A 61,443-nucleotide genomic window follows, 5' to 3' on the forward strand; every position below is an offset into this window, starting at 1 on the left:
TTCGCACGAGTCTGGATGTGAAAATATAAACGAAAACAGTTAAATCAGAATCATCTAGGTTACATATTTCTAGGTAACATGGGAAGTGGCAGTGTCACATTTTAGTTGTCTAGTAGACTTTTTACAATTCAAAGAGCATTGTATAATGATAGACTTAAACTTACTGACTCGGATACTAAAATTTTCTTTAAATTCACCTCTCAAACCTTACCGAGGGCGACTTTGGGCACAGAGACACAGTTTATCTTCAAACTCTTTATTCTTTTAATTGAACTTCTCACTGACATTAAAAAAAAACTAAATAATATTCACACACTATTACTACTTCAAATAGGGTTAAGGTGTTACTTTTCAATAAACATGTTGTAATACTACATTATTACATATATTTTATCTGTTATTAAGGTTTCCACATTTCATTTTAAACACCTCAAACATTTCTACCAGGGTTATAAGTTATGACTGTTTTGAGGGTTATGAATTTAAAGCGCGGTTCTGATCTCGTTGCCTAGGCAACCAACCAGCAACCAATCAGAATGACGTATTAAATGCTTCACAACAAAGGCCATCATTTTTTAAAAAGAGGATTGTGTAACGGGGTGAGACTTGACGATGAGAGGAGAAAATCACAAAAGGAGACGCCGGGACCGAGAATCGATCCTGCGCTCCCGAAATCTGTAGGCGCGCGTGCTACCATTTGAGCCAACGCCGACCTATTTCGTCACTCTCTGTCCTGTCTCGATTACCGGCGTGGCAAGGGACGTTGTTCCTCGTTACAACCCCCCGCTAGAGTCGGATTCAAATGAACAAATATTTCATCAAAATATTTGCATAAATCGCTAAAAATATTTTAAATAAATATTATAAAAATGTTGAAAACATTTTAAAATAATGTTTTTTAAAAATATTTCAAAAGGTTAGTAAAATATTTTAAATAAACTACAAGATTTTCTTTCAAAGATTTTATAATGTTGCATTCATATTTTATTTAAATATGTACATGTATCGTTATAAAATGTATCTTAAAATATTTTAAAATATTTTATAAATATTTATAAGAAGCATTTTAATTTGATTCAGAAAAAATATAGGAATAAAATATTATAAAAAATGTTAAAAACATTTTAAAATTATGATTTTTAGACATATTTTGAAAGGCTAGTAAAATATTTTGAATAAATATTAAATTACGAGATTAAGATACATTTTATTTTCAAGATTTGAAAATATTTTATAAATATTACGCAGATACTTTTTTTATTTGGTAGAGGCAACATATATTTATAAAATATTTTGATAGATTTTTATAATTTTTTCAAGTCATATTACTCAGCATTATTTTACAATATTCATAAAACAATTTTTAGAAATGTAAAATTACAACATTATAATACATTTCCTTAGAAATATTTCAAAATATTTTATAAACATTTAATGAATAATTTTTTTTTATTTAAGTCGAGATAAATAAGAGACTACATTCGGATAATGCATGTCTTTTTTCAACACTCCTTGCGCGAAACGCGGTTTTTCGGGCTCGTATTCTATGGGCAGCACAAGATTTTTTAACTAGTGCGCGAAACAAATAATATGGCACGAGACATCCCATTGCTATATATATATATATATATATATATATATATATATATATATATATATATATGTGTGTGTGTGTGTGTATATCAACGGGATGTCTCGTGCCATATTATTTGTTATATATATATATATATATATATATATATACTACGGGAGTACCCCCGTGCTCGCTCCGCTCGCCAACCCACAAATTTTGGTTTTTATTATATTGTAGTAGATAAACAAAGATGATACTGCGGCAGGATGATACTGCGGCAGGATGATACTGGAGCAGGATGATACTGCGGCAGGTTGATTCTGCAGCACCGTGACGCGCATGCGTTATAATTTACATGCGTTGTAATTCACTTGCGTTAAAATTCTTTTCCTTCCTAATTCACGGTGAAGTAGGAAGAAAAAAAATTTCGGGTGTGCGGAGATACGAACCGGGAACCCTTCGGTCGCCAGCCGAGCATCTTGCCGACTTACCCATCGGGAATTGTTAGGTGATTATCATCTCTATAAGCTTATCTACTACATGTGAATTTCAAATAGGTTTTTAATGACTCTAAGTATAAACAAAAAATAAATTTTTTTAAGATTATTTTGCGTGAGTGAAAAAAAAAATTGAAGTCAGCGGGATTTGAACTCGAGATTTTTCTATCTCAAGGCTGTCACCTAAGCGACTTACCCATTCTGACCTTCTGTTGGAAGTGCGCTACTTAAATCTTTTGTAGCCATCTTTTTCAGGTACAGAGTTTGTATTCGTAGAATACTTTTGCACATACTCTTTCCATTTAGAGGAGGAGGAGGATGACGAGGAATCTTTTTTCGTTTTATCCTCGTCTTTTGGGAGCCTCGTGTAGCCGGAGCTGCTTCGGTTTGAACTCATCTTGATCAAATGACTCGAATGAGCGATTACGCGAGTATTTATGTGTCGGACGAGATGTCAGCCCACTCCATTAACACATGATCCAAGTAATGCTCCCTCATAAGTTTGACGTTCTGTTGTGCACAGGTGGCTTTGTGCGCTCCATTATGATTCGTGCATATGGTGACTAATTTTGGATGATCAATGGATGTATAGCCGAAATCAGTGATATCGGTAACTTTAAAGTTGAAACGTTCGAGCCACTTCTTATTTAAATCACCAATGACGAAAATGTTGATAGCGTCCTTGAATGCGTCTCGAAGAATATTTCCTATTTCAGTATACTCGTGATCACCGGAGTCCCAGCTCAATCCATGATGATAAAGTTCGAGCCATAAATTCTCACGCTTATACTTCTGAGTTAATTTGCACCAAGGAAATGGTTCCTTGAACAAGAGCACAATAGGCTCAGCGCTTTCCTCGAGAGGTAGTATAGCCAGCTCCTTCAAGACGAAGTCTTTTCCTGGTTTCTTAAAGCCCTGCATGTCCACTGCGTACTCCATCTTATATGAGTATCTTGATGTCACCGCTGACAGGGTTATACTGAACTATGCGATCGTGTAAGATCAAGCAATAAGCTGAGGTTCCAGCTGGGAAGTTGTCTCGAGATTCGAATTCAAGACGAACGTCAACTGGAGCATTTTTCAATGACTCGTTCTGCTTCGAACAGTCGATTACTATGAGTGGTAAGCGTGAAATAAAATCGTTCTTATTTACGACAGGCTCTGAAACTTTGTCGTAGTAGAGGCTCTGGAAATTCGCAAACATATCGTACAATACGGCATATTGATAACGGTTGATGTCCAAATTTAAGTTGCCGTATGGATAGTACTGCGAGTTAAGGAAAAGCTTGACGTTGCTTATATCGCAATGGTCGAATTGACTGGCATTCTGAGCTTGCTGATTCTTACGATTAGTTTGGAATCCTAAAATCACGAAGCGTGGTTTTTCCAACTGATTGGAAGTCTTGACAGTCCACACGTTTTTAGTCGAGGTTGGAAGAATCGGGTACTCGTATAGCTCCCAACTGCGGAAACTCATACTAATCGGACGGTTCTTTTCTATGTAATTTAGAAGTCGAATTTTATTAGTGTTGGATGCTACGACGTATGGCATGAGCCATTCAATTTTTGTCAATTCTAATTTATATTCCTCGAAGGTAGCGACACCATCCGCAAGGGTTGCTGTCTGAATAATTGCATTCAAATCGTTTCGAGACCTCGTTAGTACGAGCTCGTGTTTCACGTTGACTACGATCTTTCTGTAATCTTCGGCAAACCCGAATATCATACTCAGCGGTATGTTGACGTCGAAGTAGCCGGAGGCATTGGTCAGTGATTTAGTCTCTGCAATGTCTAACCAACCTGCGTTTTCCATTATTAAACTTTGACTGGGATTGTGTGAAATCCAGCCTTTCATGACTGTGGTCAAACCGACGTTTTTACACCTGTTGATTTCTACAGCATTCATTTCATATCTGATCTCTTCGAACATGTGGCAGATAGCATTGTTTACAAGCTTAGTACGTGCTAGAGCAGTACCATTTGGTTTCGTTAATTTACCGCAAATGTGTAGCGAACTACGAGACGGTAAAAGGCTCAAATCTTGATGTTGAATGGCGATGCGAATCTCGTCGCTGTTGTTGTACGATGAAACCGTGTAGGGTTGATGAGCGTGCAGCTCATAGTGTACCAATGACTCATCAAAGCTTACTGGTGACTGTATGCTTAGAATCTCGTCCATTTTTCGTCAAGCAGCAGAATAGTATACAATTTATTTTCCACCAGGAGCGATGACTCGCAAATTTAGGCTTTTTAGGAACTGTATGTTTTGCCGTGTTAGTGCTTTGGCGTTTCGCCGACGACTGATAACTGTGCGACATGTCGGTTTGCTTATATAGCCTCTACCGACTTTGCTGTTATAAACTATTCCCATTATGTTGGTTTTAAATGCAATCGAATCGTAATAGTTTCGTTTTGAAAATTTACAAGATGTCCGTCTTGATCGACTATGCGAATTTGTAAGTGATCTATGCTCTTGACGGTGATCGGAAGGTAAATGACTTGCGACGGGACTTCGATGATCTTATATCCTGGCGGCACTGCGGGGAAAAATTCGTGAATAGTATGCGCTAACTGTCCATTTATATAGGCACCGCCAGTGATGTTGCATTCGATTCGCAGAGCATTAACTTTGAGAATAGCAACTGGCGAGTCAGAAGAATGCTTCATATTTTCTTGCAGAACGCGTCGAGTGAAGCCGAATAAAGCACCAATCGAGTCTTGCGGTCTAAAATCAATCTTACGATCGCACTTTATAATACTCCGGAGCGTATTGTTGTTAGGTTGTATGCTAATCGAAATCCCTTTTTTACTCAAAGTTTCATGAAGATAACTATTGATATCTTGAATCTCGTAACTACCAGTAGGTAAGACAATTTCCTCCTTACCAACGTAAAATTTATTATTCCCTTTATCGATATTGGGTATCGAATTAAAAGTTAAGAGTTCAACCAATCCAAGAACGTATTGCTTATGCGGTGATAATTCGATGGGTGGAAAATACTGAGCTTCGAGTACCGATGAAGTACCGGAAAGAGTCAGAGTACATGAATTCTCCATGATCGTTAAATTGGAAATGAGTCAACTCGGACTTTTCGCATATTTATATAGTTCGAAGAGGAGTATGAAGCTTGTTGCTCAAAATTTGAGACAGAGATGGCCACAGTTAAATGAATTATAGTCTTGATATCTTTCTGGGTTGTACTTGACTCCGTTAACGTTCAAGTACAGCATCAAGTCTGTAGGAGGCTGAAGATTGCCAAAACTATCAAAATAAACTACCGATTTTCCTCGTTTACGGTATGCCACCCAATGCGTTCCAGGACCACTGGCATCATCCAAGTTTACAACAGCTGATTCGTTGTAACGAGGACCGTCAACAGGCAAATCGTTTCTCATGAACACGCCGCGAAAATGCGGTATTTTTAAAATTTTGGCATACTTTACGAGGTCGGAGTCAGTAAGCGGTCTCCATGGTAATCTTAGTTTCAGTGACGTTTTTTTTTTTTTTTAATTAATGTCTTGCCATGTGCTATGCGAAGACCCATTCCCGTTTTGTGAGGTTTCAGATAAAGTCCTTGGCCGATACTCAATTCCTCCATTTTTCTATTATGTCTCGCAGTTTCTTCCAACTGTAACTTAGCTGCTTTGGAGTCGTTGACCGCTTTCGCGATACCTGCAGCTCCTCCTGCCAATGCGCCAGCAGCGCTCAACCCAGCGAAAATAGGTACAAGGAATGGCAAAAATCCACCAACCTTGGACGGTACGGGTAAAACGCGTGGAACCAGTACCTTATGCTTACCGCCGGCTTTCTTAACCGCATCGCGAGCTCCTTTCAATGCAGAAAGAATGGCTTTGCGACCGTTATTGGTTGGAATCATAGACTTGGCAGCAGCTTTTACGATATTATTCAATCGTAAGCTTTTCTTAGTTCTTCTTTTCTTCGCACCCATTCCGAGTTTTGTCTTTAACTTCATGGTTTTTGAAACAGCAAAAGCAGCTATTTTCTCACCGATACTAGCGTCTTTCGAAGAAGAAGCTATTTTCGTAGCTTTGTCAGCTAAAATTTTATCAGCAATGGTTCTTGCCTCGTCGTTATCGCGATTCTGTGAATATGCGATATCGTGCTCTTTGCAGGCTACGTCGAGTTGATTAATTCCTGGATCTCCTCGTGCTAAACGTTTCGCTAGCTTAGTACCTGGACCGCAGTACTGATATCCTGGCAAGTGAAGTTCCACCGGAAGCTTGTTGATAATTTTGTTTACAAACCCACGACCACGTCGTTGTCGTCTGTGTACGATCATTCCCCTTTGAAGGTTTATGATTAACTGATGGCGAGAGTATAAAAGCGCTCTATTTATAGCTAAGCGACTAGTCGATGTCAAGCATCTGAACAGTTCGAAGCATGAATTTTAAGGAACAGCCTACCAAGCTCCCGGTACCGAACTTTGATTCCGTCGTTGAGCGAGATAAAAAAGTTAAACGGCATGGTGATCTATTGCCTGATAGCATAAGGGCAGTTTTTTGCGGGCCGTCAAATTGCGGCAAGACTAACAGCTTGCTTGCGCTTATAACTAATCCTAACGGTGTTAGATTTGAAAATCTATACGTATACTCCAAGTCGCTTAACCAACCAAAGTATAAATTTTTAAAACAATTGTTGGAGCCTCTCAAGGGTATAAAGTATTTTCCTTTCAGTGAACACGAAGAAGTTATAGCACCAGATAGCGCACTTCCTAATTCAATAATGATATTCGACGATATCGCTTGTGAAAAGCAGAATAACGTCAGAGCATTCTTTTGTATGGGTAGGCATAAAAAGGTCGACTGCTTCTATCTTTGCCAGTCATACGCGCAAGTCCCTAAACATCTTGTGAGAGATAACGTCAATTTGTTGGTGGTATTTCGACAAGACGATGTAAATTTGAAGCACTTGTACGACGATCACGTAAATTCCGACATGACGTTCGCTCGCTTCAAGGATTTATGCGCGCAATGTTGGTCAGACGTAAATCATGGATTTCTCATGATTGACAAAGATAGTCCAATCAACGCTGGACGATATCGAAAGGGATTCGATAAGTTTGCTATAAATATAGCTCGTGCTTAGTATCACATACTTAGTTTGACATTGAATGCGAAAGTGCTAACATGTCTGATTTTCATCAAGAAAAAAACGTACTTCATCAGTTGGTCAAAGCACGAAACGCTGTCAAGCGTAAATACAACTTACTGAAATTTGGAAAAGAAAATTTTGAAAAAACTGTTGAAGAAACTTTTAGACCAATCGTCGATCCACTTAAAAAGCTAGTAGAATCGAAAAGTAAGAAATCGGTCACTGTTGTAACACCAGAGGACAACTCACATAAAAATTTTCACAAACGAAAAGTAAAAAAAATTAAACCTGAGAAACGCAGTGATGACGATGATGAGACTTACAAATTTGACGAGGATAATGAATCTGATTTCGCGAATTCTACTATGCAAGATGACGGAGCTGAGACAGCTTATGATACAGCTGATAGTGAGAATGAAACATCGATTAGTAAACCCAGTTTACCTTTACTTAATCAGACGAATTTGGACAAAATATATGGATTACGCAAGGAGAATGAAAACTACATGCTCGGAAACTCAATAGTGAAGTTTGAAAATAAGAAGATAGTAGTCGACAATGTCGAGTATCCGAAAACTGCTGGGTTGATGGATTTGATCGCTTACAGAAATCCTGACAAAAAAATTGTCAGTTCTGATGATATCAAAAATTATCGCAGCATTTTAGAAGCAACGAGTGTTCATAAGAAGAAGCTAGACCCTAGAGCAGATATTCGATCGTCAAATAGCAAAAAATATACGGACTTCATCGCCCCTCTTTTCTTCGGAAAGAGAGAAAAGGAAGGTGGAGCACTGCCTCGATATAAAATTGCTAGAATGAACACGCGTATGGATTACGTATATTGGGACGATCCGAATGAACTGGTTGACCGTCTACGTTTGCTTATTGCTGAACAATCGGCTGGTAATCCCAGTCACGTAAACGAGATTCACTCGATCATAGAAGAGCTCCGCGAAGGTGGTTATATACGCTGAGCATTATCCGTAAACGGCATTATCAAAATGAGCGTCGACGTGTTCGGACGTAATTTGAAAAAGAAAGAAGGGGGTCGTGGCCCTCCTGGTTTAGGTTTTAAAATTACAAAAGATGGACAGTATGACTTGGATAACAAGAGACTATGCAATGTAGCAGCGCCACATAATCTCAATGAAGCTGTCGACTTGGGTACACTCCATACTGTACACCAAATGGAACATAAAAAGGTGCGAGACGCCATGGATAAATTGAGAGAGGAATTGACGGATTTGGATTCTCTAATTGAAGCACACAGAGATGAAATGGATCGGCAAGTTTTAGAACTACAAGCAGATGTAAAAGCTATAAAAGACGCTCTCAAAGAGATAGCCGAAGCTAATGCTATATCTGCCTTCAAAGCGACAACATTAGAAAAAACTGCTAATAATGGAGCATGAAAAACTTGTAGAAGAACTTCACAAGCCTGCTCGACGTAACTATCCTCGTCGCAAGTTTGTCATACGAGGATTGGATGAAACTTGGCAGGCCGATTTGGTAGAAATGCTACCTTATTCCAAGGAGAACAAAGGCTGCAATTACTTGCTCACTGTAATAGATATATTTTCAAAGTATGCTTGGACAATCCCCGTGAAGAAAAAAACTGGAAAAGAAGTTGCTGCTGCGATGAAGTCAGTGCTGAGTCAAGGTCGAGTACCGAAAAACTTACACACAGACAGAGGCAAAGAATTTTACAATTCTGATTTTAAAAATCTCATGCAAAAATATAAGATCAACTTGTACTCGACGTATAGCAAAATGAAAGCTTCCATTTGCGAACGATTCAACCGCACTCTGAAATCCGCAATGTGGAAAAAATTCAGCTTACGGGGCAACTACAAATGGTTGGACATTTTACCTGGATTATTAGCAACTTATAATGGAAGCAAACATCGAACTATTGGTATGAAGCCTAAAGATGTATCGCGTACTAACGAAGCCGATGTATTGAAACGTTTCACTGACAAAGTTAAACCTGCGAAGAAGTCAAAGTTCAAAGTTGGTGACAAAGTAAGAGTAAGCAACGCGAAACAAGTATTCGAAAAAGGATATACTCCAAACTGGTCAACTGAAATTTTCACGATCACCAAAGTAGCTGCCACTAAACCAACGACGTATCATCTAAAGGACTATCAAAATCAGCCAATCTCTGGATGCTTCTACGAGCAAGAAATGTTGAAAGCTAAATATCCGGATGTATATCTAGTGGAAAAAGTCTTGAAAAGAAAAGGAAATAAAATATTTGTAAAATGGCTCGGTTTTGACAGCACTCACAATAGCTGGATCAATAAAACCGATAACGTATAATTATATATGTATTAATGAGGATTTTTTAAATAAAAAAGAATGAATTTTAATTGAACGAAAAAGTAATTATTTATTCAAATTTACACCTGCCGTGCGCTTAAATACATACTTATTATTAACTTATTATATACAAGTGCCAACATACATACACACGTACACACGCACACGCACACGCACGCACACACACGCGCACACTTTGTTTTACAGATTGTCATTCTTAAAACTAACTCGCAGCTAACGACAAAGTCTTATATACTAACTTATAACTACTTGAAATGCGCACACACTTAGCACTATGACTGTAGATATCAGTTCATAATAGTTTAAACTAGTTTAAGCTAGTTTAAGCAAGCTCAAACTAGCTCATGCGAGCTCAAGACTAGTTCGAACACTTTTTTTTTTTTAACAACGAACACAAGCTAAAACTAGTTCAATCACTATTGGCCAACGAACTCAACGACGAATCCTCCACGGTAGATCATGAAGAGTTCCAGCTTGTTGGCCGTATTCTGCATGCTTTCGTAGAAGGTTTCGTTGGCTAGGAAGGTGTCGGACACCTTCTTCGGGAGGAAGACGTCGAACTCTCTGTCCAACTCTGCGACGATCTTGGACCCGTACTTCGTACCAATCCTCGTCGCCAGATTGGAAAGAGAAGGGGGAGAACCAATCCCCGTTGCCAGGTTGGAAAGAGAAGGGGAAGAGCCTGCAGTCGAGGTGGCTAGAGAGCCAATCGTAGACGAACCGCTTCCCATAATCGAAGAGGGGGAACAAGATCTGCTCGCGGCAGGGCTATATGAGTGGGATCCCTGGAGCCAGGAGCTCATACAGTCTGCTGACGAGCCACAAGGAAGATCTACCTCTGCTGACCAATCTCCGCCGACGAAGAAGAGAAAGTGCCACGTTGATCTCCAGCTAAATTGAAGAAGGAAACAGCTTAGTCAACGTAAGTAGCATATAAACCATGTATACTTGTAAATTCTAGAATAATTATTAATAAAATTGTTAACTTTTGCTTGTTACAGATGGATATGGAAAATCTGAACCGTATCGCTAAAGGAGGATTTCTCCCTACAAAGAAGCTGACCGAGCTGGAGAAGGATCAATCGTACATGGTAACGGTCTTGAAGGAGGTCAAGACGAAGTACGGGTCCAAGATCGTCGCAGAGTTGGACAGAGAGTTCGACGTCTTCCTCCCGAAGAAGGTGTCCGACACCTTCCTAGCCAACGAAACCTTCTACGAAAGCATGCAGAATACGGCCAACAAGCTGGAACTCTTCATGATCTACCGTGGAGGATTCGTCGTTGAGTTCGTTGGCCAATAGTGATTGAACTAGTTTTAGCTTGTGTTCGTTGTTAAAAAAAAAAAGTGTTCGAACTAGTCTTGAGCTCGCATGAGCTAGTTTGAGCTTGCTTAAACTAGCTTAAACTAGTTTAAACTATTATGAACTGATATCTACAGTCATAGTGCTAAGTGTGTGCGCATTTCAAGTAGTTATAAGTTAGTATATAAGACTTTGTCGTTAGCTGCGAGTTAGTTTTAAGAATGACAATCTGTAAAACAAAGTGTGCGCGTGTGTGTGCGTGCGTGTGCGTGTGCGTGTGTACGTGTGTATGTATGTTGGCACTTGTATATAATAAGTTAATAATAAGTATGTATTTAAGCGCACGGCAGGTGTAAATTTGAATAAATAATTACTTTTTCGTTCAATTAAAATTCATTCTTTTTTATTTAAAAAATCCTCATTAATACATATATAATTATACGTTATCGGTTTTATTGATCCAGCTATTGTGAGTGCTGTCAAAACCGAGCCATTTTACAAATATTTTATTTCCTTTTCTTTTCAAGACTTTTTCCACTAGATATACATCCGGATATTTAGCTTTCAACATTTCTTGCTCGTAGAAGCATCCAGAGATTGGCTGATTTTGATAGTCCTTTAGATGATACGTCGTTGGTTTAGTGGCAGCTACTTTGGTGATCGTGAAAATTTCAGTTGACCAGTTTGGAGTATATCCTTTTTCGAATACTTGTTTCGCGTTGCTTACTCTTACTTTGTCACCGACTTTGAACTTTGACTTCTTCGCAGGTTTAACTTTGTCAGTGAAACGTTTCAATACATCGGCTTCGTTAGTACGCGATACATCTTTAGGCTTCATACCAATAGTTCGATGTTTGCTTCCATTATAAGTTGCTAATAATCCAGGTAAAATGTCCAACCATTTGTAGTTGCCCCGTAAGCTGAATTTTTTCCACATTGCGGATTTCAGAGTGCGGTTGAATCGTTCGCAAATGGAAGCTTTCATTTTGCTATACGTCGAGTACAAGTTGATCTTATATTTTTGCATGAGATTTTTAAAATCAGAATTGTAAAATTCTTTGCCTCTGTCTGTGTGTAAGTTTTTCGGTACTCGACCTTGACTCAGCACTGACTTCATCGCAGCAGCAACTTCTTTTCCAGTTTTTTTCTTCACGGGGATTGTCCAAGCATACTTTGAAAATATATCTATTACAGTGAGCAAGTAATTGCAGCCTTTGTTCTCCTTGGAATAAGGTAGCATTTCTACCAAATCGGCCTGCCAAGTTTCATCCAATCCTCGTATGACAAACTTGCGACGAGGATAGTTACGTCGAGCAGGCTTGTGAAGTTCTTCTACAAGTTTTTCATGCTCCATTATTAGCAGTTTTTTCTAATGTTGTCGCTTTGAAGGCAGATATAGCATTAGCTTCGGCTATCTCTTTGAGAGCGTCTTTTATAGCTTTTACATCTGCTTGTAGTTCTAAAACTTGCCGATCCATTTCATCTCTGTGTGCTTCAATTAGAGAATCCAAATCCGTCAATTCCTCTCTCAATTTATCCATGGCGTCTCGCACCTTTTTATGTTCCATTTGGTGTACAGTATGGAGTGTACCCAAGTCGACAGCTTCATTGAGATTATGTGGCGCTGCTACATTGCATAGTCTCTTGTTATCCAAGTCATACTGTCCATCTTTTGTAATTTTAAAACCTAAACCAGGAGGGCCACGACCCCCTTCTTTCTTTTTCAAATTACGTCCGAACACGTCGACGCTCATTTTGATAATGCCGTTTACGGATAATGCTCAGCGTATATAACCACCTTCGCGGAGCTCTTCTATGATCGAGTGAATCTCGTTTACGTGACTGGGATTACGTAATCCATACGCGTGTTCATTCTAGCAATTTTATATCGAGGCAGTGCTCCACCTTCCTTTTCTCTCTTTCCGAAGAAAAGAGGGGCGATGAAGTCCGTATATTTTTTGCTATTTGACGATCGAATATCTGCTCTAGGGTCTAGCTTCTTCTTATGAACACTCGTTGCTTCTAAAATGCTGCGATAATTTTTGATATCATCAGAACTGACAATTTTTTTGTCAGGATTTCTGTAAGCGATCAAATCCATCAACCCAGCAGTTTTCGGATACTCGACATTGTCGACTACTATCTTCTTATTTTCAAACTTCACTATTGAGTTTCCGAGCATGTAGTTTTCATTCTCCTTGCGTAATCCATATATTTTGTCCAAATTCGTCTGATTAAGTAAAGGTAAACTGGGTTTACTAATCGATGTTTCATTCTCACTATCAGCTGTATCATAAGCTGTCTCAGCTCCGTCATCTTGCATAGTAGAATTCGCGAAATCAGATTCATTATCCTCGTCAAATTTGTAAGTCTCATCATCGTCATCACTGCGTTTCTCAGGTTTAATTTTTTTTACTTTTCGTTTGTGAAAATTTTTATGTGAGTTGTCCTCTGGTGTTACAACAGTGACCGATTTCTTACTTTTCGATTCTACTAGCTTTTTAAGTGGATCGACGATTGGTCTAAAAGTTTCTTCAACAGTTTTTTCAAAATTTTCTTTTCCAAATTTCAGTAAGTTGTATTTACGCTTGACAGCGTTTCGTGCTTTGACCAACTGATGAAGTACGTTTTTTTCTTGATGAAAATCAGACATGTTAGCACTTTCGCATTCAATGTCAAACTAAGTATGTGATACTAAGCACGAGCTATATTTATAGCAAACTTATCGAATCCCTTTCGATATCGTCCAGCGTTGATTGGACTATCTTTGTCAATCATGAGAAATCCATGATTTACGTCTGACCAACATTGCGCGCATAAATCCTTGAAGCGAGCGAACGTCATGTCGGAATTTACGTGATCGTCGTACAAGTGCTTCAAATTTACATCGTCTTGTCGAAATACCACCAACAAATTGACGTTATCTCTCACAAGATGTTTAGGGACTTGCGCGTATGACTGGCAAAGATAGAAGCAGTCGACCTTTTTATGCCTACCCATACAAAAGAATGCTCTGACGTTATTCTGCTTTTCACAAGCGATATCGTCGAATATCATTATTGAATTAGGAAGTGCGCTATCTGGTGCTATAACTTCTTCGTGTTCACTGAAAGGAAAATACTTTATACCCTTGAGAGGCTCCAACAATTGTTTTAAAAATTTATACTTTGGTTGGTTAAGCGACTTGGAGTATACGTATAGATTTTCAAATCTAACACCGTTAGGATTAGTTATAAGCGCAAGCAAGCTGTTAGTCTTGCCGCAATTTGACGGCCCGCAAAAAACTGCCCTTATGCTATCAGGCAATAGATCACCATGCCGTTTAACTTTTTTATCTCGCTCAACGACGGAATCAAAGTTCGGTACCGGGAGCTTGGTAGGCTGTTCCTTAAAATTCATGCTTCGAACTGTTCAGATGCTTGACATCGACTAGTCGCTTAGCTAAAATAGAGCGCTTTTATATACTCTCGCCATCAGTTAATCATAAACCTTCAAAGGGAATGATCGTACACAGACGACAACGACGTGGTCGTGGGTTTGTAAACAAAATTATCAACAAGCTTCCGGTGGAACTTCACTTGCCAGGATATCAGTACTGCGGTCCAGGTACTAAGCTAGCGAAACGTTTAGCACGAGGAGATCCAGGAATTAATCAACTCGACGTAGCCTGCAAAGAGCACGATATCGCATATTCACAGAATCGCGATAACGACGAGGCAAGAACCATTGCTGATAAAATTTTAGCTGACAAAGCTACGAAAATAGCTTCTTCTTCGAAAGACGCTAGTATCGGTGAGATCACCATGCCGTTTAAACTTTTTTTATCTCGCTCAAACAGACGGAATCAAAAGTTAAAAAAAAAAAAAAAAAAAAAAAAAAAAAAAAAAAAAAAAAAAAAAAAAAAAAAAAAAAAAAACCATGCCAAAAGGTTAGCCTTTTTTCTCGGCCTCAACCGGTGGGACCGGGAGGCTTGGTAGGCTGTTCCTTAAAATTCCATGCTTGCTGTCAGAACTGTATCCGATAGTAAAAAAAAAAAAAAAAAAAAAAAAAAAAAAAAAAAAAAAAAAAAAAAAAAAAAAAAAAAAAAAAAAAAAAAAAAAAAAAAAAAAAAAAAAAAAAATAGACGCTTTTAGTGCTTCGTCCGACATCAGTTCATTGCTTCTAGCTGTATAGATCTATTTTTTTTTTTTTTTTACAGACTAGCGCTTAGCATATAAAGAAGCGCTATTTATTACTGTGGCCATCCTGTTAATCATAAACCCTTCCAAAGGGGAATGATTCTTACACAGAGAACAGACCGACTTGGTCGTGGGTTTTAATCAAAACAAAATTAATTCTTTATCAACCAAAGGCTTCCGGGTGGAAACTTCACTTGCCAGGATATCAAGTACCTGCGGTCAGGATCTTAGCTACTAACAATAGCCGATTTATGCACGAAAGTTTAGACCGAGGATTTTTTTTTATCGAGGTTTAAGTATAGATCTCTGATCCAGGCATTAATTAATCTCGACGTGCCACCTGGCGTGCATAAGAAGTACGATACTTTCAGATTTTTCCCGCAGTGCGCCAGGATATAAGATCATCGAAGTCCGTCGCAAGTCATTTACCTTCCGATCACCGTCAAGAGCATAGATCACTTACAAATTCGCATAGTCGATCAAGACGGACATCTTGTAAATTTTCAAAACGAAACTATTACGATTCGATTGCATTTAAAACCAACATAATGGGAATAGTTTATAACAGCAAAGTCGGTAGAGGCTATATAAGCAAACCGACATGTCGCACAGTTATCAGTCGTCGGCGAAACGCCAAAGCACTAACACGGCAAAACATACAGTTCCTAAAAAGCCTAAATTTGCGAGTCATCGCTCCTGGTAGAAAATAAATTGTATACTATTCTGCTGCTTGACGAAAAATGGACGAGATTCTAAGCATACAGTCACCAGTAAGCTTTGATGAGTCATTGGCACACTATGAGCTGCACGCTCATCAACCCTACACGGTTTCATCGTACAACAACAGCGACGAGATTCGCATCGCCATTCAACATCAAGATTTGAGCCTTTTACCGTCTCGTAGTTCGCTGCACATTTGCGGTAAATTAACGAAACCAAATGGTACTGCTCTAGCACGTACTAAGCTTGTAAACAATGCTATCTGCCACATGTTCGAAGAGATCAGATATGAAATGAATGCTGTAGAAATCGACAGGTGTAAAAACGTCGGTTTGACCACAGTCATGAAAGGCTGGATTTCACACAATCCCAGTCAAAGTTTAATAATGGAAAACGCAGGTTGGTTAGACATTGCAGAGACTAAATCACTGACCAATGCCTCCGGCTACTTCGACGTCAACATACCGCTGAGTATGATATTCGGGTTTGCCGAAGATTACAGAAAGATCGTAGTCAACGTGAAACACGAGCTCGTACTAACGAGGTCTCGAAACGATTTGAATGCAATTATTCAGACAGCAACCCTTGCGGATGGTGTCGCTACCTTCGAGGAATATAAATTAGAATTGACAAAAATTGAATGGCTCATGCCATACGTCGTAGCATCCAACACTAATAAAATTCGACTTCTAAATTACATAGAAAAGAACCGTCCGATTAGTATGAGTTTCCGCAGTTGGGAGCTATACGAGTACCCGATTCTTCCAACCTCGACTAAAAACGTGTGGACTGTCAAGACTTCCAATCAGTTGGAAAAACCACGCTTCGTGATTTTAGGATTCCAAACTAATCGTAAGAATCAGCAAGCTCAGAATGCCAGTCAATTCGACCATTGCGATATAAGCAACGTCAAGCTTTTCCTTAACTCGCAGTACTATCCATACGGCAACTTAAATTTGGACATCAACCGTTATCAATATGCCGTATTGTACGATATGTTTGCGAATTTCCAGAGCCTCTACTACGACAAAGTTTCAGAGCCTGTCGTAAATAAGAACGATTTTATTTCACGCTTACCACTCATAGTAATCGACTGTTCGAAGCAGAACGAGTCATTGAAAAATGCTCCAGTTGACGTTCGTCTTGAATTCGAATCTCGAGACAACTTCCCAGCTGGAACCTCAGCTTATTGCTTGATCTTACACGATCGCATAGTTCAGTATAACCCTGTCAGCGGTGACATCAAGATACTCATATAAGATGGAGTACGCAGTGGACATGCAGGGCTTTAAGAAACCAGGAAAAGACTTCGTCTTGAAGGAGCTGGCTATACTACCTCTCGAGGAAAGCGCTGAGCCTATTGTGCTCTTGTTCAAGGAACCATTTCCTTGGTGCAAATTAACTCAGAAGTATAAGCGTGAGAATTTATGGCTCGAACTTTATCATCATGGATTGAGCTGGGACTCCGGTGATCACGAGTATACTGAAATAGGAAATATTCTTCGAGACGCATTCAAGGACGCTATCAACATTTTCGTCATTGGTGATTTAAATAAGAAGTGGCTCGAACGTTTCAACTTTAAAGTTACCGATATCACTGATTTCGGCTATCCATCCATTGATCATCCAAAATTAGTCACCATATGCACGAATCATAATGGAGCGCACAAAGCCACCTGTGCACAACAGAACGTCAAACTTATGAGGGAGCATTACTTGGATCATGTGTTAATGGAGTGGGCTGACATCTCGTCCGACACATAAATACTCGCGTAATCGCTCATTCGAGTCATTTGATCAAGATGAGTTCAAACCGAAGCAGCTCCGGCTACACGAGGCTCCCAAAAGACGAGGATAAAACGAAAAAAGATTCCTCGTCATCCTCCTCCTCCTCTAAATGGAAAGAGTATGTGCAAAAGTATTCTACGAATACAAACTCTGTACCTGAAAAAGATGGCTACAAAAGATTTAAGTAGCGCACTTCCAACAGAAGGTCAGAATGGGTAAGTCGCTTAGGTGACAGCCTCGAGATAGAAAAATCTCGAGTTCAAATCCCGCTGACTTCAATTTTTTTTTTCACTCACGCAAAATAATCTTAAAAAAATTTATTTTTTGTTTATACTTAGAGTCATTAAAAACCTATTTGAAATTCACATGTAGTAGATAAGCTTATAGAGATGATAATCACCTAACAATTCCCGATGGGTAAGTCGGCAAGATGCTCGGCTGGCGACCGAAGGGTTCCCGGTTCGAATCTCCGCACACCCGAAATTTTTTTTCTTCCTACTTCACCGTGAATTAGGAAGGAAAAGAATTTTAACGCAAGTGAATTACAACGCATGTAAATTATAACGCATGCGCGTCACGGTGCTGCAGAATCAACCTGCCGCAGTATCATCCTGCTCCAGTATCATCCTGCCGCAGTATCATCCTGCCGCAGTATCATCTTTGTTTATCTACTTATTGTATTGATAAATAATAAATTGAGTATAAAAAATGTAAATATTTATTTATATAAAAGTATTGTAAATTTGTAAATAACTAAAAAAGGACAGTTCATCTGTAGATAGTCAATTTAGATAGTTTTTTTTGGAATTCAATCTTGAAATCATATTTTAACTCTCGTTTTTATTGTCTGATATATTCTGAAATTAATGTAATTAAATCAATTTGGTATTCAAATAAAAATTCATTTTTTTACTTAATAACCAAAATATTTTATAATAGATGATTTAAAAATGTTACCTTTATGATAAAAAGTAATAGCTTATGTCTTTACAATAGAATTTCAAAAGAGAGGATTACCACACGCTCATATTTTAGTTACGCTACATCCAAAAAACAAGCTCATGACACCTCAATCTATTGACAAATACATTTCTGCTGAAATTCCTGATAATTCAGATAAAGGTTTACAAAAATTAGTAATTAAACATATGTTACATGGACCACATACAGATAAATCTCCTTGCATCATAAAAAATAAGACTATTTGTAAAATAAAATTTCCAAAACCATTCCGCGATATCACCATTTTTAAAGAAAATGGTTATCCTGAATATCGAAGAAGAAATAACATTTCACAAAACTATACTTATCGAATTAAAAAATTTAGAAAAATTATTCCAGTTGACAACACAATGGTTGTTCCTTATAATAACTTTTTATTGAAAAAGTATAAGTGTCATATTAATGTCGAATATTGTGCATCAATTCAAAGTATTAAATACATATTCGATTATATTCACAAAGGTGGAGATAGAGCATTATGTAAAATGAAAAAAATTGAAAATCCAAATAATTCTAGTGAAGAAACTCCCATAGTACATGATGAACTCATTCATTATGTAGATGGTAGATATTTAAGCCCAATGGAAGCTGCTTGGCGTCTACAAGGATATCCTCTTTGTGGTAAAATATCCGCTGTAGAACGTTTAGGAATCCATACAAAAGATCAACAACATATAGTTTACGAAGAAAATAAAGAATTGCAAGCCTTAAACAATAAAGAAACTACTTTAACAGCATGGTTTCAATTAAATAAAATTGATGATTTTGCAAAAACACTTAAATATGTTGAACTGCCTGAATATTATAGATTTAATAAAAAATCAAAATCTTGGATAAAACGTTCACGTTCTTCTCAATACAATACTATTGCTCGACTTAATATCGTATCACCAAAAGATATTGAGAGATTTTTTTTTTAAATTAATACTAAATCGAGCAAGAGGTCCAACTTCATTTGAAAAATCATAAAGATATAGAGTATCAAACATATAAAGACGCAGCACTTGCAATGGGCTTAATAGAAGATGATTCACATATTTTTATTATTTTTGAAGAAGCTTGTCACATCATATTACCATTTTAATTACGTAAATTTTTTGCATGGTTTATTTTAGCAGAAAACATACAGGGTAATATAATTTGGAACAAATTTAAAAATTATTTCACCGAAGATTTTAAGATAAATAAAGAGAATAATGCTCTATCTCATATTCAAATTATATTAGAGAATGAAGAAAAATCTTGCAAAGATTTCAGTTTACCAGAACCAAATAGTATTATTAATGATGATGCAACATCTATAGATAATGTCTTACAAAGTGCCGATATCTCGACCGATGATCAAAAGGCAATTTTTGAAGAGTTAGTTGACAATGAACACAAAATTTATTTCATTTATGGACCTGGAGGTTCGGGAAAAACGTTTTTATATAAAACATTAATTTATTATTATATGTCATTAAACAAAAAAGTTTTATCAATGGCATGGACTGGTATCGCGTCTATTTTGTTACCTAGGGGATTGACAAGTCATCGAACCTTCAGATTGCCTTTAGATTTACATAATATTGAAAGTGCTTTTTTGAAATTAGAGTCTGACAAAAAAAGATTCAGAGAAGCAGATTTAATAATTTGGGATGAAGCTTCAATGATACCTAAAAAAGCTTTAGAAATTATTAATCGTACTTTACAAGATATATGTCGTAACGATATTCCTTTTGCGGGAAAATTAATAGTATTAGGAGGAGATTTCAGACAAATTCTTCCAGTAATTAAACATGGATACCGAAACTCTATCATAGAAGAAACAATTAAATATTCAACTTTGTAGCCTCTTTTTAAAATCTTGAAGCTCAATAAAAATATACGTTCGAATAATGTAGAATTTTCCTCTTTTTTGTTAGAAATAGGAGAAGGTAAAATCGATACATTTGAAATTCCTCAAAAATGGAAAACTATCGATGTTTGCAATGAAATTTATAAAAATATTAATTTAGGTGCTTCCGTTAGTAGCGTGATCTTAGCTCCTCATAATGAAGACATCAAAATTTTAAATAACAAAGTTCTAAAATTATTACATGGCGAATCAAAGACATATTATAGTGTAGATTATGCAACACATAAAGGAGTAGATCAAACAGAGGAAAATATTCATTTAAATTATCCAGTTGAAATGTTGAATAATATCAGAGAAGGTCTTCCACCACATAAACTTAATTTGAAAGTAAATGCAATAGTGATGTTAATTAGAAATTTAAGTATTACAAATGGTCGTTTATGTAATGGCACTCGTTTAAAGATTACCAAATTATATGAGTATAACATTGAAGCAGAAATAATTACAGGCGAAAACATTGGACAGAAAGTTTTTATACCGAAAATAACACTGAACACCGAAAATTCATCTTCGTTTCCATTTACTCTTTTTAGAAAATAATTCCCAATCATATTAGCGTTTGCCATAACGATAAATAAATCACAAGGCCAAAGTTTTGATTCAATAGAAATTTTTTGAAACGACCATTGTTTTCGCATGGTCAATTATATGTTGCATTATCTCGATGTCGAAATCCTGATAATATACGTATTCAGAATGGGTCAGGTGAATCAATACAAAATATTGTTTAGAATGAAATTTTAAATATTTGATTCAAAACTGTTTAGTCAATTTTTAGGGTTTTCGATCATAGAATAAATTATTATTCAATTTTTTTTTAGATTTTTTTCAAATAAAAGACATGTATTTATATTAACTTCTTGCGCTTTTCAATTTCGAATTTTAAAATCATTTTGTAGACATTCAAATTAGTATGCATACATAATTCTTTTTAAAATTATTTTACAAGAATCATCAATATACACAATGCAGAACAAAACAGAAACATAAATGATCGTTTAATAACAATAATGAATTAATTTCATATTATTATAGGACATGATATAATAATGTCTAATTAATTTATAAATATTAAATGATTATTTAACATATTTACTTAAAAAAAGTTTCCATTGAGATTTCGTCCTGTTAAAAAATATAGAAAAAAATCAAGATTTATTATCAAATTAACTACGTATTTAAATTTCTTTTTTCGTAAAATTAATTACCTGATAAAAATTAATAAAAGTTAATTTTTCTGCATTATATCATATTTTACGTAATTCAAAGGCGAAAAATTTAATTTAAATACAAAACTGATTTGATAACAAATTGATTAATATCCATTATTTTTAACAAGATATTATTTAGATTAAATGCATAAATTATAAATATTAAAATGATTATAAAGATTGTAAACTTTTTTTAAGTAAATATGTTTCTGCAGGATGGAGGATGGTATTAGGTGGAGTCTTAGGGGAGGAGGACTGGTATCTAAGACTCCCGTAGTTATATGGCTCTAGGCGATGATTCCACGGTTTTTTATTAAATTATTATATACAAATTCAAACTGTTAACAATAGATAATTTCTAACTTGATATATATCCAAATCAATAGTATAATTTTATTTACTAAATGAAACTATTGTTCATAGTAGCCTTTATTTTATATAATTATATCATGTCATATAATTACGTAAAATAATTGGCGAATTTTTTAAATAATAATTTAAGAAAAACAAAAAAAAAATCAACGCGCCTGAAACACATTGTATATCCATATTATAACGTGCTTCTGACAGTACCTCTTGGGTGGTATGGAAATCTGTCGTTATTATCTTCTCAATTTAAACTTTAACCCATCGTTATACCATTTTTCCAATAAAGGAAATTTTGTCGATCTTCTTAATTTGATTATATTATAACACATCATTATACCATTATTAAAAAAATGGAACTTTTGAAATCTTTTTGACTAAGTTTTATAATAATCATTTTAATATTAATAAAATTGATTTAAGAGGGGCCATCGGAGGGGATGCGGAGGGGCTTGCGGAGGGGGTGTGGAGCGGCCAGCGGAGGGGGTGCGGAGGGGGGCGGAGGGGCAAAGAGCTCCAAAAATAACGTAAATTTTGAAACGATTTCACGTGAAAATGCGGAGGGGCTACGGAGGGGCTGCGGAGGCGGTGCGGAGGGGGCCGTGGGGCGCGAAGGGGCGCGGAGGGGTTATTGACATAAATTTACACATGCATCTATATAATATAGGAAGATATATATATATATATATATATATATATATATATATATATATATATATATATATATATATATATATATATATAAAAAAGTGTTGTTTCGCATATGCTACACAAAAAACGAGTCCCACGAAAACCACGCTTTTAGCGCACTACTTGACAAAAAATACAGTATGATACATGTGCACGGAGTAAGCGATCCTCGCACGGGTGTTAGGCACCCAAGCGAAGCGTTCGGGAATCGCCTACTCTGCGTAATTGCTTCGAAATATACTATACAACTTTATAGTACAAAAATTGCATTTTCTCATTATATTCCACAATGTTCCGTACAAATATAATAATATCACAAGGTTTTCAATACATTTACTTAATTAATCTTAAAATATATTAGAAATATTTTATAGATATACATTTTGATTAAGTTAGAATTAAATATATCGATCAAATATTAGGAAATATTTTATAATCGTTTTAAGTTGATAAAAATGTTAATTACTTAGCCTCGCATATTGCAACTTTTTTAAAATATTCCTTAAAATCTTAAACCGATAATTTAAATTTTCTTCTGAAATACATTGACTCTTTTAAAAAGTATATAATGCATTTAATTTAAAATAACAAAGGATCACGCTAAAAAGGCGCAATTAATTCGCAAAAAAATTAACACATATTGTATATTAATATTTTTAGAATAAATTATAAATATTTCTTCGTTACTTAAGGAACTAAAAATAATTATACGATATTTGATAAATATTTCAAAATATTTTAATAGATTTTGTAAATATTTCCAAATGTTTCTTTGGGGCTTGGCAGCAATTTATCGATGAAATATTTTTGTAATCTTCTAAAAATATTAAAAAATATTTTCGAATATGTTTAAAATGTTTTGAAAATGTTTTAATACGATATTAAAATATTTTTGGCAATATTTTTTAGAAATATTTTTACCCTAGGACAAATAAGATTGTAACAATATTTTAGAAATATGCTTAAAATGATTGCAGAAACATTTCATTTGTGATGTAAAATATTTTAAAAATATTTTTGTGCTGTTAGGGTATTAGCGCCCGAGCGCAGCGAGGGTGATAAAACGCCGTGCACTAATGGGCTGTTTAGTTCACGAGTATCGTATTAGTATATTACGATACATGTGACTTAAACGGCCCATTATTACACATATTACACGGCGTGTAGATAGCGCCCGAGCGTATCGAGGGCGAGTTACACGTCGTGTAATAATGGGTCGATTTGAGTCACAAGTATCGTATACTATTTTATAGCATGTGCCTGCCCTAAGTCCGCTATGTCACAACTATCCGTGACATAAACAGTCCTGTACTGCACCGTGCGATTAGCAATAAATAAAGCACGGTGCAATAAAGGACTGTTTAGATCACGGATATAGGCGTGACTTAAACGCGGAATTAGGTCACGCAGTGCTATAATGTACGATATATATGCTATACTATACGATACTTGTGAACGGTACTCGCTGCGCTCGGGCGCTAATACACGCCGTGCAATAATCGGCTACTTAGGTCACACGTGTATCGTAATATACTAATTAAAACGTTTTATTATTTGGATAAGTTGTAGATAAGCCGGACATTCGTACGTTTATCAAGGAATAGTATATTGTGCAACTAGGGGGGAAAATTGACTTTTTCTAGCGAGTCTGAAAAAGCCATTCCCTCCTTGTTGCACACCTTACTTTTTATGATAAGTGCACGAATAGGTCACTTATCATGAATATGAAAGGAATGGGAAATTTGAGGACTTTTCAAAGTAAAACAATAGTATATTGAACATTTTGAAAATTTCGAAAATTTTTCCTGGTAGAGATGTTGACGATAATATTTCCAGAAATAGGCAAGATTTGTATGAACTGGGTAGATTCCAGTCTCAACATATCGGTAGAAATCCCATCTAAAATGATATGACTTCTGGAATATTTCTAGCTAGATCTGCTAGAAGTCGTCTGCAAGAGTTAATGGGTTGCGGCTACATAACATAACCTTGCTTTATTGTTTTTTTTATGGTTCGTAGGATTTGAATGTGCGACCGACTTTTAATTCGCGCGTATACATAATATACATATATCACTGATAAACCTATAAATAATATTATAACAAATATAATAAGCCACAATTACAAACAGTTACCAAAAAAATAGCCCTTATTGTAATTAATAAAACGTTATCGTACTAATAAGATAATTTAAATTTATTTAAAATTGTATTTTTTCTTTACATAAAAAACTATAAATAATGGTAGTTATACATTGCAGGTCCCCTCTGTGCCGTATACATACCTAAATTGAAATATAATTGCTGAAGTAGACTTGCATATTGCGTTATTATTGTATACTATATATTTTATCAGCAAGTAGAACAAAAAATTTGCTGAGACTTGGACTCGAACCCGAGTGCATAAGAATACCAAGCAACAACATAGACCGCGCCGCCACAATCATCGTTGATGGAGAAAAACTGAAAGTAGCATATGTTTATCGGGAGGCTGGGGTGGCTTGTTAGTTTAATTTAGCTTTGTTTAAGCTTAAGCTTAACGTGTTTGTGTCGGTTTAACCATAATCCGTCTGAAAAATTAAAGTTTTTAATTATGAGGGTTGATTTCATAAAGACGATCATGGCTACTGACATTAAGGGCTTAGAGTTTAGTCTGTAATAGAGTTTATCGGTGATTGTTTATAAATATATCATTGTTTATGAATCATATTCACCGCGTAAGCTCGAATCCTTGACAGTTACCGCCGCTTATGTTATATCTCCTCTATGCTCTGCCGCGCCGCGATGTGATTGTGTACTCTCTACTTCCCTCTTCGCCGCTGCTGCTGGTGGGGAAGCTAGTTGCGTACGGCCGCCCCTACTTCTCCTCCGCTGCTTCTAGATGCGTATAGTTCGGAGCGAAAACCGCAGGGCGGCGCTAGCTTACGACTGCATATCGCACGGCACGCTTTCGCCCATGCTCATCGGCAATCTCTCCTCTAATCTCTGACCTGACCGTGCTCGCCCACTAGCTTATATAGTCATAGCTAGAGCGGTAAAGAGCGTTTTTAGCCAAAAAGTCCAAACATTTTTTGTAATAATGAAATTAACCATGAATTCTTCACCTGACTGCAGCGCCCCCGAAACTAACACCTCCGACCGCCCCTTAAGTATAGGGGTGTCGTTACACGTCGTTAAAGTCCCTCTCTATGAATTCGTCATATTGATATATTCTGTGAAAAAAATTGACGGCAGTGTTCGTATTCTATAATAAAAAAACAGAGGAGTCTGCAAACTTTTAGAGAATGAACCATCCAAAACTTATATATTAAATTATGTATCAAAAACCACCTCATACATTGGCAGACAGATTATACTGTATATTAAAACATTATCTTATTTATTAGACCTATAAATTTAGTTAGAGGAAGCTACGTGCCAATGAATTGGCAGCGGTTTTTTCTTTAGCATCTCTCATCTACCAAATTTCATGGAAAAATTTTTTTATCTTATTATCTAAGTATACGATTATGTAAAAATATGAATACCAGCATACCTTTTAGTTGCTATCCATACGCTTGAGTGATCCAACTCTAGCTTTAATTCGTGCTCTTGGGGCCAAGAGAGCAGATTGCGAAAATGAAGAGTTTACTTAAAATGAAGAAGAATTTTTTAGACACGGCTCCGAACCAAATGCTCCGGCGATATTTTGTTTTTTCAACGCAAAATACGTTTATGTTTTCAACTACTGTACTCTTAATAAACTACGATTTTTTAAATTACTTGGTCTTTATAAGATTGCATAATTAAAATTCTATCAGTTTTATTGAACGGAAAAACGGCAGTTTTTGAAGTCTTGACCATACATCAGGCACTGAATATTAATACTTGCGAAGAGAACACCGCCAAGATCTGAGGAAAACACAATGGACCTTAACAACCCTGTTTTAGAATTTTCGAATAACTACATATTATTATGTAAACTACACTTTTATGACTGTCAGACAAAGATACAATTTTCCTCATTTAAATTTTATTTGTTGATTTAAACAAACACTAATATTTAATAAATTATTTTCATAATATAACTTTTAGATTTAAGGGGCTACCACACCAGTTATATAGATATACTAACCGTGTTAAATTGATGCCCCTCTTTGCTCCCAACTTTATAAAAACGGCTGTACATAGAAGTCAGACAGATATGTCAAATATTTTGGTTTAGATCAGATCGATCGTTTATTGTTTATTTTGGCCGAGGTTAGTGGCTGGGAAGGAAAGCGTACTTTAAAGTATTTTTTTCTCCAGGATCCCGTTGACGCATGATGTCCAGCTCACTTCCGAGCAAAGATTGTACCGACAACTAGGTCCTGTAATTTTTTGAGTCATATAAGCCCTCGTTTTTCCAGAAGTTGGGAGCAAATGGTCGCGTAAATTAGCATTGGCTAGTATATCTATATAAATGCTGTGGTGGCCTCTTAACTGCAAAAAAGAATCAGTGGTTGCCAGTGTATACTGTAGGATTTTTTCTTAGAATTCCTGAATCTAACTGGTGATTTGAAAATTATATAAAATAAAGTAAACACAATTAATGCTTAAAAATAACAACTTTTGTTTAATAATCCAATACAAATAAATGAAATCTTTTCAAATAAGAGAAACGTGTAAACAAAATCTTGTAACATTATATTACCGAGTAGTAAATGTATTTTTGCGTGGGCGTAAGTGTCGACAAGAACAAAGTTATAGTAACTTAAAATTATAGTATTATTAAAATACTTCTTACAGTAATCACTTTGACAACTTTCTTTTTCGTTAATATGTAAAACTGATCGTGCACTGTGACCCAATGCAAAAGTGAAACGCACACTTTCGTCTCAAGCACACTATGCTTGACGTGAATATTCTAAATATTGATAAGCTCTCATACGAATATCCCGCAGTACAAATATTTGAAATTTCACAATTTTCATTATCACACATAGAACTCTATTCATACAGCGCCAAATGTGCAGTCGTATAAACCAAAAGAAACAAATTTTTTTTCACAAAGTAAAAATCTACCGTTTCTGCTATATAATTTCTTATATAATATTAATTACTATATGACGGATCAAGTAATCGACAAAACTAAACTTAGTAATAGTTATAAACATTTGTAAACCTAGACGTATAATAGAACATAATTAGGTTTTTGTTAACTTTAATTTTCTTAACACGGTCATAGTTACTTTTTTGCCAAACACACTGTTTATCTTTAATGCAAGATTCACTGATTTTCTGAATCATCTGTACATTACTATTAAATAACTTATATTTCTTTTCATAAAGTAATAAAAATTTGTTTTTCTTCATTCAAAACTTCAATTATCACCTATAATTTTTATAATCACTGACCCTTCTCGTCTATATAGATCTTGATTGCTTCTTGACACTCTAGTGAACACCAGTGTTTGACGAGTAATAAGGTTTCGGATTCTAATGCCATTTCAAGTTTTTGGCGAAGGCTTTGGCGCAGTAAAGCTTTTGTAGTTTCCATGGACTAAAATTTACGAATAAGTCAAAATAAAATTAATTGAATACGAACAAGCATTTTATCAATAATGAATTTCAATAACTACCTGTGATGATTGTTCACTCATGGTTTTCAAAGAGGGTAAAAGTTCACCTTGAAACCTATCTGGCCATAAAACTCTTGTAACAAGCCCGGCTCTCAATGCTTCACTTGCAGTCAACACTCGACCACCCAACAGTAACTCGTTTGTCTGTATACATACAATAAGAAAAGTAAGGAATTAGTTTCTTGATGAATTTTAAAAAATTGTAAAAAGATTGTATTATAAGAATTTCATCTTACAACTGCACTTCCAAGGCTGTGTGATAATGTCAGAACTGCTGCCCCTTCAGCAATCTGACCAAGTTTGCCGTAAGGAGTACTAAAAGTTGCCTTATCACTGGCTATCACAAGATCAAACAGAGGCAACATCGTAACACCTAAGCCAATAGCTGCTCCTTGAACACCAGCTACAATAGGCTTATTGAATGCAGCTAATTCTTTAATGAAATTCCTAAAAAATAAGAAATGAAATGGTTTGTAAATTAGGCTAGATATACAGATACATACAGAAATCATAAAAATATGTACTTGACAGCCGTAGCTGTTTCTTCAGCTCGGACTTTTCGTTCATCTGTATTTGATTGTAGAAGTGCCGAAACTTCCAAGCCTTCGCAGAAACTAGTCCCTGTTGAAGTAAATAAAACGACTCTGCAATCATCATCATTTTTTAAAATTGATAGTGCTTCACGCATTTCGTTCATAACCTAAAAAGCATATTCGTTTATTTATCATCAATTATTTATTTCAAGAAGCTATAAAATTATTTACCTGAACCGTAATAGCATTCCTGATTCCTGAAACTGGTGTGGATGGTGTCAATATTAATTGCACAAGATGTCCATGGTGCCTTACATTTATTTCTTTATTGCTAAATAATTTTTTACTGTCTACTCTCTCATCGTCTGTTTTTGAAAAATGTGTACTTCCTTTTTTGCGACTGGTCGATCCACTAGATAATCGCGATGAGCCAGTGGTACTGATGCCAGAGAGTAAAGCAGTTGCCGCTTCAGCTAGACAAGCCGATAATTCGTCTTGACCTTTCAATGACTTTTCATCGTTTGTTGAAGTTTCTGAGGATGTTTTATTTTTTGGCACTTTTTTGTTTTTACAAACTGTTTTTATTGAAGCTGTAGGTGATACAGAAGTAATGTTAGACCTTGTTGTAATCTTTTTAGCAGGCTCCTTTTTTGTTGAAGATTTTTCACTAGATTCTGTATCTTTGATCTCTTCTTTTGGTGCAAGCTTAAAATAAAATTTGAGATTAAATTAATAAAAGTCACAGTCACCATTTAATTTCTTTAATTGTAATCAAGACACACCTTTTTTTTAATCTTTCTTGTATCAGGTTTTTCAACTGAATCATGCGAGAGTTTTCTCTTGCTTTTAGTTTGCAGATCAGATTCATCTAATTTAATCGATTCAGGGGGCATGTCTATGCTCACTCGTGGACTTGCGGAAGCACTAGAAAACGAGCTCGACGAGTGTCTGCGAATGATGCGCGATGCATCTGCTGCATTCCGTATCTTTGCAGGAATGATGAAATCTGAAGATGCAGAGGTCAAAACTGGTGATTTCAGGGACTTCGTGGGTTCACTACATTTTTTTTCAGACTGCGTTGACGCATTCTCCGTAACCTAAATATGATAAGAAAGTAGATGGAATTTGTTTTTATTTTAAATGATTTTATGGGATTTAAACTAATAAGTAATTAACAATACCCAGAAACAAATATACTTACAGACATATTTCTTCTAGATCTTGGTGAAATCTTGACTGCCGACGCATTTGAGTTTCTAAGCCTTAAAACAGCATTCCTAACTAGTTTTGTTCTTAATTTCAACTCCCTCTCAGCTTTCTCTACATCCATAACCTTTTTTTGCGATTTGGTTATTGGAATAAGTCTTTTCTTTAAGTCTGGCTGTTCTACATCGTAAAGAAGATTCACTACGCCTTCATCTTGCAGAAGTTTATCAATTTCTGTAACAATCTTTTTCGGCTTCGTTGTCAGTACTCCAGTAGCCAAAGATTTCTCAGACACTTGACCCTTTGTTCTAACTATTGAAGACTTTTTATCAGCCATTTTTTGCCTTAACAGATTTTTCACTGCAAGTTTTCTCTTCGAGATTGGCACATCCTTCTTTAATAGTCCAATTTTTGGTGGCTTTACCAGTGTCATTTTGCCCTTTGTACCAGCCATTTTTGCACCAGTTTGTTTATTTTCAGATTTGGAAGACGCAGCTTTTATGTCAACTTTACTTTGCTTAACTTCAGGTTTGTTTTGCTTAGCATCCAGTTTAGTTTGACTACACTTGGGAGGACTGCATGAATTTGGTTCTAAAGCAGCTTTAGATGTGTTGGTTGATTTGTTGATTGCAGGACTGTCGAAATCAGTCATATGCTTACTATTTTCTGAAAATTCATGCAATGACTTTTTTTCAGGCCCAGGTTTAACTTTCGGGACTTTCTGTCGCTTGACGCTAAGCTCGTGCTCACGCGCCTTCTCTGTGAGTTTTCGTTTTCTGCCAGACCTGGACTCTTCAACACCCAAGTCAATAATTACTGTGGCAGTTGCAGCTCTGTGCATGTTTTGATTGTTGTTTTCCTTTAAAGCTTTAGGAGTCTTGCTTTTTTTTGGAGATTCCTCTTCAGCTGAATCTAAACTTATAATTTCTGTTTTAATCTCGTCAACCGATTTAGATTCCAGCACTTCATTTGCTACCTTGCTTGATCTTCCTGTTTTTTTAATTTTTTTTAATGATACAGGATTATTCTTCTTAGCAGGTATATTAGGAAGCTCAAGCAGTTGTTTGAGCGCCAACTCGCGTTCTACAGCAGGATCCAACTTTGAACCTGGTCGGGTACACACGTCTGTTATTTATATAAAATTAATTATAATTTTAAATTATATAAGAAGATTTGAAATGTACTGTAAACTCTTACTTTCTTTTTGAATAAAGAATTAAATATTTAAAAAATTTACCCACCTGTTGAGTGAGGTTCTCCAGAATTAGAAACTTTGTTACTTTCGTCAGTGACACTCTTCAAATTAGACCAATCAGGATCAACATCACCTTCTAGAATTGCTAAAAGTTCTTTGTCTGCAGTTGTACTTGAAGATATTTTATTAAATTTTTCGTCTTCGCTTGTTTCTGACTTATTATCTTTAATTTTATGATTTTCTGTAATAGGTGTTGACTGTAAAGGTATGAGCGGTGGCACACTCACAGCACCAGATAATTGACTTGAAAGTCGTTGAGTAATCTTTTTTACAAACACTATATCTACTGTTTTTGGTGTTACTAAATCCTTTTGTTTCTCTCGCAATCTTTCTTTCAAAGCTTCATTGACTTCAGTTGTAGATGCTATTTGACTGGTAAGGTGTATGCCTGGTACTTTGACACCTGGACGAGGTGACTGTTGCTTTTGCTTTGGGTCAAGTAATTCATCCTGGCTTAGAGTTCTTGGCAAATGACCAAGTGAAAGATCTAAATTGAAAAGCATAGTTATTCATACAGGCCTCAAATTAGTATTTTGCTTATTTATTTAGATTGTTTAAATTCACTTTTATCTGGTAAGGGGCGGTTGGAGGCGGAAATCCAAAATTAAAAAAAATAAATAAAAGTTCAATTGACATTTTCTTTCAGTATATAATGATACATTTAACTTAACTCTGGGAGGGGGAGGAGAGGGTACTCAAGAGCTATTTTTTCATTAATAGGTTTTTTTTTCAACAAGAACAATTATCATTGTATTGACTCCATCCATCCCTTAAAATAAATTATTAGGTAAATTTATTTCAAAACGTACCTTTTATGGAAGTGGAATTTAAAGCCGACTTTGGGGACTTGTTTTGTGTGAACGTTTTAACTTCCACTGTAGTTTTATCAAGCTGAGATAATTTCTCTGATTTCACAAATTTGGTTTTACTATTCTCAGCACTACTTTTTTCTGTAACTTCAATATTTATACTAGAAACTGTTTCCTCTTGTTGAGCACCATCATTGAGTAAACTTTGTAGCTCCAACTCAACAGAGTCGTGATTATCTTTAAAAGCGCTTGACGGCTGATTAACTTCTTCTTCACCATTTTCATCCTGCCAATCATCAAAGATGTCTTGAATGACTTTGCGATGATTTTCTGTTGACTGAGATGATAGATGTAAATTGAGTTCGTCTTCATCTTCCTCATTTGTCAGTTCATCATAAATAGACACATCGTTATGTTTGCTCTCCTGTTTATTCATATCAATAGATAACATATTATCTGTTAAATCCTGACTATTTTTTACGGTCCCTGATTTAGTGATTTGTTGAAGCTTATGTTCAGTCTCTACTTTAACATCTTCTTTTTTAGTAATTTCTGTCTGAATATTGTATTCTACTGAACTAAATTCTGTTAGAACAGCAACATCATCTGAATTTATAACTATATTCGTCGCTTTTACAGATTCTTCTATAAGTACTGGGTAGTCAACTTCTTCTGTAATTTCTGAATTGAGCTTTTTAATTTTTAAGTTGTCATACTTCTCATTTGCATCATCTGTGCAATTACTTTTAACTGGAATTTCTTCTATAGCAATATTTACATTTTCATTACCTCCTTCAGAGTCAATAGACACACTTTTCATTACCATGGATTCAATCTTTTCTGATTGCATATTATTAATTATTGAGTCTGTCCCCTTTTCATTAGTTACAATATTGCCCATTGCTTGATCACATTTATCAGTGTGCTCATCCTTAATAGTAACCAAATTATCCATGATATTTTGGTCGTTGTTCAACGCATTATAATCATCAAGAGTTTGATTCTTAGATAATCTAGGAACAGAATCATTAACATTAATTACAGGAACTGCTTCATTTGGGTCAACAATTGCTTCAGCTATGCTTTCTCTACAAGCTGTTCCTGACTTTGGTGCATCACTAGTGGAATCGTTAAAATCAGTGATCCCTTTATGATCTGATGCTTGATTTTGAGGAACAGAATTATCTATGTTTTGCTGAAAATACAAAATAAAATGTCATGAAAACAGTTAGAATAGTCCATAAGTGATAAGTAGCATGAGAGAATAATATGAGTACCTCCTTATGTCTTGGATTGTGAGAAACTAAATTTTTATAATTTTCACAAATTTGATCTTGCTTTATAGTCTCGATATTGTTGTGTATGTTAGTGCTATCATTTTTTAAGGTAATTTCACTTCCATCGGATAATCCACAATTAATAGATGATGCACGACCATCATTTTCAACAATGATTTCTTGAACCAAGTGACTGGGCACTAGTTCGGATCCTGGATTAGTAGAGCTCGCATCGATAACCTGCTTATAAACTCCTGCGTGATCTTCCATGATAGAATTTGTGCTTGTCAAAAATGACTTTTCTGTAAAATAACTATATGAGGTATATTATCAGAATCAAAGTTAGCGATATGAAATTTATGCTCATCTTACCTAGGGTGAATGACTTATCTCTGCCAATACTGTAGTAGAACAAAGCAAAACAGACTCAAACAAGAGATCACATCTCTTTATTCAAAATATGTTGCGTTTAAATTTGAAGTATCTATAATAGATAGGCAAGAAGCATAACAAGAGCGAAAGTCTTTTACAGAATATTTCAGATAGAATCACTTCTCGATGAAGTCTGATACCCTGGGGTTCTTATGTACAGCTACTCAATCAAGTTGCATTTTGCTGTTCCTCTATGGTCCAGTGCTGGCTTATTGCAAGGCGCAGCCCAGACTAAGACGCAACGCTCAGTCTGCAGCGTGTTTGCTGCAAAGCCAACAACTTAACCTGTAAAAGTGACAATACAGTGCATTCAGAGATTAAAACAAGGGTGACAACGCATCGGTATCTCTTAATAGGTACCTATTATAATTATTAAAAACTTTCTCAATACGTTTGGGAATCTTATTGAGATATTTAATGAAAATATGCAATGAAGAAAAGGCTGCGTTGCCCGCGTGTTTACGCTTGTTGCGAACGAGTTTCTATTTTCCAAGTACATACAGGTAATAGACCGAGCACCATGACAAAGCAGAGGCAATTGCATATTCTCGTTATATGTAGGCCATTGCAGGCATAAGTCGTCGCTTACTATGTTCGGGTATGTAAATGTAATAAGTTGCTATAAGAGGCGAGCAACATCGAGATTTAGAAAATTTGTCAAAGCGTGCTCGTGTTTGTATGTGCACTTAGACATAAATATATATATGCATAACTATCGCTGCTAATTTTCCCGGATTTTTTGTGAACTTTACAATTTATATGAATATATTATTATCACTTATTATAGCTTTATTTAATCTTTGAATACGTAATCGCGCAACTCACGAGTACAGTAACAGCACTATTATACTGATCTGCTGTCTTCCCAAAAGCTGCTACAAGGTTAGAACGCTGATTAGAACGCTACACCCGAACGATTCACTGCTCATTACTTACTTACTTACTGCTGACTGTTCAGTTGCTCACTGACGACGCACGACAGCCATCAGCCATCAGCCATGCACAGGATGCACTGGTGTCTACTGTCTGGCTTGCACTCTGCTGCAGGCTGGCCGCAGTAGGGTTAGGACTTTAGGTGGGAAAGGGTGGGGAGGGGGAGGGGATATGGGGCGACAGGCGAGCGTGGGGGTCGCTGCCCGAAGTGCCCGTTGCATTGGAGAGGTATGAGGAGGAGGGCCTGATCGCCTGGATCTGTATCCTCTAAGCTGTATGTCTTCTGTCGTCTGTCGTTGTCGTTGTCGAAAATTTTGTGTTGTTTGTCGCAAGTGGTTTGTCGCTTTGGCTGCTGATGGCAAGTGGCATGCCTTCAGGCCACACAGTTTTTATGTATCAAGACTTCAAGAGGCGAACATCATGGCCCGAACTGCGACGGTCATGACTAGAAGGTAATAGACCGTTCTGACAGCTCTGCAGACAGGAGCCGCTTTCTACAAAAGGTTCAGTTCAGCTGTTCCGCTCGTTCAATTTAGTTGTTCCGCTCGTTCAGTTCAGCTGTTCCGCTCGTTCATTTCAGCTGTTCCGCTCGTTCAGTTCAGCTATTCCGCTCGTTCAGTTCAGCTGTTCAGTCATGTCTTGTTCAAAACGTAGCAAAGCAGAGGTCCACTATCTATATGATTAGACATTCATAACTGTGAAATGGCTAATAATATTAATTGAATTTTGTAATAAAATATGGCGCTTTTTTACTACGTTTATATTATAGTTCAATTAGAACTTAAAATTTACTATTTTAATGCGAAATTCGATTAATTTAATAGACAAACCAACAATCATGAATGATAATCATGTAGATAGTGGACCTCTTCTTAATTGCTACGTTTTGAACAAGACACGACTGAACAGCTGAACTGAACGAGCGGAACAGCTGAACTGAATCAATTGTAGAAAAGCTCCCAGATCGATCGAGATAACATCACGTCGGCGCATTGATGGCAACATGTTGACATGCATGGTCACACGCGTGACGGCTCTGTACCCCGGCTTTTTGCCGTCAAATGCTCGTCATATGCCGCACGCCCGAAATTGGAGAAAACGCAAAAGCACGCATGTCAGCAATTTTCCATTATTTTGCTTCTTATGCGGGGTCAACGTGCAAGCACGGAGCTTATTTATGCTCTCTTTCGGCGGGGTATCCCTAACCTATATAAAGAGGTTTTAAAATTTATTTTCAAACAAGAAAAATTAAAAATGAATTAAAAATTGATTTATTAAAAATACATAATAATAAATATCACATTACAAACGTAGATATACAAATCACGAACGTAAAACAATCAACCTAAAATAGAATCGCAAATTTAAATAAAATATTGAAAATAGTGGAATGCAACAATCGTTATAATAAAAAATATAAACCTTGAACACAAAAATTGATCGCCAATGTGAATAAAACAAATTAACAATAATAATCCGTACAACCGTATCAAGTTTTATACTTCTTACTGTAAAACAATCAAAATGGCATGACAATTATACTGTCGTTTTAAATTATTGCACCTGATAACATTTTTAAGTTATTCACAATGCCATTTGAATTGTTTTTTACAATATGTTTAGGTCTTAATAATCACTTTGTCTTTTAGCTTAGTTTATTAATAAGAATTTTAAGTTTTAAGTGCTCGGGTAGCATTTTATTGATATAGACAGGCCAATGACAAAATAATTATTTCATTTTGGACCTACAATACAGCAGAAAACATATTCATATTGAGGACTCATAGATCCTCTTTATCTATATTTATGAAACACTGGTAGTGGACTCTTAAATCTTCATGTTAGTGAGTCCTCGATGAAGATCCTTAGCTCCTGGCGAAGAAGACGAGCAGTACTCATGTCCTGCAGCGACATCCAGTATGGCTTGGAGGGTTTTTCATTATATACACATCCTGGCCACCTAATTTAGCCTCATTGCTCATTCCTGTAACTGCAAAAAATTATTTTAAAAAACTGTTGAGAGCAACAGAGTAAAAAAAAATTAGGTGCACACTGCACATATGATATAGGCGAGTAAGTAATAGTAGAAGTATAATAAAGTTCAACGAAGAAGGATTAGAGAAACCCATTGTCAAGACCTGAAAAGTGAAGAATTTAGAGGACTGGATACTTATATCTTCATATGGTGAGAGTCCCTGATGCATATCCTTAGTTCTTGGTGAAGAAGATGAGCAGCAGTCGTATTGGTCTTTTCCAGCTTCTAATGCAATTGAATAAAGAAAATTAAATTTTTTGTTTAGGTGTGAGGGGGCCCCGACCTCGCCCTTCTTTGTGAGGCTCATCCACTTTCGTAGCCCCTCCAGCGCTTTCTTACATATATACTAGTGTCTAGAATAAATTAGTTCAAATTACAAGCAAATACAACAAATTTAATTTTAATTCAAAACGATTACAAACAAGTAAACTACCGAAACTGTAAAAAAGCGCTATTATAAAATAAAAAACGGACATCAATGAATGAAATTGAAAAAGAATAAAAAGTAGTTCGATGTCTGTTTTTTATTTTCCTGTGAGAAAACATGACAATAATAAATAAATAAATGAATAAATAAATTGAAAAAAGGAGGAGAAAGTGCAAAACTATAAACATATTAAACTATAATCATAACCTTTCTCCGCCTTTTATAAACCTGTACACGGGATCGTCCTCCTGATCCAAATACTCGGTTGCCCAATCGTCTTCCTCATTGATGTTGGCGTCTTTATTTGCCTCATTATCTTCGGTGCGGTCATCCTTCTCGTAGTCGTTACGGTCTTCGGGGTGATGTTCAGGAATGCTCTCTTCACTGTGTTCCTCAGTCCTGAAGTCATGATAGCCACCGATGCCGAAATCATCTCCACCACCGCCGTTGAAATCGTATCCACCGTACGGAGGATAATTGCCGTCGTCCAGTTCATCTTCTCCGTTGCCCTCTCCACCGATGTCCAGTCCATCTTCGCCGTTGCCCTCTCCACCGATGCCCTGTTCATCTTCGCCGTTGCGCTCTCGACCGACGTTATCATAGTTGTTGTCACCGTTGTTGCCGTAGTCATCGTCTGGATTGTCGAATCTCTGGTTGTTGCCAAGGATGCCTTCATTCTCCCTGACGTTACCTAATTGGCGATCCTGATACTCTTCGCCATTGTTCATTGAGTCCTCTCTTGTGCTGATGTCACCGGAGGCAATGGACAAGGTATCCTCGTCGTCTTCGTGTCGTCGTTTTGGTTGCGGTTCTTGTAGATTGCGGTTATTTTCTGGAGGTGGAGCCTTCCTCTTCAGACATTTACGTCGAAAACCTTCCTTGGCACTTTTCAAAGCTTTTGTCATGACGAAGACAAACTCATCCTTCTTGAATTTCGTATAAACGAGGTCGTACGATGATAAGGCTTCTAAAAAATTAAAATTCATTGTGAATTTATAAAAACGTAATAAATATGTATATAAAGTATAATTTAAAAAATGCATACCTTCGCATGCAGCTACAAAGCGAGTATCTTTTAAGCCCACTATGTTAAACTTTTCTGACCCAGTCCAGGTCATCTGTGTAAAGAATTCTTCACTGAATTTGAAGCAATTCTTAATACATTTTGCTGCTGCTATTTATGCGTTGACTGCTCCTAAATATAACAAATAGTCGACCTGAAATGAAGCAATTGATTGCATTAATTTACAAATACTTATACAAATAATAAATAATCTTGTAGAATCATTATGTTCTACTCACAAGGTCGGCATACTGCTCTTCATTGGCATAATTGAATGAGAGAAGATCAGCTGTTGTCTTGAAGGGTAGGTACGCAGGTTCGTCTCTGGTTGTCATCCGTTTGTTCTTGTTAGAACGCTTTAATGTCTCGTTCATTTGTCTGTAAAATATAAATTATTACAATATTAAACCGAATGTAGGAAATAAAGGCTATACTAACGCGAATACCAGTGATCTTATCGACCAGCTAAGACATATCAATCAAGTGAGTCGCTGTTTTATCAATTTTTTTATATCGATTCATTTAAACATAGTTTAGCTCGGGATAATTGTTTCATAAAGAAGAGACAGCAGACTTTTTCCGCGCGCATAGTTCACAACCGCTATTATAAGTTTATAACGTTCTAAAATGCAAGCTTTATATATACGTGACGCTTTTCTTTATATGGGCAAGTGCGTTCTTGAGAAAAATGGATGTGAGTTTTATGCTTTTAAATCTACTAAAATCACCAATAACCTATATATAGACAGCATCGGTGCATTGCGATAATCGGCCATAACGATCCGCGGCTAATCGAGCGCCTAAGGTGCCCCTTCGCTCAAGCAACCATTCTAGCGCCTGCTTTAATGTTCGGTGCTGCGAAATGCGCGGAAATCTACGATTCTTCCGTCGATCGTCGCGCAATTTTTAGAGCAAGAGAAATATAATAACGGAGCATCCGAGCTCAGGTAGAGTCCCTCTGCCCGGTGCTAGTGTCTTGTGCATGCTGGTTTCGTGATATGTGCTGATTTGCGTGTTGTTTGTCTTGTGTATGCTGATTGTGTGATGTGTGTTGGTGAGCGTGTTGTTTTTGTTGTGTATGCTGATTGTGTGATGTATGTTGATGAGCGTGTTGTTTTTGTTGTGTAATCTGATTATGAGATGAGTGTTGATGTGCGTGTTGTTGGTCTTGCTGTCGGTTTCCTGATGCGCGTGGGTGTGATTGCGGCGTTCCCTGATGCTGCTGCTGTTGACTGATTCTCCTGTCAACATGGCTCATTGTCTGGAAGGCTCTTTCATCCTTCCTTTTCTCGGGGTTTCTGCCTCCTGATAATGATGCGATCTTTTGACGGAGCATCCTTGCTGCTTCGTCTGTATGTAGAGCTCCCTGGTTTTTTTTTTTTTGGACCCATCTAAATTATAAATTTTTATAATTAATTTCCAATGAAAATATTAATGCTATGTATTTTCTTAAATAACAAAAAAGATTTGTAAGTAGCACTACAAAGACTGATGAGAAGACAAAATTTCAACAACAATGAAAAATTCAGATTGATTATCTGTTTTTGCAAGCTGTGGCCAGTATGGTATTCTAAAACATTTTACTTTTACTGTATTAAAACTAACGAGGGAGACTGTAGAAGATAGCTGCGAACAAAGAAAAACACCAATCTCTGAAGAAGCCACAGGAAGATTATAAAAATCTTCTACTGAAACAAAAGACTTCACCAACAAGTAGCAACCATCATCTGGAATTTCAATTATGTTTTGAACGACGCAGATTGATCCATTTTGAAGAATAATGGTGTTATCTTGCTGAAGAATTGATAATTGAACTGGCCCTTTAACAACTTTTCTGTACTGATCAAAGTTGCTATTATGTAGAGAAGGTCCTTTCGAATGTCTTCCAACGAATTTGAACGTTGTACTATCAACTCTCTTATGGCGATTGACTCGACAATCTTCCATTCGCCTATTTGCAATCTGTTGCAAATGTTGACCTGGCTTCCTGCACAATTTTCTGCAATAGGTCATATTATTTTCAAACGGGAAAGCAGAATAGCCATCCAATGGTCCGAATGATCTGACATCGTCAGCAAGATGTAACAGTCCATGAGTGTTGTACGAAAGAAATTCTATACCATAAACACCAGGAGCAGATTCAACAAACAATTTTATACATTTTTCAGCAAAATTGATAGATTCTATAGAACACGAAGAGCTGACAAGAATTCTGATTGCTGTGTGTAGCAAAAGAAAATGCTCATAAACAGCAGAATTCATTAAACCAAGAAATATCGCAGGCCCAGTGTAAAGAAGGATTTGGCGTTGCTAAGTGGCTTTGAATTTGCCATGCTTGTCAATATTGACAGGCTTCCGAGCAAAATCCAGAGGACAATACTTTTCCACTAATGCTAATCGATCACCTAAAACTTTAATATTATTTGGAGAAAGTTTAGCTGATTTCACAAATCTGCCATCGATGATTCCTTGGAAAATTTTGGCCATCACACCAACACTGTGTTCGAAACTGCATTCAAGGGTAAAGCAGCAATAGCACTTTCAGTCTTGTGATGATCACTATCTATCCGTATAGAATATTCTTCTTGTGTGCGAAGAGGATGATCAGTTCCTCTATACACCATTACTCCTGCTCGAATCCATTCTCCTCTCACCTTACACCGAGAGCAGGGTGCTCGAGAACTGTGTCCAGAATGGCCTAAAACAAAGGCTCGAGCAGGACCATCTGCTACAAAACACCTTAAATCAACAAATTTTTGTTTAAAATTAAATACAATGCCAGTTTCAATTACTCTAAGCAATTCGTCAACAGATGGTTTGAGAAACTCAGAAGCATTGGTAGGTTTTCTTGAATCTTTAAAAACACGAACAATCTGTGGAGAACTTCTTGGGATGTTGGCTATACTAATTTGTATAGGCCACATCAAAACCTTACTTGACTTATCTAGCGATGCCTCATCCGTACTCAAATCAACTTCAAGAATGTCAGGGATTTCGTCTGCAGGAGTCTCTAGAAGAATTTGAACAAGACCCTGCTCGACACCAAGATGAAGATATTCGCCTCCAGCTACCTGATCAGTCGAAGCAGCATGAGCTGGAGTTTTGAGGATGGTTCGAGGATCCATATGTAGAGCTGAAAAGCATTTATGTGTTTTAAGAGCTTGCAAAACGCATCTTGCTTGCATGTGAGACATATTGGATTCAGTAAAAGCAACAGCTAATCTACTTTAAAAATCTTCTATGCTATCTGATTCACCATATACTGAAGTAGAGCCACTTTCACTTATTGTATTGTTAAATTCATCTGAAGATCCAGACTCATGGACCATATCATTGAGCGACAAGCGATATTAGGAGAAAAATCATTGAAGTTACTACGTTCACTAACATCCGAATGATCTACTGTACTATTAACATCAGACACGGTATCTGTAACTTTTTCAGGTACAACTTGTACATTAGATCTAACATCACTAAAATGATCTTTACGTGCTCTCCCTAATAATCGAGTTATACGGGCTCTATGGTCTGGTGAACAATCTTCTAATGGTTTACGACTACAACGAATTGATTTTAATCTATACATTCTTTTCCAGCATTGAGTCGTCCATATTCAGAAAAACATGCCCGCATTTTGCCAGCACGGCGTGCCGGCACATTGTCGACGCGCGTGTCAAACACGGCACGCTTGCATTATGCCGGAATCGTGCTCGGTTCCGTGGCGCGAAAATTTTTGAAATTTATTTTTTCCACACGTGTGGTCACAGTGGCGCCACAACTGCAGCACGCGTGCTCGTCACGCGTGACCCTAAAATGCTCGGCACGGGATGTTATCTGGGTAGAATGGATGGTTTTAATTTAATAGTTAGATATATACAAAAATTATATATTTGTATATAATTATCATAAAATTGATAATAATTAACTTCAATATATATATATATATATATATATATATATATATATATATATATATATATATATTCGAATTTATATCGCATGCGATGGGGTTCTTCGCGCCATGTTGGTGAATTTTTCATTTGTATACATCTCGCCGGCGGCCAGTTTGCAACAAATTGTACGCACATAAGTATATATTTAATATATTACATATAAATAGTGGGTGCAGCAGAAAAAGTAAGTAGAGTGCAAGCAGTGTAAGGGTCTGACGAATCAAGGTATAATTAGTTTATATAAGTAATAGATTCTTTTCCTTCTTCTTTGAAGAAAATTGCAAAATAATTTCAACATCAAAAAAAGAAGTTATTTCGCGAAGTCTTTGTTTGCCTTGAGAGCAGACAAGACCGAATTAAGTTTTTAGCTATATTGAGATTCGAATGATTTTATTATTACTGATTTTACGATTTTCACTGATTTTAATATTTTTGAGGGAAGTTAAATAAAATAACACTTTTTATGGGAAAAAGTCCGCAGACATAAAAAACCCAATTTATTAAGAAGAACACAAAAAAAAAACGTTGATTAAGAATACAAAACTGCGAGTGAAGTCGACACAAAGAAAAACGCCGTTGAGCGCGCACGCACACGCGGTACACGCAAATCACACATTCACATGCACACACGATTGTTCAATTTTATTGTTGCTGTCACAGTTTGACAAAAGAAAAGAAAACCGAACGTGGGTCGGTTGATGAACGCAACACGCGACTCGTGGGGTCCCGTATATACGTCGCTAGGCCACAACAAAGGCAAACCGCTCGTGGGTCGGTTATGAATAAAATGCGATTTAATTGAATATTAAACTCGCGATATTAGTTTGAACTTTATAATCGTAATCGCATAAAGCAAAGTCAAAAACGAGGAAGACTTCCGCTCGTTGGAATGGCTGTCGACTGACTGACTGGCATGCACCCGCACGGGAAGATGTCAAAAAACGTGGCGCGAATGCGCGCGCAAGAACGAAGCGCCCGGCAGGTGCTGCCACCACCTCGTGAGCCGTGTTGCGACGCAACATACTCCCGGGGAAGATTGCAGAATCGGAGTTATAATTTTACGAGATGACGCAAATAGAGTTCAAAAAAGATACAAGCAACGCTTAATTAATCGCAACATGAAGTTTATAACTAATTATATCGACGAACAATAACATATTTACAAACGTTAAACTTACATTTTAACGCTAATCTTGATTTTACTTGACAAGGAACAGACTAGACAAGTAAAAGATCAGTTTCCTTTGGAGTGACTGATCTGTTGATCACAGATGATTATCCTAATGAACAATATTTACAAGAGATAGCTTAAACCTATGAAGATAAAATACTACTTAATAACTAGAGGGAACCTCAACCATCTTGAAACCTAATACCCGAATTTTCCGTATTAAGCATCGCGTCGCAAAAGCCAAGCTTCGCGCTTGACTCCTGAGCTTCTGGCAGTAGAAATTCCGGATCTACTTCTCGCGGGCCAGGTATATAAGGTGCTACACAGAATACGACGTGGCTCAACTCGTTTATGGCAAGCCAAATCGCGCACATCTGTGGCAAAAATCGGCATTACAAAACGACGCTAATGGTGAGGTTCCGATGCGGTCGCTAACGGTCATAACAATTTGCTAATCTAAGTCGTGGGAAGAATACACAAACGGGTGATGTTACGCTTGTAGATGCCGGTTGAAGTCTTGACAGAAGCTACTCGAGCGATGCCGTCACTCCCAGGATGTACCTCGACGATCACACCCAGTGGCCATCTTGAACAATAGGTGATATCGTCCATTAGAATCACCACCGATCCAACGATGAGTTCCGCAGTAGAGTCATGCCATTTTTGGCGGGTTTGCAATTCATGCAGGTACTCCTTATGCCATTTATTCCAGAAGTCCTGGCGCATTTTGGTAAGGAATTTGTACGTCGAGAGTCGATTGCCTGGAACTGAAAAGACAGATTTTTCTGATAAGACATTGAATGGACGTCCTACTAATAGATGAGCAGGAGTAATGGACACAGGATCGTTGGGATCAGTAGAAAGCGAACAGAGAGGACGAGAATTGAGGATTGCCTCAATTTGGATGAGAAGAGTGTTAATCTGTTCGTAAGTGAGTTTCTGATCCTTGAGAACACGCTTAAGATGGTGTTTGAAACTTTTGACAGCTGCTTCCCAAATACCTCCGAAATGAGGAGACAGAGGTGGATTGAAATGCCACTCTATCCGTTTGGCAATGGCATAAGTGCCTATTGTCTTTCGAAATTCTGGAGTTTCAAAAAGATCATAAACTTCACGAAGTTCGTTACTAGCCCCAACGAAATTAGTGCCATTGTCCGAATAAACATGTTCGGGGACTCCTCTGCGGCTGATGAACCGATCAAAGGCAGCCATGAAACCTTCAGAGGAAAGATCGGTCGCCAGTTCGATATGTACGGCCTTACAAGCTAGACACACAAAAACGCAGCCATAGGTTTTGATGAACGACCTATTTCGATCCTTTTTTTCTTTGATTAAGATTGGACCAAAGAAATCTACTCCTACATGAGAGAAAGCTGGCGATTCATTTATTCGAGTCTTGGGTAGATCGGCCATTTGAGCATGAACGATTGTTGGCCGTTGACGAATACACTCCACACAATGTCTAACAACATTCCGCACTTGGTTTTTTCCATTGAGAATCCAATACTTCGATCTGATGGAAGAAAGAGTGGATTGAATTCCAGCGTGGAGATTGACACGATGAACCTGGCGGATAATCATATCTGTAACCGGATGTTTACTAGGAAGTAAAACTGGATGTTTTTGATTGTATGGAAGATCCGACAATTTCAAACGACCCCCTACCCGAAGTAACTTGTCGTCTTTGATAAAAGGATGTAAACTGCCTAACCAAGTTTTGAGATTGGGAAATTTTTTCAATTGACGAATTTCAATTGAAAAATTTTCGGATTGAACCATGAATATGATTTGATCTTCTGAATTTAATAATTCAGAGACCTCCAATGGTCGGATCAACTGGAGAATCTTGGAAATCCTATCCTTCGATTCGGAGATCTCTGGGAACAACCGTTCTGGTTTCTTTTGAGATCTGATTCGTTTCCAACGCAGAATAAAAGCAACAACCCTCACAAATCGTTCAAAACTCGAGAAACGCAAATAGATTTCGCTGTATGCAGGCTTGGTAAGAAAACAACCAGCCCTTTTGAGACCTAGAGTTACCGATGAGCAAGGAGTGGATGATTCAGGCCATTCTCCTTCGGGAAGACGTAACCAATCAGGACCAGAATTCCACAAAGAATTAGCTAGAAATTCAGATGGTAATTGGCCTCTGGAAAGTGAGTCAGCTGGATTGTCTTCAGACTTAACATGTCGCCAATGCACGATGTCTGGTAACGATTGGATGTACGATACCCGATTAGCCTCGAAAGTTTGCAATACGTGAGGAGATTTCTTTAACCAAAAGAGAACGATGGTTGAATCGGACCAAAGGTAGATCTGATCAATGGAAAAATGGAGTTGAGATTTAGACTCAGAAAGGATCTTTCGAAGAACTACAGCCGCGCTGAGTTCTAGCTTAGGAATGGTAAGTCCCTTCAGAGAAGCCACTCTAGATTTACTGCAAAGCAATCGAATAGAGACATGTCCAAGAGCGTCAGATGATTTGACAAATAGACATGCTCCGTATCCAGAAATACAAGCATCGCAAAATCCATGAAGCTCGCTCCTAATGGGATTCGCAATCAAAATCGTGCGAGGAATTGAGAATTCCGTAAGAAGAGGCAACTGAATAGAAAACGAATGCCATTTGGTATAGACATCCTGAGAAAGAGATTCATCCCAATTTACCTTAGATTTCCAACAGTCTTGCATCAACACCTTAGCATACAAGATAATTGGTCCTAACAATCCAAGAGGATCAAAGATCTTGGATATCTCTGATAGGAGCCTTCGCTTGGTCACAGTAGTCTCGTTATCCATTTTTACAACTGTATATTTTAATTGGTCATTCTCGGAATCCCAAATGATTCCCAGCGTTTTCTGGATTGGAGTCTCTTTGACCATGTGATCCAACTCGAAAACTCCTGAATCTATTTTGTCCAAAATAGATCGATGGTTCGATGCCCATTTTTGAATCAGAAAACCGCCTCGACGCAGCAACGCAATCATTTCGTCACGAATGGCTAAAATCTCCTCGAACGAATCCGCTCCGGATACAAAGTCGTCGACGTAAAAGTCGCGAATAAGCAATTTGCTAGCTCGAGGAAAATCCTTCGCTTCATCGTGAGCGAGTTGATGAATTGTGCGTATTGCTAAGAAAGGGGCAGCAGCCATGCCAAAAGTGACGGTATTTAATGCCCAAGTTCTCAATTTTCCTGTTTTTGGATCAGGCCAAAGTACCTTTTGGAATTTTCGATCTTCTGGATGGACAAGAATTTGACGGTACATCTTTTCGATGTCCGCTGTTACAACGAATAGATGGCTACGAAAACGTAAAACTTGCTCGAAGATGGTGTTTTGAATAGTGGGACCCACAAGGAGAATATCATTAAGCGAAATGCCTGTCGAAGTTTTAGAGGAAGCATCGAAAACAACCCTATACTGCGTGGTTTCGCTGGACTCCTTGACCACAACGTGATGAGGCAGATAACAGCCGTCTTCGGTGTCGTCATTAGGAGTCATATGACCTAAAGTGATGTATTCTTCCATAACTTTGTAATAGTCAGCCTTTAACTTAGGATCTTTCTCGAACCTTCGTTCAAGAGAATAATAACGACGAAGGGCCTGTGATCGAGAACTACCTAACTCAAACTTGTTGTCCTTAAAGGGTAAGCGAACCGTGTATCTACCGGAGACAGGGTCACGAGTGGTGTGAGCGACGTAATGCTCTTCGCAAGCTATTTCTTCCCGAGATCTTACGGGTTCATTAGGAAATTCTTCGATTTGCCAAAAACGTTCGAGAAGTTTGTCCACTTTAACGATGTTACATGAAGCTTGTTTTGAAGAAGTAAGCGGGTCTACACCTCCAGCTACTAACCATCCTAACCTAGTTTTTTGTAGGATGATCTCCGATCGAGTTTCCTCGTTACGCAATTTAATCTGTCCTACCGCAAAGGTGGACAAAGTAGTTTTAGAAGCAAGGAGCAGATCGATGCGTTTAGGCAAATGAAACTGAGGATCGGCGAGTTGAATATGTTTCGGGATGTCAAAACGATCGCGAGGAAAAGCTTCGTTAGGCACGGCTTCTGCGATATTCGGAACTAGCAAAAGGTGTAAATTAGCTTGAAATTTGTTATAACTCGATTGCAAAGTAGTTGAAATTTGACTCTTTGAAACAGTGCACAGTTGGTCAACTGCTCCTATGTTAACGAGGCAAGAATGTTCTATTAAATTTAATTTTTTAGCAAATTTTTCTGAAACTAGATTTACGTTGGAACAGGTATCAAGCAGAGCACGTGCCACGATAAAATTTCCTCGAAAATCTTGAATCTTGACAACAGCAGTTGTCATCAATTGAGATTCCATGGGAAAAGCAACAGAAGTATATGTGTATCCATGGAGTCATGATTGAGGATTCGAAGAATTAGGAACCTCTTTAGTTGAAGATTCAGAAGTCTTTGACGCCTCTGGCGCCTTCGACGACTGCGATCCAGAACCCTTATCATTGTGGAGTTTTGTGTGATGAGCCTTCGAACACTTCTTGCAACGGTGTTCACTCTTGCATGGAAAAGGATGTTTTCCGAGACAATTGCGGCACACCTTATTGCTGTTTACGAATTTCCATCGTTCTGAAACGGACAGCTTCTCAAAATCAACACATCTGAATAAATTGTGTTCGCCCTTGCATTTTGGACAAGTGATTTGAGAAGCTTGAAAAGTTGAAGACACTCCAGAAGTGACCAGAGAACGAGCGTTCTGTTTCGGGTTCTTAGAATGCGATTGCGGAACGGCTTCCCCAGAACGTTTTCTGCTATTGGGAGCAGTCGAAGAAGTGCCATGCAGAGATTGCAGTTTGAACACTGTATTGTCAATAAACTTGAGAAGATCGTCCAACTTAGGGAAAGCATTGGGTTCTAGTCTATCTTGCCATCTACTAGAAACTGCAGGAGGTAGACACCTCTCTATTATCCTAACAACTAAATCTTCGCTAGGCGCTCTTCCCAAGCGCTCAAGAATATTGAGACGTTGGCGAACGTTGTCCACCAGAGATGACAAATCCTCATCGCACGCCTTCTGCAAGCGAGGAAGATCTAACAGAGCATCTAAATGTTGATTAGCGACGATGCGCTTTTGATCGTAAAAACTGAGAAGACTGGTCCAAGCCTTCTGATAATCGGCTTCACACGGATCGTAATGGGACACCTTTGCTAAAGCCGCTCCTGTGAGCAGAGAAAACAACTGACCGGCCTTCACGGCATCCGATATGTCCGTACGAGTATGGACGAGCGTGGTGAATTTGCTCTTGAAATGGGACCAAGTTTCACGATTACCGTCAAACATAGGCAGTGATACCTGAGGAATTTTGGGAAGAGCCTGATGCTCCGCGAGAACGATTGTACTCGCATTCAGAGTGGAATTCGCAATTGGGATTGGCGGATCAACACTCCGTTGAAGTTTCTCAACAGCAGCGCCAACCTCAAAATAACGATCAGAGAGATCGGGAAACGAACCTATCGAAGGATTGTCGGGATCTAACTGGGAAAGTTCATCATTGTACTTCATGTACTCCTTGTGTAATGAAGACAAAATATCCAACCTTAACTTCGCATTGGTTGCCTCTGGGTTGGCACCCTTGACATAAGTTTCGACTCTCGCTATTTGAGATTCGAGTGACTTATATTTTTGTTGAATGTATGCAACACGCTTGCTTTGGTCAGCAGTGAGAGACATTGTTGAAAAATATGAATGTAACCAAAAAAGGAAAATAAACTTTTAAATAACGTAAAAAGCTAGTTATACGAAAAAATTGCTTGGCCTTTAGATTACACAAAATGATTTTAATTTACTGAAGTTACTCTAGTCCAAGCAAAGGAATAAATTCAAGAACTTGATTAATTATTATAATAAAAAATTTAAATTATAACGAAGTGAAAGGATGATACAAGGCAATAAAAAATAAAAAAAAAACTTTATAAAATTCAATTAAATTGACCAAGAAAAGATAACTAATTGCGAATCGTTATTTTCGAATAACGAAGCAACGCAATGTCCTAATAAATTTCCGAAACCGTGGAGAAAACGATTCCGGAAAACAAAATATAATAATCGGATAACTATTCGAAAAAACGCTTGCGGAAAACTCAAACGAATGCAAGTATATGATTAATAGAGGCGAGAGAATTGAAACAAAAACTTATCATAATCACAATCCTGGACATCCTTCACGACGAGATGGCCAGCTGGGTGGAGAGGTGACCTGGTCGTGGAGTGACGGCGGCAAGACAATGATGATGTTGATAGAGTTGGATGACGTCACGCTCGACGAAACTTTCGGCCCTTTATGACGCGAGAGTTTTTCGCAGAATCGCCACCGATACACCGGTTGCCACGCGCACAACGGGTCGGCACTTGTTTGTGTGACGTCACTCGCGAACGATAGTGAGGAAAGACCTCACAGGAGGCACCATGAAGAAAATTGCAAAATAATTTCAACATCAAAAAAAGAAGTTATTTCGCGAAGTCTTTGTTTGCCTTGAGAGCAGACAAGACCGAATTAAGTTTTTAGCTATATTGAGATTCGAATGATTTTATTATTACTGATTTTACGATTTTCACTGATTTTAATATTTTTGAGGGAAGTTAAATAAAATAACACTTTTTATGGGAAAAAGTCCGCAGACATAAAAAACCCAATTTATTAAGAAGAACACAAAAAAAAACGTTGATTAAGAATACAAAACTGCGAGTGAAGTCGACACAAAGAAAAACGCCGTTGAGCGCGCACGCACACGCGGTACACGCAAATCACACATTCACATGCACACACGATTGTTCAATTTTATTGTTGCTGTCACAGTTTGACAAAAGAAAAGAAAACCGAACGTGGGTCGGTTGATGAACGCAACACGCGACTCGTGGGGTCCCGTATATACGTCGCTAGGCCACAACAAAGGCAAACCGCTCGTGGGTCGGTTATGAATAAAATGCGATTTAATTGAATATTAAACTCGCGATATTAGTTTGAACTTTATAATCGTAATCGCATAAAGCAAAGTCAAAAACGAGGAAGACTTCCGCTCGTTGGAATGGCTGTCGACTGACTGACTGGCATGCACCCGCACGGGAAGATGTCAAAAAACGTGGCGCGAATGCGCGCGCAAGAACGAAGCGCCCGGCAGGTGCTGCCACCACCTCGTGAGCCGTGTTGCAACGCAACAGTAATAGATTCTTTTCCTTCTTCTTTGAAGTTAGAGTTCTCGCAAACCCTTAGCTCAGTGCAGTCAGTCTTATAGGGCACGTATGCTTAGTTTAGTGAGGAAATCTTTTGATAGTGAAAGAAGTGATATTTCAGTAGAGTCGGATAGAGGTTGTGCATCGAATAATATTGATGCCTCTGCTTCAGCTTCTTGTGTTCGCGATGATGGTGATCGTGCTAGTGGTTATAGTGGTTTTAGTGGTGCTACGAGTGTTGACGATGATCATCTTTCATCAAGTATGATCAACGATGCTGACAATCATTTGCAAGATAATTCTGATGCAAGCGATGATGACAACAGCATCCATGCGCATCAAGATGTTGTATCTGATTCTGATTCTGGAGCTTCTACAGTGGAATCTGATCATCCGTGCAGAGAAAATTTAGAAGCGTTTGAAGACAAGTTGGCTTTAGCATTCACTGAGATAAATATGACTCATGTGCAAGCGAAAGCCATACTTCAAGTGCTCAAGACTCATGAATGTTTGTCTGCTCTTCACCCAAGGACAATTTTGAAAACACCAAGCTTATCTACTGTTCCTATGCAGATTGCTGGTGGTGAATGTGTGCATTTAGGCGTAGCTAATGGTTTGATCAGGGCTCTTCAATCAACACCTTCGCACTTGATTCCTGAGGAGCTGAAATTAGATTTCAACACGGATGGAGCATCACGGGACCAAAATAGTATTGTGGCCAATCCAAGTAAGGATTGCAAATATAGAAAATAGTGCTCCTGAAGTTGTAGGCATATATAGAGGATTAGGTAAACCAGTTGACGCAGAGAATTTTTTCAACCATTTATGCAGGAAGTGCTTCAAATTTTAGAAGATGGGCTTCAGTTTTTTCAGAACAAAATATTAATAAAATTAAGGTGTTTTATTGCTGATGGACCTGCTCGATCCCTTGGATTAGGTCATCGTGGACACAATTCTACTGCCCCATGTTCTAAGTGTTGGGTTAGAGGTAAATGTCTACGTGCAGGTGTTATGGTATACGAAGGTGTAGATTTTGTTGCTCGTACACTAGATGAGTATTTGAGTAGAGTTGATAGTGATCATCATAAGGGACCAGACTGTCCTATCGGTGATCTTCCTTTTAATGTTGTTTCCAATACAGTGTTCGATTACATGCACTTAGTTTGTCTTGGTATCATGGAAAAAATATTGTGTGGATTGATCGATGGTAGGTTTTCAGAATCAGTTAAGCTTTCATCCGCAGTTCAAGTGAAAGTGTTGAGTACTCGGTTAGAGCAAGTCAAAGAGTACTGTCCTCTAGTCTTTGCTCGAAAACCAATTAATATTGTAAAGCATAGCAAATTTAAAGTTACTGAGTTTCGACAAATTCTTTTATATTCAGGTCCAGCTATATTTTATGCTCTTGTCAGTGATGCTGTTTATAAACATTATTTATTGCTCCATACAGCTATGAGAATTCTCATCAATCCTCGTTCAACTCCTCAATTCATCAATTTTGCAGAAAGTTGCCTTGAACTTTTTGTTAAAACAGCTCCTGATCTTTATGGTGTTGAATTCTTATCATATAACACCCATTGTTTGCTACACCTTGCTGATGATGTAAGATTATTTGGACCATTAGAGGGATTTTCAGCTTTCCCATATGAAAATAACATGAGTTATTTCAGGAAAATGTGTAGGAAACCAAATTTACAGCTGCAACAAATAGCTAATAGGCGAGCAGAAAATTGTCGAGTCAACGTTTCAACAAAATTTGATAAAAATTATAGGAAATTTATAGGTAAACATTCTAGAGGTCCAACCCCTTCACTAAATATAGATAACTATGTTCAGTATAGATCAGTTGTTTTAGGAATGTACCGTATATCTGTTTGCCAGCAAGATAGCACTATTATTCTAAAAAATGGATCTATTTGTGTTATTGAAAATATCATTCAGTTTTTAGATACTAAAGAATGTTATGTGCTTGTAAAAAATTTTTTGACAGTAGAAAATTTCTTCGAACTCCCCTGTGCATCTTCATCAATTGAAGTTTTTCTTTGTTCTTCTTTGTCCTCGGACATGCCCCTGATAAACGTCAATGACATTGAAAGCAAGTGCTTCAAAATGCCATATTGGGCGAATACCATGAGTACCGATTGTCAACCAGGGTATTTTATCATTGTTAAGATGTTGTCATCGCATCTTACAAACAATGATTAAAATTAAATATTCTCTCCTAAGAACAGACGTGAGCTCTTTCGTTATATCTTTAAAAAGCTGCCTGAGTTAGCATGCCTGAATCGGTAAAGAAATATATCGTTATCGACATTTTCTTCCAGTAGAATGATGCACTAATGTGATAATTATATTGTTCAAAATTGTGTTGATTTATCGAAATTTTAATGCCATTTTTTAACTTTAAATTTGATAAAATACTGTAAGATCCATGAAAATTGTCAGTTAAATCATCTCAAAAATTACAAATAATTTTTTAAATAAATGCTTGATTGATATTTTTAATATTTGTTTTCTATCACGGAAATATCAAACTTTACACTGTATGATTCATTTCGCGCTCATATAAATTTCAAAATTGCCGCGGTTTTGTCACCAACTTCCTTTTAAAATTTTAAGGTTATGTCTCAACTCAGTTCGTGTCAACGTTCACATCATGTTTCTTTTTGTAACAATAATAATATTTACAATATAGTATATTATAAATACGCAAATTATAATTCGATATGTATTATAGTATTATATTACATTTTTAATATTCGAATCAATTTTAGAAATCATAAACAAATCAAAAAATTCTAATGATACCATATTGACGCATTCTTGACTTCACTTCATCCGGTCATGACTTTTTTATATAGGGAAAATAGGTTTTAAAAAAATGGTATTAAGAGTTAGATTTTTAGTCTATAAAAATTATAATCGAGTCCTGACGCTTATTTTTACTAGAGAGAACTTAGGGATTAGAGGCTTTAGGATCTTTCCTTTTTTTATTTTGTTTTATTAATAAATATTTAGATTATGTCAAAAAAACAAATGCTGCGGGAATCGGGAGTTCTTCCGCCAGCTACCGCATCCGACAAACTGGATCAGGCGATGGAGTCGCTTCTTGCTTCCGCTCTTGGCACACCAAGTGTGCTAAGGATCAAGGAAGTCAAGACCTTGACTTCCTCTCAAAAACTGCCAGTACAAAACATACGCACTTTATCACAAGCACACACAAAATCAGTCACACAATCACACTTGCAACTTCCAAACACCTCATCACAAACACGCAAAAAACCAGTCATACAAACAAACACACAATCTCCAAGCAACACATCACAAGCACGCAAAAAAACAGTCTCACAAACACACACACAATCTCCAAGCAACACATCACAAGCACGCAAAAAAGCAGTCTCACAAACACACACACAATCTCCAAGCTTGACATCACGAGCACGCAAAAAAGCAGTGTCACAATCACACACACAATCTTCAAGCGCCTCATCACAAGCACACAAAAAATCTGTCACACAAACACACACACACTGCGACGTTGCAAACGTCGCAGCCGCGTCGATACGAGGAATCTCGTTCGATGCGGCCAAGCTCTGAGTGCGCGGAAGAAACAAGCGAGTTGGATTGTTGTTGTCGGTGCCAGCCTGACCTCGAGTTCGAGGAACGGGCCGGCTGACCATCCACGTTAGCGCGAGAGTGAGCATCGTTGGCGCGAGAGTGAGCCTCGTCGGCGCGCGCGCTGATTGGTCCTCCGCATGTCGCGAGCCAATCAGCGGGCGCCGATGTGCGACTCGCTATCCGCGCGGACTGCCAGCCAATCAGGCGCGAGGAAGATGCGCGGGCCCGACGAGCGCGAGTGGAGAGTGAGCGCGAGAACGAGCGGGAAATCGGGGAGTTCTCTCACCACTGTCGAGGGAGTACGTCGACGTGCGAGAGAGATACGTGGCCTCCTCTGTTACGAGGAGAATTGGGAGAGTCTCCCGAGGTTGTGCGAGTGTGCGAGAGTGTGAGAGAGTCACAGGTGCAGCGCGTTGGCACGAGCAAGTGCCGACGCCCGGACGAGCCAGCAACCATCCGCACGAGAGGAAGGAAGCTAGCCAGTCCGCCATCATTGTCCGGAGGACCAGAGCAACCAGCAGCCTTGGCGTGGGAGAGCCGAGGAAGCTAGCCGTCACCAGGTCCACGAGAGTCAGGGAGGCGCCGGCGGGAGCACCGACGGACGTCCACCAGGGAGAGAGCGAGTAAGAAAGTATTAGAGAGAGAGAGAGAGAGAGAGAGAGAGAGAGAGAGAGAGAGAGAGAGAGAGAGAGAGAGATATAGAGAGAGAGAGAGAGATCCGAGAGTGAGGCGAGTGTGGTGCGGGCACACTAGAGAGGGAGAACTCGAGAGACCAGGGTGTTGGTGTGCAGTGCGGGCGCACACCAAGACGTCTTCTGCGCGAGGCGTCTGGCCAGCGCACGCGAGAGAGAGAGAGAGAGAGAGAGAGAGAGAGAGAGAGAGAGAGAGAGAGAGAGAGAGAGATCACATTGGCCATGCGGCGACCGGCGAGAGCCGAGTCGAGCGCGTACGTGTGCGAGCGAGGCCGCGAGCGCGTACCACGTGACGCTACAGGCTACGGCTTGGGGGCTAACGTGCAGACGCGCGAGAGAGAGAGAGAGAGAGAGAGAGAGAGAGAGAGAGAGTCAGCCGTCAGCGGACTGAACCTGGGCCTGTGGCCCGCCGTCTGCTGCACGAGCGTGGCTCGTGTTTGAGCGTCCCAGCGTAAGCCCTGCGTGGCTAAACTGTGCGCGGGAGGCACTACAGCCACCGTGTTGTAGGGAAGGGCTGGGCGAAATACATGTGCAATAAAACTTAACCATTGTGTGTGATCATTTTCCCCTCTCCCTAGCGTTCTCCCAAACGTGATGATTGCGGTCAAATCCTACGTTTAGAAAAATCCTAGTGCATGCGAGGCTCTAGGTGTTGCGCACCTGTGTTGGGAGGCACAGCGTCGCAACACAATCTTCAAGCGCCTCATCTCAAGCACACAAAAAATCAGTCACACAAACACACACAGAATCTCCAAGCAACTCGTCACAAGCGTGCAAAAAAGTAGTCACACAAACACACACACACAATCTACAAACACCGCATTAGAAACACACACACAACTGCCTACGACATTGCCAAATCTGATTGCGGTCCTGCGATCTATTGATAATAACCAGAAGTAAGATACATTCTTTTTACCCCTGGTAAAAAATTCACCCTATTTCTAGGCATAATTTCTGTCCAAAATGTTTTAAAACAAAGTACTGTCGTTTCAGAGTATTTCCAGTAATTTTGGATAAAAGTCATTTAAACACGCGTTGGCAAGAAATTCTGCCTAGAAACAGGGTCAATTATCTACCAGGGACATTTTAAAACAATCGTAAAGTTCGCAGATAAAATTTATATATGTGACAATTATAATACAGACAAATGCTTACCCGGATAAGCGGTTGGGAGAACGAAATGAAGTACGTCAATACTTTATAACTCCATTTTTGCATCACATGCGGGATTTTCGTGTTTTTAAGTGGGTTTTAAGGGGACGTCGGCGCAAAAGCTTCGCAAATTCGCCACTGGGTGTTTTGTATTTCCAAAATTCTAGAAAAACAGAAAGTCTGATCGAATTTTTTTTTCAGTAGAACGATTCATTAAACTTAACACTACGGCGCTACAGACTTGGTTTTTCATTCGCAAGCTTTATTAAAAAAGTTTGATGTAATAGAAAAAAGTGTTTTCTCGGACGACATCTCCTTAAGTGTTACTTTTTTAATCAGCGAGTCAAAAAGTTGGCAGTCAAATGATGTCATGCATTTTTTTTACTTTGTAGCCTTAAAAAAGTGTGAAAACGCGAAAATCGATACACGTGCGTCAAAAAAGATATGGTGTACAGCACGGGCGTAGATTGGGCTTTTTTACCTCTTGTATTTTTTAGTACTCGTTTTGGAATCAGAGATGTACTCGCTTTCAACTCGTACAAGAAAACTTCACACTCGGTCTAAAAGAGCGCACTTTACGCCCTCGGTACACAATATACTATTACTTTATTTTCAATTTTTATTTAATCATAATGTATCTTTCAGAGAATGCTCAGCGACGTTGAAGCGGATGGCGAAAAAAAAGAATTCCGGGAAAAAGGAGCTGCCAAAATTCTTGCCGTTCAAAACGGTGGATGAACTGTTGGCGTTCCAAGAAATTTCCCAGGAGGATTATAACGACGTTGTAAGTATAATTATCCTCCCTTCTTAAAAAAGAGATACGAGAAAAGTGAAGCCGACTAAATCGAGATTTGATTGGCTGCTTTTAAAAGGGCGCGAAAATGCAAAATTATTATTATTAATATATTTTAGGTTGACTATTTGGAGTATTTAGGAGGCTATAATGCTTCTGATACCGCTGCCATCTACTTGAAGCAGTGCTTCCAGCCAACGGCAGACCTCGTGGAGAAGGTGACTTGGCTTGGCTCGCGGAAGAACGGCATAAGCGCGTTAAAAGATACGCGATTTGTGCAAGCTTGTGAAGGTAAAAACAGTTTATTTAGTTGTACGGCTTTCCCTTGCAAGAGTCTAAATCAGAATCAGTATAATTTCTGCACATATACATAAATATTTATTTATTTATTTATTTATTTATGACCATATACATAAGCCTTTTTAAGGTTTATATATATATATATATATATATATATATATATATAATATTTTTTATTTTGCAGAAGCCATGACACAAAATAAAAGGATTGGGGAGCCCACCAAGACGGACTTAGCCACGGCGATGGCAAAAGCACTAAAGTGCGTAAAAGAAGAGTACCGCCGCCGGAAGGCCAAGCGTGCTGCTGGCATACCCTTGGAAAATGGGCCACCCCTACAAAGAAGGAGGGTCGAGGAGGCCAAAAATAATGGTAAGAAAATTGCATAAAAAATTATGACAAAATTTGTTTATATATTATTTTATTTAGGAATCGACGACGGCGACGAGCTCGGTGACGACGAGCCTGGCGGCGGCGAAGTTGGAGATGGCGGTCTTGGCAACGGCGAGGTCGAAGACGGTAAGGTTGGAGACGTCCGCGGGCTTGGCAATGACGAGTTTGGCGACGGGCGGGACCATCACTGACGGCTACGGCGAGATTAGCGACGGAGACTTCGGCGGCGACGAGAACGACATCTTCGGCGACGGGAACGACACCGAGGAACCTGGCGTTGGCGAGCAAGAAGACGACGAAAACGAGATCGGCAATGATGACGGCTAGTACGGCGATGACGCTGGCGAAGGCGAGTACGGCGATGACGACGACGAGAGCGACCGCACTGCCCTTGTCAGCGATCACGACGAGGAACGCAGCAACGATCCTGATAACGCTGCAATTTTTGAGTATTTATTTATAAATAAAAGGTACGTTATTTAACTGATATTAATATCAATTGTATCTTTACTATTCAAAATTTTGTATTACATTGACTCTTATTATAGCTTTAAAAATGCATTGATATATTGTATCAATTTATACTGAGATATAATTTATAAATGAATTCATTTTTTAACTATATACAGAGTCAATGTAACATAAAATGTTTAATACTTATTTTTTTCATAATTTATTTTTATGAATAAGTCAAATATTATAAGTATACATATATATATAATAATTAATATTATTTTTATTGTTTCAGATAACTGTGTTCATCACCAAAAAAAAAAAAAATATTTGAAAAATAATGTATTTTTCTAAATAAAATAAAAATGTTTCGAATATATTTTGTAATTTTATTTCTTATATTTATAATTATTTCAATATATACATATACCCTGCAGATAACATCACGTCGGCGCATTGATGGCAACATGTTGACATGCATGGCCGCACGCGTGACCGCTCTGTACCCCGGCTTTTTGCCGTCAAATGCTCGTCATATGCCGCACGCCCGAAATCGGAGAAAACGCAAAAGCACGCATGTCAGCAATTTTCCATTATTTTGCTTCTTATGCGGGGTCAACGTGCAAGCACGGAGCTTTTTTATGCGCTCTTTCGGCGGGGTATCCCTAACCTATATAAAGAGGTATTAAAATTTATTTTCAAACAAGAAAAATTAAAAATGAATTAAAAATTGATTTATTAAAAATACATAATAATAAATATCACATTACAAACGTAGATATACAAATCACGAACGTAAAACAATCAACCTAAAATAGAATCGCAAATTTAAATAAAATATTGAAAATAGTGGAATGCAACAATCGTTATAATAAAAAATATAAACCTTGAACACAAAAATTGATCGCCAATGTGAATAAAACAAATTAACAATAATAATCCGTACAACCGTATCAAGTTTTATACTTCTTACTGTAAAACAATCAAAATGGCATGACAATTATACTGTCGTTTTAAATTATTGCACCTGATAACATTTTTAAGTTATTCACAATGCCATTTGAATTGTTTTTTACAATATGTTTAGGGCTTAATAATCACTTTGTCTTTTAGCTTAGTTTATTAATAAGAATTTTAAGTTTTAAGTGCTCGGGTAGCATTTTATTGATATAGACAGGCCAATGACAAAGTAATTATTTCATTTTGGACCTACAATACAGCAGAAAACATATTCATATTGGGGACTCATAGATCCTCTTTATCTATATTTATGAAACACTGGCAGTGGACTCTTAAATCTTCATGTTAGTGAGTCCTCGATGAAGATCCTTAGCTCCAATAAAGTAAAGCAGCAATAGCACTTTCAGTCTTGTGATGATCACTATCTATCCGTATAGAATATTCTTCTTGTCTGCGAAGAGGATGATCAGTTCCTCTATACACCATTACTCCTGCTCGAATCCATTCTCCTCTCACCTTACACCGAGAGCAGGGTGCTCGAGAACTGTGTCCAGAATGGCCTAAAACAAAGGCTCAAGCAGGACCATCTGCTACAAAACACCTTAAATCAACAAATTTTTGTTTAAAATTAAATACAATGCCAGTTTCAATTACTCTAAGCAATTCGTCAACAGATGGTTTGAGAAACTCAGAAGCATTGGTAGGTTTTCTTGAATCTTTAAAAACACGAACAATCTGTGGAGAACTTCTTGGCATGTTGGCTATACTAATTTGTATAGGCCACATCAAAACCTTACTTGACTTATCTAGCGATGCCTCATCCGTACTCAAATCAACTTCAAAAATGTCAGGGATTTCGTCTGCAGGAGTCTCTAGAAGAATTTGAACAAGACCCTGCTCGACACCAAGATGAAGATATTCGCCTCCAGCTACCTGATCAGTCGAAGCAGCATGAGCTGGAGTTTTGAGGATGGTTCGAGGATCCATATGTAGAGCTGAAAAGCATTTATGTGTTTTAAGAGCTTGCAAAACGCATCTTGCTTGCATGTGAGACATATTGGATTCAGTAAAAGCAACAGTTAATCTACTTTAAAAATCTTCTGTGCTATCTGATTCACCATATACTGAAGTAGAGCCACTTTCACTTATTGTATTATTAAATTCATCTGAAGATCCAGACTCATGGACCATATCATTGAGCGACAAGCTGATATTAGGAGAAAATTCATTGAAGTTACTACGTTCACTAACATCCGAATGATCTACTGTACTATTAACATCAGACACGGTATCTGTAACTTTTTCAGGTACAACTTGTACATTAGATCTAACATCACTAAAATGATCTTTACGTGCTCTCCCTAATAATCGAGTTATACGGGCTCTATGGTCTGGTGAACAATCTTCTAATGGTTTACGACTACAACGAATTGATTTTAATCTATACATTCTTTTCCAGCATTGAGTCGTCCATATGCTAGCGCTATGCTAGCACAATGCTAGCATAATATGCTGCCTCTCTATGCATATATATATATATATATATATATATAAATATATATATATATATAAATATATATATATATTATATATATATATATATATATATATATATATATATATATATATATATATATATATATATATATATATATATATATATATTATATATATATATATATATATATATAATATATATATATATATATATATATATATATATATATATATATATATATATATATATATATATATATACCCAGATAACAGCGCGTGCAGAGCAATCCAAGAGCATGAATGCTCGGCACGTATGACGGCTCTGTGCTGTCATGTTGCGGTCTTGCGCGTAAAAAAATTTCGATCCATGCTAGTGAACGAAAGTTACAATGAAAAAAATAACTAAATTAATGCAACCCTAACTTCGCAAAACTTAATTTATTTATACTTATCTCTATAATGAAAAGAGAATGAAAAAATTTTACGACGAGGGATTCTCCGTAATGCTGCTGCTTCCTCGGGTCGAAAACTGCACCGTGAAAACTAAAAAAGGCTGCTGCACTGCGAAATTCTCGGTCTTTGGTTTTTGCAATTGATTAACAATAGACATCCAAATTCCAAGTGATGGTCGTTGCGAACGAGCGCGCCAAAAGTAAAAAGCTGCGCTATACGGAAACCATCACGAATGTCAACAAATTGCCAACATGACGGCCTTCCAATTATACGCGACAACGTGCCGATATTTTGCTCGCGCCAAATGCGCGTTTGAAAAATCGAAATTTTTTTACGCGCATGACCGCAACATGACAGCACAGAGCCGTCATACGTGCCGAGCATTCATGCTCTTGGATTGCTCTACACGCGCTGTTATCTGGGTGTGTGTATATATATATATATATATATATATATATATATATATATATATATATATGCATAGAGAGGCAGCATATTATGCTAGCATTGTGCTAGCATAGCGCTAGCATATATCATGTTATCGGGGGGGGGG

At 37.6% G+C, this 61,443-nt stretch overlaps 7 protein-coding genes across 9 annotated transcripts; 2 read left to right on the forward strand and 5 right to left on the reverse strand.

Annotated features, from left to right (window-relative positions):
• Positions 1 to 3,010: 3,010 nt before the first annotated feature.
• Positions 3,011 to 4,249, reverse strand: LOC116416083. Its single transcript, XM_031922573.1, has one exon. It carries the CDS (start codon positions 4,247 to 4,249, stop codon positions 3,011 to 3,013), a length of 1,239 nt encoding a protein of 412 aa, XP_031778433.1.
• Positions 4,250 to 15,742: 11,493 nt separating this feature from the next.
• On the forward strand, positions 15,743 to 16,981 carry LOC116416084. The gene has a single exon (XM_031922576.1). It carries the CDS (start codon positions 15,743 to 15,745, stop codon positions 16,979 to 16,981), a length of 1,239 nt encoding a protein of 412 aa, XP_031778436.1.
• A 9,689-nt stretch (positions 16,982 to 26,670) lies between these two features.
• On the reverse strand, positions 26,671 to 38,618 carry LOC100116611. Its single transcript, XM_031922577.2, has 13 exons — positions 38,485 to 38,618; positions 38,228 to 38,399; positions 37,384 to 38,149; positions 33,356 to 33,668; positions 32,079 to 33,273; positions 31,256 to 31,756; positions 30,010 to 31,121; positions 29,591 to 29,905; positions 29,040 to 29,513; positions 28,800 to 28,975; positions 28,512 to 28,722; positions 28,276 to 28,419; positions 26,671 to 28,196 (listed from the first exon to the last, which is right to left on the reverse strand). Exons 2-13 carry the CDS (start codon positions 38,298 to 38,300, stop codon positions 28,044 to 28,046), a joined length of 5,433 nt encoding a protein of 1,810 aa, XP_031778437.1. The 5' UTR covers positions 38,301 to 38,399; positions 38,485 to 38,618; the 3' UTR covers positions 26,671 to 28,043.
• Positions 38,619 to 43,825: 5,207 nt separating this feature from the next.
• On the reverse strand, positions 43,826 to 47,713 carry LOC116416085. Its single transcript, XM_031922583.1, has one exon. It carries the CDS (start codon positions 47,711 to 47,713, stop codon positions 43,826 to 43,828), a length of 3,888 nt encoding a protein of 1,295 aa, XP_031778443.1.
• A 36-nt stretch (positions 47,714 to 47,749) lies between these two features.
• LOC116416086 lies at positions 47,750 to 49,078 on the reverse strand. The gene has a single exon (XM_031922584.1). It carries the CDS (start codon positions 49,076 to 49,078, stop codon positions 47,750 to 47,752), a length of 1,329 nt encoding a protein of 442 aa, XP_031778444.1.
• Positions 49,079 to 57,344: 8,266 nt separating this feature from the next.
• LOC116416127 lies at positions 57,345 to 58,359 on the forward strand. 2 transcript variants are annotated; one of them, XR_004226653.2, is made up of 3 exons: positions 57,345 to 57,506; positions 57,564 to 57,997; positions 58,276 to 58,359. XR_004226653.2 is itself a non-coding variant. In XM_031923098.1 (2 exons), the coding sequence occupies exons 1-2, from the start codon at positions 57,459 to 57,461 to the stop codon at positions 57,852 to 57,854; spliced, it is 339 nt and encodes a 112-aa protein (XP_031778958.1). In that variant the 5' UTR covers positions 57,345 to 57,458; the 3' UTR covers positions 57,855 to 58,058. The 2 variants fall into 2 exon arrangements, 1 of the variants encoding a protein (XP_031778958.1); XM_031923098.1 differs by lacking the exon at positions 58,276 to 58,359 and having other exon boundaries at positions 57,564 to 58,058.
• Positions 58,360 to 58,423: 64 nt separating this feature from the next.
• On the reverse strand, positions 58,424 to 60,463 carry LOC107981992. 2 transcript variants are annotated; one of them, XM_016989039.3, is made up of 2 exons: positions 60,029 to 60,463; positions 58,424 to 59,935 (listed from the first exon to the last, which is right to left on the reverse strand). In XM_016989039.3, the coding sequence occupies exon 2, from the start codon at positions 59,925 to 59,927 to the stop codon at positions 59,514 to 59,516; it is 414 nt and encodes a 137-aa protein (XP_016844528.1). In that variant the 5' UTR covers positions 59,928 to 59,935; positions 60,029 to 60,463; the 3' UTR covers positions 58,424 to 59,513. The 2 variants fall into 2 exon arrangements, with proteins under 2 accessions (XP_016844528.1, XP_031779265.1); XM_031923405.1 differs by having other exon boundaries at positions 58,424 to 59,541; positions 59,738 to 60,448.
• Between the last annotated feature and the right edge of the window lie 980 nt (positions 60,464 to 61,443).

This window comes from Nasonia vitripennis, chromosome 2 (assembly GCF_009193385.2).
Source record: "Nasonia vitripennis strain AsymCx chromosome 2, Nvit_psr_1.1, whole genome shotgun sequence".
In the NCBI taxonomy this organism is placed as follows: Eukaryota; Metazoa; Arthropoda; class Insecta; order Hymenoptera; family Pteromalidae; genus Nasonia; species Nasonia vitripennis.

Bases quoted from the DNA above. Each gene is read 5' to 3' on its own strand.
- LOC116416083 (XM_031922573.1), bottom strand. From the start codon at position 4,249: ATGGACGAGATTCTAAGCATACAGTCACCAGTAAGCTTTGATGAGTCA.
- LOC116416084 (XM_031922576.1), top strand. From the start codon at position 15,743: ATGGACGAGATTCTAAGCATACAGTCACCAGTAAGCTTTGATGAGTCA.
- LOC100116611 (XM_031922577.2), bottom strand. From the start codon at position 38,300: ATGACCTGGACTGGGTCAGAAAAGTTTAACATAGTGGGCTTAAAAGAT. The intron at 38,150-38,227 runs GTATGCATTTTT...TTAATTTTTTAG, and splicing joins CTTTGTAGCTGCATGCGAAG to AAGCCTTATCATCGTACGAC. The intron at 33,274-33,355 runs GTACTCATATTA...TTGTATTTTCAG, and splicing joins ACAATCCAAGACATAAGGAG to CAAAACATAGATAATTCTGT.
- LOC116416085 (XM_031922583.1), bottom strand. From the start codon at position 47,713: ATGGAATCTCAATTGATGACAACTGCTGTTGTCAAGATTCAAGATTTT.
- LOC116416086 (XM_031922584.1), bottom strand. From the start codon at position 49,078: ATGTCTCTCACTGCTGACCAAAGCAAGCGTGTTGCATACATTCAACAA.
- LOC116416127 (XM_031923098.1), top strand. From the start codon at position 57,459: ATGGGCCACCCCTACAAAGAAGGAGGGTCGAGGAGGCCAAAAATAATG. The intron at 57,507-57,563 runs GTAAGAAAATTG...TATTTTATTTAG, and splicing joins CGAGGAGGCCAAAAATAATG to GAATCGACGACGGCGACGAG.
- LOC107981992 (XM_016989039.3), bottom strand. From the start codon at position 59,927: ATGGATCCTCGAACCATCCTCAAAACTCCAGCTCATGCTGCTTCGACT.